At 45.5% G+C, this 71,329-nt stretch overlaps 2 protein-coding genes and 1 long non-coding RNA gene across 3 annotated transcripts; 2 read left to right on the top strand and 1 right to left on the bottom strand.

The window, feature by feature from the left end:
- Window positions 1-2,361: 2,361 nt before the first annotated feature.
- On the top strand, window positions 2,362-27,936 carry prrc1 (proline-rich coiled-coil 1). Its single transcript, XM_038267765.1, has 10 exons — window positions 2,362-2,366; window positions 2,417-2,421; window positions 8,233-8,366; window positions 11,120-11,491; window positions 13,609-13,754; window positions 14,915-15,017; window positions 15,097-15,260; window positions 17,855-17,958; window positions 23,682-23,784; window positions 27,417-27,936. The coding sequence occupies exons 3-10, from the start codon at window positions 8,273-8,275 to the stop codon at window positions 27,624-27,626; spliced, it is 1,296 nt and encodes a 431-aa protein (XP_038123693.1). The 5' UTR covers window positions 2,362-2,366; window positions 2,417-2,421; window positions 8,233-8,272; the 3' UTR covers window positions 27,627-27,936.
- On the bottom strand, window positions 4,599-4,984 carry LOC119771649. Its single transcript, XR_005279175.1, has 2 exons — window positions 4,804-4,984; window positions 4,599-4,695 (listed from the first exon to the last, which is right to left on the bottom strand). It is a non-coding gene; the product is annotated as an uncharacterized LOC119771649 (long non-coding RNA).
- A 1,920-nt stretch (window positions 27,937-29,856) lies between the features above and the next one.
- ift74 (intraflagellar transport 74) lies at window positions 29,857-54,806 on the top strand. The gene is made up of 20 exons (XM_038267767.1): window positions 29,857-29,995; window positions 31,411-31,544; window positions 33,496-33,622; window positions 33,734-33,782; window positions 43,021-43,119; window positions 43,196-43,256; window positions 43,803-43,862; window positions 43,951-44,012; window positions 47,569-47,707; window positions 47,781-47,843; window positions 47,920-48,063; window positions 48,705-48,745; window positions 48,820-48,899; window positions 48,995-49,048; window positions 49,116-49,213; window positions 49,292-49,418; window positions 49,481-49,644; window positions 49,725-49,850; window positions 49,927-49,987; window positions 54,675-54,806. The coding sequence occupies exons 2-20, from the start codon at window positions 31,416-31,418 to the stop codon at window positions 54,788-54,790; spliced, it is 1,800 nt and encodes a 599-aa protein (XP_038123695.1). The 5' UTR covers window positions 29,857-29,995; window positions 31,411-31,415; the 3' UTR covers window positions 54,791-54,806.
- Window positions 54,807-71,329: the final 16,523 nt, after the last annotated feature.

Below are 71,329 nucleotides of genomic sequence, written 5' to 3' on the forward strand. Positions count from 1 at the left end.
AGCAACAGTTACTGGGAGACTGAGCAACAGTTACTGGGAGACTGAGCAACAGTTACTGGGAGACTGAGCAACAGTTACTGGGAGACTGAGCAACAGTTACTGCTTGATTTCCTCCTTCAATACTGGCAGTAATACAGCTGATCGTCACTAGGAGGCGAGGAACCGAGGAACTGAGATAGCGTGATGTGTAAACGGTCGTCAGAAATGAGCTCGGCCTGGTTAACTGATCCGAGCTCGGACCGGTGTGACAGATCAACTGGTTAGAATCTATGCGTACTGCAGATGTTAATGAAGCTTAGGTGGCCGTGTAAATGCCTGATGAAAAAGATTCCAAACGTAACAAAACTGCTCGCCAAACTCAACCAGATATATCTAACGAATGAATTCCTGCTTCTTTCCGACTCGAACAATGTGGCAAATAACTTGTATCCTCAGCAAAGCATATAGTGCAAAGAATCCCACACAGAGAACAGCCTCGTTCACAAGTGTAAAGAAAAAATACAAATAAAAGTCTGTCTCTCACTGGAGTGTCATTTCTCCTGTTGAACGATAAGCTATAAATGAAAACCTTTAGCTTGGACAATAAAGTCCGCCCACTTTATAAATTCCTGAATGTAAAAATAAATCCATTAATGAGGCCTGTCATTCAGAAGGCACGTGTGTAAGCAGCATATTCCCACTTTATTTTTTTTTATATTAACAAAAAGTTATTTTCTTATATTCAATGCTCTCATATTTCCTTTATTCTCCTGTCTGGACACAAATACAAGTCTCTACTACGGTGTTTTTTTTTTTTAGTGGATCCAAAAACTTTGTCCCGTATGATGAACTGTATCAGGTCAAACACCTTTATTTTTATTGTTCAGTCTGTTTATAATATCCAGTTATGAGTCGTTAGCGGGCTGCTTCTGAGCTGGTTTTACTTCCCCATATGTAAAAAGGGGTAAAATGTATTTACTTAGGCGCATTGCAGCTCATAGAATCTGAATCACATACCTGTTGATGCGGAAACTTTACTTTTTCTGTCTTCACAGTAGAATTTAAATCCCAGAGTTCGCAGCTACCGCTAAGGTGTGGGTGTGAGTCGCCATTATGGGGCCAAAATGGTAGCTTTAATATTTGCAAATGTGTGTGGAGAGTTGTGTGTCTGTATCTCGATTTGTGTGTGTGCAGTGGGATTTGAAAATGTGTAAATAAATCTGTAAATGTGTGAGGAGATTTGTGTGTCTGTACAACAATCTGCAAATGTGTAAAACTACTTGTGTGTAATCCGTTTTGCAAATGTGTAAAAAATCCACAAATCTGTATTCAGATCTGCAAATGTGTAGATCAATCTGTAAGCACACACAGAGACACTTGTGTCTGAAGTATTTTTCGCTTCAAGACCCAGAAATACAGACAAATCATTGGTTACAAGTCAAGCGGTTTTTCAGTTGGCTCTCTTTACACACGTGATTTTTGCTACTCTTCTGCCGCGTGAGATGCACAAATGCGTAGAAGGATTTGTATGTGTATTTTCGCGATTTGTAACCCCTTGCGCAGGCTCGCAGGCTCACATGCTGCCCTGACCGCAGGCTCACAGGCTCACAGACAGCCTCTACCTTTTTTTTTTTCCTCCGCTGCGGGAGTTGACGTGACAAGGATGATATATTGATACCATTCAGTAAGGAAAAAATTTAATCTATTATTAAACAAAAGATTACGGAAAGATGGCAGAAGCTGTGGGAAGAGCATAGAACTGGAAGGTGGCTTTATAGTATTCAAAGGAAAATTGGTGAAATGAGGAGAACGGAAAGGAATAAGAAAGAGGTTATATCTAGATTAAGTTTCGGAAACATGGGGTTAAATGGAAACTTATTTAGAATGGGAACAGGAGGTTGTGGTTTTTGTTATCAAGGGGAGACGGTGGAGCATGTTTTGTTGTTTTGTTATAAATATTCTATGGAGAGAAGGGTTACAAGAAAATAAATTACAGTTAAATATACAAGATATTTTGGGGGAAAAAAATCTACTTATGATTATTTTTGTAATTTGATAAACAATCTTGAAAAAACGAAATTGGTAGAAAGGATATAAGTTTATTTATGTAAATATTGTTAATATTTATTTTTATTTTTCAGTGGGAAAATACATAGCATCCCGATCCACACTCCACTGAAGTAGATGGTGGTAATGCACATCATAAAGTTGCTTGCCAGCCGCCATAAAACAGAAGCAGAAGAAACAGTTTTACTAATGCAAACTATAGAAAAAATTAAAGAAATATACTTACAGAAAGCTGACGGGATTCCATTGCTCTCAACTTAGCAGGTACAACCCCTAGGACCCCAGTAACGTCACGTACTGTACAATACCGCCAACTGGTGGTATGTGGCTGTATGTGAAGCAAGTTGTGCTGAACTGCCGCAGCAGAGAGAGGCTGTCTGTGAGCCTGCGAGCCTGCGGTCAGGGCAGCATGTGAGCCTGCGAGCCTGCGCAAGGGGTTACAAATCGCGAAAATACACATACAAATCCTTCTACGCATTTGTGCATCTCACGCGGCAGAAGAGTAGCAAAAATCACGTGTGTAAAGAGAGCCAACCGAAAAACCGCTTGACTTGTAACCAATGATTTGTCTGTATTTCTGGGTCTTGAAGCGAAAATACTTCAGACACAAGTGTCTCTGTGTGTGCTTACAGATTGATCTACACATTTGCAAGTCTCAGTACACATTTGCAGATCTGAATACAGATTTGTGGATTTTTTACACATTTGCAAATCTCAGTACACATTTGCAGATCTGAATACAGATTTGTGGATTTTTTACACATTTGCAAAACGGATTACACACAAGTAGTTTTACACATTTGCAAAACGGATTACACACAAGTAGTTTTACACATTTGCAGATTGTTGTACAGACACACAAATCTCCTCACACATTTACAGATTTATTTACACATTTTCAAATCCCACTGCACACACACAAATCGAGATACAGACACACAACTCTCCACACACATTTGCAAATATTAAAGCCACCATTTTGGCCCCATACGCCATGACTGCTTTATGTTTTATCTTGTAGAAAAATGCAGATAATCTTAAACGAAGAACTAGATTAATTTGTGACGGGGTCCACAGCACAGCTGTTTGGAGAGATTAGTTGGCTGCGTGGTTGCCCGATCAAAATGCCGCAAATGTAAACAAACGGGTCAGAATAAAGGTTATAATTTATCCTGGCCTGATATCTATCCAACATACGTCTGTGGATAATGTGAAATATTATGAGTAATTTAAGTTTGGGGATCAAATAAACGCATCGTGAGGATCTGAAAGCGTCAGAATCTGCAGAGTGTCACAGATTAACTTGTGATCCAGCGGGATCTGGAGGAATATGGGCTGTAAAACGCTCCATCTCCTGGGATGTTTGGATGTTATTATCTTATCCTCAGTTAGGGTTGTAGCAGGCTACTTTACATTTTTAACTGTTATTGTTGATCATTTTTCTTACCGCAATTAGGAACCTGTCATGATGTGTGACCATGTTCACGCAGTCAGCTGTCATCTTATTCCCTTCTGTTGTTTTGAGGACGCCACATTATTTGATTTGCATGCAGAACAACTTTAAATCATTCACGTTTTTCAAGTTACGGGCAATAGAGTATTGCTTTGTCTACTTTTTACTATTGGTCTAAATTGTTTGCTTTCACTGGTACAATTAGAATGACAAAAAGCAACTCAGCAAAAAACGTTGATTACGATGAAATGTTTGTCATTTCAGAGTTACGAGATAATATTATCTTGCCCATCTGTGGAAAAATGTTAAAATAAAAGGAGGGCATAAGAGTTCATGTGGGATCGAACCCGCGGCCGACGTTGATTTAATTTGCAAAGCGTCTATATATCTGCAGAGCTAGTGAGACGAACACTAAAAGTGACCCCATCTGCGATAATGAACCTGTTGCGTGTGTCTGCTTTGCCTGTTTAAGAGCTGGTCTAGATCAACTCTAGATCAACTGGTGACAGTTAATGTTTCAGAGTCCGCTGTTCGCTTAAAACATGTTTGAATTCCAGAATATCAGATATTATTACTATTTTTTCCTTCTTTACTCTTAGAACAGAATGGGGCCTCCCCGTTAAGAGATAGTTAGACAGTAAGTTATGCTCTGCTATTAAAAGGAAAAATAATAACCAGATCATTTTTTTCGATCAGATATCTACCGTAAAATCTCCCTGTTTTATTTATTCATTGTTTGGCAGCAGTTAGCCTGGAGGCTCTGCTGCTTCTTTTAATGCTTTAGTGCAGCAGGTTCTGCATTTGTTCGCCCCGATGCCCAAAATATCACATATATTCACACAATATATAAACTGAATTCAGAGATTTCACTCTTCCCCGCAGCAGTTATGTTATTTTGCTTTGTTCCTGCAACACATCTTAAACTTTAAAGACATTTATAACTCCTCTGGGAACGAGTTGGGCTGTAAGTTTCCCTCCATATAAACAGTCGGCGCTTTTGAGAAAAAAAAAAAAAAAAGAGGAAATTTTTATTTTCGCTTGTTTTAATTTACAAGACATACAGGACGACAAAAAAATGGGAAAAAAAATTACACCGATAGTTGTTCCCATTGACCTTTTATTGCACTGGCTGTTTTTACTTCTCATACAGCTTTCTGTGGTTTTTCTACTCGGTTCTTTCTCTCATCGCTGAGGCTCTGAAACAAACAGATAAACAACAGCAGGACAAGTTCCTCAAATCTCTGTGTGCGGGTTTGGAGAAAACCCTAAAACATGCTATATGCTTTCTTAATGCAATTAAATACCTTTGTGATGGTGACTTCTTAAAATCTCAACGTATTTCGCATCGATCGGATAACAAAATAATTTGTAGTTCTTGGAGTCTACACGCAGTTTACTTCCTGTTTGAGGCGAGGGGTCCTGAAAAGCCCCGCCCACAGACACATCTGCAAAAATCAGCGGTTTTCCAGTTGACGTCACCAGTTGATCTCCTCCCCAGTTGATCTGTCATACCGGTCACAGCATGGATCGGTGTTTCAAGGGCAGAGTAAATGAGGTATTAGAAAGGTTTAAAAGCTATAATGCTGCATATAAAGGGAAGCAGGGCAGAGATCATAACATCTAAATCAACACTGGTTGCATTAATGTAAAAATGGATTGATGAAAAATTAAACTCATTTGAACTTTAAGACAACGTTAATATTCAACCCTGGCTGCTGAAGACGGGCTAACGTTAGCCCCGGATCCTGCAGACGGGCTAACTTTAGCCCCGGATCCTGCAGACGGGCTAACGTTAGCCCCGGATCCTGCAGACGGGCTAACTTTAGCCCCGGATCCTGCAGACGGGCTAACTTTAGCCCCGGATCCTGCAGACGGGCTAACTTTAGCCCCGGATCCTGCAGACGGGCTAACTTTAGCCCCGGATCCTGCAGACGGGCTAACGTTAGCCCCGGATCCTGCAGACGGGCTAACTTTAGCCCCGGATCCTGCAGACGGGCTAACTTTAGCCCCGGATCCTGCAGACGGGCTAACTTTAGCCCCGGATCCTGCAGACGGGCTAACTTTAGCCCCGGATGCTGCAGACGGGCTAACTTTAGCCCCGGATGCTGCAGACGGGCTAACTTTAGCCCCGGATCCTGCAGACGGGCTAACTTTAGCCCCGGATCCTGCAGACGGGCTAACTTTAGCCCCGGATGCTGCAGACGGGCTAACATTAGCCCTGGATGCTGCAGACGGGCTAGCATTAGCCCTGGATGCTGCAGACGGGCTAGCGTTAGCCCTCGATGCTGCAGACGGGCTAACGTTAGCCCTGGATGCTGCAGACGGGCTAGCGTTAGCCCTGGATGCTGCAGACGGGCTAGCGTTAGCCCTGGATGCTGCAGACGGGCTAACGTTAGCCCTGGATGCTGCAGACGGGCTAGCGTTAGCCCTGGATGCTGCAGACGGGCTAGCGTTAGCCCCGGATGCTGCAGACGGGATAGCGTTAGCCCCGGATCCTGCAGACGGGCTAACGTTAGCCCTGGATGCTGCAGACGGGATAACTTTAGCCCTGGATGCTGCAGACGGGCTAGCGTTAGCCCTGGATGCTGCAGACGGGATAACTTTAGCCCTGGATGCTGCAGACGGGCTAGCGTTAGCCCTGGATGCTGCAGACGGGCTAGCGTTAGCCCTGGATGCTGCAGACGGGCTAGCATTAGCCCTGGATGCTGCAGACGGGATAGCGTTAGCCCCGGATCCTGCAGACGGGCTAACGTTAGCCCTGGATGCTGCAGACGGGATAACTTTAGCCCTGGATGCTGTAGACGGGCTAGCGTTAGCCCTGGATGCTGCAGACGGGCTAACTTTAGCCCCGGATGCTGCAGATGGGATAGCGTTAGCCCCGGATCCTGCAGACGGGCTAACTTTAGCCCCGGATCCTGCAGACGGGATAATTTTAGCCCCGGATGCTGCAGACGGGCTAGCGTTAGCCCTGGATGCTGCAGACGGGGCTATTATCCGCTTCAGGTAATGAAGACATGGCTAACCGCTAACACACATTGGTTTGGCGTCTCCACTGACCAAGTACAGGTGCTGGTCATAAAATTAGAATATCATGAAAAAGTAGATTGATTTCAGTAATTCCATTTAAAAAGTGAAACTTGTATATTATATTCATACATTACATACAAACTCATATATTTCAGATGTTTATTTTGTTTAATTTTGATGATTACAAATGACAACAAATGAAAATCTCAAATTCATCATATCAGAAAATTAGAATATTGTGAAAAGGTTCAAAATTGATGGCCCCTGGTGCCACACTCTAATCAGCTAATTAACTCAAACCACCTGCAAAAGCCTTTAAATGGTCTTTCAGTCTAGTTCTATAGGCTACACAATCATGGGGAAGACTGCTGACTTGACAGTTGTCCAAAAGACGACCATCGACACCTTGCACAAGGAGGGCAAGACACAAAAGGTCATCGCTAAAGAGGCTGGCTGTTCACAGAGCTCAGTGTCCAAGCACATTAATAGAGAGGCGAAGGGAAGGAAAAGATGTGGTCGAAAAAAGTGTACAAGCAAGAGAGATAACCGCACCCTGGAGAGGATTGTGAAACAAAACCCCTTCAAAAATGTGGGGGAGATTCACAAAGAGTGGACTGCAGCTGGAGTGAGTGCTTCAAGAACCACCACACACAGACGTATGAAAGACATGGGGTTCTGCTGTCGCATTCCTTGTGTCAAGCCACTCTTGAACCACAGACAGCGTCAGAAGCGTCTTGCCTGGGCTAAAGAGAAACAGGACTGGACTGCTGGTGAGTGGTCCAAAGTCATGTTCTCTGATGAAAGTAAATTTTGCATTTCCTTTGGAAATCAAGGTCCCAGAGTCTGGGGGAAAAGAAGAGAGGCACTTCATCCACGTTGCTTGAAGTCCAGTGTAAAGTTTCCACAGTCAGTGATGGTTTGGGGTGCCATGTCATCTGCTGGTGTTGGTCCATTGTGTTTTCTGAGGTCCAGGGTCAACGCAGCCACATACCAGGAAGTTTTAGAGCACTTCATGCTTCCTGCAGCTGACCAACTTTTTGGAGATGCAGATTTCATTTTCCAACAGGACTTGGCACCTGCACACAGTGCCAAAGCTACCAGTACCTGGTTGAAGGACCATGGTATCCCTGTTCTTAATTGGCCAGCAAACTCTCCTGACCTTAACCCCATAGAAAATCTATGGGGTATTGTGAAGAAGAAGGTGCAATACACCAGACCCAACAATTCAGAAGAGCTAAAAGCCACTATTAGAGCAACCTGGGCTATCATAACACCTGAGCAGTGCCACAGACTGATCGACTCCATGCCACGCCGCATTGCTGCAGTAATACAGGCCAAAGGAGGCCCAACTAAATACTGAGTGCTGTACATGCTCATACTTTTCATGTTCATACTTTTCAGTTGGCCAACATTTCTATAAATCCTTTGTTTTTATTGGTCTTCAGTAATATTCTAATTTTCTGATATGATGAATTTGAGATTTTCATTTGTTGTCATTTGTAATCATCAAAATTAAACAAAATAAACATCTGAAATATATGAGTTTGTATGTAATGTATGAATATAATATACAAGTTTCACTTTTTAAATGGAATTACTGAAATCAATCTATTTTTTCATGATATTCTAATTTTATGACCAGCACCTGTATATTACTCTTGTATAATGTGAGGTTCGTGGTTTGTTCAGAAAAACCTTTTCTCTGCAACAGTATCTGGGCTTCGGTTTGGATCTACACCAGAGAAGATGATGGAAGAGAGCGGGATTGAAACAACCCCTCCTGTGAGCCCAGCTCCCGTAACGGTCGCGGCTGCAGCCAGAAGTCCACCAACCACTACTGGTAAGGCTGGAAGGTTCCTCTCTCAGTTAACCAAACCTCAGATCCAGGCATTGCTCTAAGAGGGGACCAATCATCATCTCTGTTTGATCCCAGATTCTAAAATAAAAAATAAAAAATCTTAGGCCAATGATCCAAACCCTGGTTGGTGTATCTGCACTTCATAGAGAAGGTTTTTACCTTTCTTAGATAACCAGCTAACATTTGGATGCCTCACTCTATAACCATATAAATGTCAATTTAAGGAATAAAGCAGTTTGAAAGACCTCTTAGTTTTGGTTAATTTTGGCTCCCCCAGTGGACAAAAGCTGCATTGCTTTGCCTGAGGGACCCCACCTGTTGTTGGGTCCCTTTATTGGGACCCCACCTGTTGTTGGGTCCCTTTATTGGGACCCCACCTGTCGTTGGGACCCATTATTGGGACCCCACCTGTCGTTGGGTCCCTTTATTGGGACCCCACCTTTTGTTGGGTCCCTTTATTGGGACACGACCTGTCGTTGGGACCTCTTGTTGGGACCCGACCTGTCGTTGGGACCCCTTTATTGGGACCTTACCTGTCGTTGGGACCCCTTTATTGGGACCTTACCTGTCGTTGGGACCCATTATTGGGACCCCACCTGTTGTTGGGTCCCTTTATTGGGACCCCACCTGTTGTTGGGTCCCTTTATTGGGACCCCACCTGTCGTTGGGTCCCTTTATTGGGACCCCATCTGTCGTTGGGACCCATTAGTGGGGCCCAACCTGTCGTTGGTACCCGACCTGTCGTCGGAACCCATTATTGGGATCCCACCTTTCGTTGGGACCCATTATTGGGGCCCAACATGTCGTTGGGACCTGACCTGTCGTTTGGACCCCTTTCTTGGGACCCCACCTGTTGTTGGGACCCCGACCTGTCGTCGGGACTCGACCTGTCGTTGGGACCCCACCTGTTGTTGGGACCCCACCTGTCGTTTGGACCCCACCTGTCGTTTGGACCCCACCTATCGTTTGGACCCATCGTTGGGACCCGACCTGTTGTTGGGACCCGACCTGTCGTTGGGACCCGACCTGTCGTTGGGACTCGACCTGTCGTTGGGACCCCACCTGTCGTTGGGACCCCACCTATCGTTTGGACCCCACCTATCGTTTGGACCCATCGTTGGGACCCGACCTGTTGTTGGGACTGGACCTCTTGTTGGGACCCGACCTGTCGTGGGAACCCATTATTGGGACCCCACCTGTTGTTGGGTCCCTTTATTCGGACCCCACCTGTCGTTGGGACCCATTATTGGGGCCCAACCTGTCGTTGGTACCCGACCTGTCGTGGGAACCCATTATTGGGACCCAACATGTCGTTGGGACCTGACCTGTCGTTTGGACCCCTTTCTTGGGAGCCCACCTGTTGTTGGGTCCCTTTATCGGGACCCCACCTGTTGTTGGGACCCCACCTGTCGTTGGGTCCCTTTATCAGGACCCCACCTGTTGTTGGGACCCCACCTATCGTTTGGACCCCACCTATCGTTTGGACCCATCATTGGGACCTGACCTGTTGTTTGGACCCCTTTATTGGGACCCCACCTGTTGTTGGGTCCCTTTATTGGGACCCCACCTGTTGTTGGGTCCCTTTATTGGGACCTCACCTGTTGTTGGGTCCCTTTATCGGGACCCCGCCTGTTGTTGGGACCCCACCTGTCGTTGGGTCCCTTTATTGGGACCACACCTGTCGTTGGGACCCATTATTGGGACCCGACCTGTCGTTGGGACCCGACCTGTCGTTGGGACTCGACCTGTCGGTGGGACCCCACCTGTCGTTGGGACCCCACCTATCGTTTGGACCCCACCTATCGTTTGGACCCATCATTGGGACCTGACCTGTTGTTTGGACCCCTTTATTGGGACCCCACCTGTTGTTGGGTCCCTTTATCGGGACCCCACCTGTCGTTGGGTCCCTTTATTGGGACCCCATCTGTCGTTGGGACCCATTATTGGGACCCGACCTGTCGTTGGGACCCGACCTGTCGTTGGGACTCGACCTGTCGTTGGGACCCCACCTGTCGTTTGGACCCCACCTATCGTTTGGACCCATCGTTGGGACCCGACCTGTTGTTGGGACCCGACCTGTCGTTGGGACCCGACCTGTTGTTGGGACCCGACCTGTCGTTGGGACCCGACCTGTCGTTGGGACTCGACCTGTCGTTGGGACCCCACCTATCGTTTGGACCCATCGTTGGGACTCGACCTGTCGTTTGGACCCCACCTATCGTTTGGACCCATCGTTTGGACCCGACCTGTTGTTGGGACCCGACCTGTTGTTGGGACCCGACCTGTTGTTGGGACCCGACCTGTCGTTGGGACTCGACCTGTCGTTGGGACTCGACCTGTCGTTGGGACCCCACCTGTCGTTGGGACCCCACCTATCGTTTGGACCCATCGTTGGGACCCGACCTGTTGTTGGGACCCGACCTGTTGTTGGGACTCGACCTGTCGTTGGGACTCGACCTGTCGTTGGGACCCGACCTGTCGTTGGGACCCCACCTGTCGTTGGGACCCCACGTGTCGTTTGGACCCATCGTTGGGACCCGACCTGTTGTTGGGACTGGACCTCTTGTTGGGACCCGACCTGTCGTGGGAACCCATTATTGGGACCCCACCTGTCGTTTGGACCCATTATTGGGACCCGACATGTCGTTGGGGCCCGACCTATCGTTTGCACCTGACCTAACGTTTGGACATGTTCATATCTGATAGATTCACTGCTTTTAATCTTTTTCTTCCAGGTGTGTCCAGCCACCTTCCTCTCACTGGGACCAGTTCTGTCTCACCAGCCTCCGTTTCTATCCCTCCTCCATATGTTCATCCTCTTCCTCCCTTCAGTAGCTCTTTAGCTGCTCCCAGTCCCTCCCAGTTGACTGCCTCTTCTAAAACATTCCCCACTGGTTCCAGTTTCCCATCGGTTGATTCCCCATCTTTGCCTCATCTGGCCTCCTCTGTTGGTCCACCTTTAGCAGCTGCTATGACCGCCACCTCTGGACAGCCACCAATGACAGGCTTCTCCAGGAGTGCAGGACATGACATCACACGTGGTCACGCTGGACGGACGCCTCAGACGCCTCTGATGCCTACGTTCTCTAACGCCTCTCCGGTGCCAGGTTGGAGCCGCACATCGTTCTCTGGTTCAATGGCTGATTTTTATAGATCTAATTAAACAAAATGAGATGAATCTATAACTTGATTAATTAATATTTACATTGAGTCTGCATTTTATTTTCATTAGGCTGTTATAAACCATTAGTCGATTAATATATCAATGTTCAGTTTATTGGTGGAGTAATCAAAGAATAAAACTATCATTTTTTGTTGTAGCAACCTAAACTAGTAGAAATATAATTTTTTTATAATATTAGTATTGAATAAGATTTCATTGCTAAAAATGCACTAAGGTTAGAAATTCACCTTCAATCTGAAAAAAAAATCGTATTTTCTTACGTGCAAAATCAGATGAGAAAGAAAATATTTCAAACAAAAAGAAATGATTGAGGCAAATAAATAAACGCTACATTTCACGGAAATTACATCAGACTTTCAGTCTGATGCTTGAAAAAACTAGAATTTTTAAAATGCTTAAATTCTATTCAGTTTATTTCTATAGCACCAATTAACATCATGTCACCCCAGGGCTCTTTACAGAGGAAGAAGGAAACATCTAACATCAGCATAAAAAAAAAAATACATATATATATATTAGGGGTGGAACGATCACAAAATCCACGGTTCGGTTCGATTCACGGTTTCTGGTCACGGTTTTCAGTTCGGTTCGATACATGTTGATCGTTACGCCGAAATCCCATAAAAATGTATGGAATTAATGAAAAAATCCCCCAAAAAATAATGGATTTTAATTATTTTTAATGATCCGCGGAAACCCTGGATCATTTCCGCATGTTTTGCTGCTTTGAATTTAATCATCTGGCGCATGCCCTCTACCATCTCCAAGGAACTCAGAGCGGAGCGGACGAAGCCACAGTGAAGGCTGCAGGCTTTGCTTTGAGCAGCCGGTCTGGAGCGCAGCGGGGCGGAGCGCTGACGGAGTATGAGGGATTTCGGGGTTAGCACGACATGTTGGTCATGTTGCTGTTAGCATAAACAAAACGTGTTGCGCAATGCTTGCACACTGTTGCACTTTTATCCCCAGCTTTCTTTCCGCCGTCATCGTAGGTCACTCTAAATGCAAAGTGGTCCCATACAGCAGACCTATAAAGTGCTGCTGGCGTGTCTTCCAACTCCTGTTCTTTCCCACTCGCCATACCCACACAATTCTCCACAACAACTGATTTTTTTCTGCTACACCCGGCTACGCTGCTTCGCTTCTTCTTCTTCTTGTTTACTACTGGTGGTTGGCTTTGGTCGCAGTACCGCCACCTTCTGCTCGGGAGTGTAAACGCTTCGCCTATGAGAAAAAGGAGCAGCGCATGAACCGAACGAAACACACGCGAACCGAACCGAGACAGTCGAACCGAACGGTTCGGACGGTTTTCATAAACCGCCCCATCCCTAATATATATATATATATATATATATATATATATTAGGGATGGGGCGGTTTATGAAAACCGTCCCAACCGTTGTGGTGGAAGTGATCGCAAACTTGTTTGGCAACTACTTTCTCAAGAATTTTAGCTCAGAAAGGAAGATTGGATATAGGTCTATAATTAACCAAGTCATCTGGGTCAACCTTGAACACTCTGCTCCACATCGTCCTAGTCAAAGCCCAACCACTTCCAGGTAATCCAGAAAACACGAGTCCCTTTTCTCTGTAGCAACTCTTCAGCTTTAGCAGCAGCCATGCTGTGAGTAAACTGTGGAGCTACTGGGTGGAAGGAGGAAAGAGGTGGTGGAAGCAAACGCGCAGGTAAAAAAATGCAGAAGAAGAGACGTCCTCGATTTTACGATTTAGCAAAATTTCAATATATGGACTTTTAAAAACTTGAATTAATCGTATTAATTTGATTCCTCTCCCAACTCTAGGATGAACCCATGATGGTTAGGGTATGGGTCACAGTCAGGCTGTAGAAATAAATGGAAGTCCATGGAAAGGTCCTGCAAAGACAGCAAGACAAGTTTTTGTGTGAGAGTGTGTCCCTGTAGGAGGGAGGCTGGTCTCCAGCAGTCGGTTAATGAGAGACTCGTCTCCATCAATCACTGAAACCTCTGGTTTTCTAAGACCTGGTCCTTCTACTCTGACTTCCTGAACTGTTTCTGTTTCCAGGTGTTGTGTCCAACAGCATGGCTCCACATCCAGCCTTGACAACAGGACAAGATACAGGATCTCCAATAACTTTCCCAGAGGATGAGGACGACCCCAGAGCCTCTGAAGAGGCTGAAGCTGCAACAGGCATATGGGGCTTTTTTAAGGTTAACTCTCTAATCCTTCCACACTTCTGCCTTTCTGCTTGGTGAGACACGTCTCTCCTTTGATCCAAGTTTGCTTCTATTAGAAGATTTTAATATACGGACCAGCGTCTGCAGAAAATAGCTGGACGGAGCGCGGATATGAAAATGCCTGGAAGTGAATGCTGGTATGGAAATGAGCCAGCAGTGCTGACCTGGCTGGCATCTGAAAACTGCTGCTGCTGGTTCTGATGAGCATAACCACACCGGCAGACCAAGATCTGAGGAGACGCCCAGCAGCCACAGCTACATTAAACCTGGCTGAGACCTCAGACTGTCACTCCACTGTCAGAACTACAGCTCAACAAATTCCCTCTCTGCGTTTAACCCGTGGGGAGCAGTGGGCTGCCATGGTGCGGCGCCCGGGGAGCAGTGAGAGGTTGAGGGTCTTGCTCAGGCACCCTGAGTGTCAGTCTTGAACTCACAACCTCTGGGTTCCAAGCTCTATGACCTAACCACTAGGCCACCACAGCCCCCCAATGTAAATAAACATGTTGCAGCATGTTGTGGAGATCCTGAGATTACTGATAATCTACTAAAATCTGGATTCCACTAAAGACCTGTCTGCTACGCCCCCCCCCCGCTGTCCTGGGAGGTCTGTCCTGACTGTTCAGAGCATGTCCAGTCTGTGTTTTGTCCTCTCTGTCCCGCTGCCCTCCAGTCCCGTCTATCAGCGGTAATCATCATTCATTCGTCACTTTTAGACTTCATCTGATTTGCTATTCCTTGTGGACAGAGTAGCTGCTTGGCTGAAGGAGTCACAGCAGCAATCAGGGAATTTAACCGGCAGCTGCTTTGATGTATGTTTAGGTCTAATTAAGGCAACAGGTTGGTTCAATGAATTATTAGCTGGACTCTCAGAAACCTGCAATGCACCAGTAGAGGTGATTCCTTCCTGCTTCCTGACTGGTTCTCAGCCTCATAGACGGAGCTGTTAGTTTCCAGCAGAGAGCAGAGGGTTAGTGAGGAGCAGTGAAGGAAACCATAATTATTGTTGTGATTTGTCAGAATTCAGCCAATCGCTCTATTAGGCCAAATCCCAAAGAAAAGGGATTTATTCCAGCATTCCGTAACGCAGACTGAGCTGTTCTCTTCACCTGTCTCTGTGTTCCCTTTGTCTTTAGGGGGTAGCTGGTAACCCGGTTGTAAAGAATGTCCTGAATAAAACCAAACACTCGGTGGAGTCAATGATCACTACCCTGGATCCTGGCATGGCGCCGTACATCAGTAGGTTGAGCCGCTCACCCCTCTGCTTCCATCAGGGGGCTTCATGTTCAAAGGTCTTCACTCAGGTTTCTGCCCTTAGAGTCGGGAGGAGACATTGACATTGTGGTGGGTTCAGATAAAGACATCAATGTCCAGGCAGTCAGAGAGGCCTTTCAGGAGGTGTTTGGGATGGCCACCATCACTGGAGAGCCCAGTCAGTCCAACATCGCCCCCCAACCAGTGGGCTATGCAGCTGGACTTAAGGTCAGTTTCTTCTCTCTTCTAGCTTTGCTTTAGGATTTTAATATTCTGAAGCAGAATGATGAAAAAGGGGTCCCTATGTCCTCCAGCAGTCTAAGCCTATAGCAGTAGAACTATAGAGATAGAATGAAGCAGAATGATGAAAAAGGGGTCCCTATGTCCTCCAGCAGTCTCAGCCTATAGCAGCAGAACTATAGAGATAGAATGAAGCAGAATGATGAAAAAGGAGTCCCTATGTCCTCCAGCAGTCTAAGCCTATAGCAGCAGAACTATAGAGATAGAATGAAGCAGAATGATGAAAAAGGGGTCCCTATGTCCTCCAGCAGTCTCAGCCTATAGCAGCAGAACTATAGAGATAGAATGAAGCAGAATGATGAAAAAGGAGTCCATATGTCCTCCAGCAGTCTAAGCCTATAGCAGCAGAACTATAGAGATAGAATGAAGCAGAATGATGAAAAAGGGGTCCCTATGTCCTCCAGCAGTCTAAGCCTATAGCAGTAGAACTATAGAGATAGAATAAAGCAGAATGATGAAAAAGGGGTCCCTATGTCCTCCAGCAGTCTCAGCCTATAGCAGCAGAACTATAGAGATAGAATGAAGCAGAATGATGAAAAAGGAGTCCCTATGTCCTCCAGCAGTCTAAGCCTATAGCAGCAGAACTATAGAGATAGAATGAAGCAGAATGATGAAAAAGGGGTCCCTATGTCCTCCAGCAGTCTAAGTCTATAGCAGTAGAACTATAGAGATAGAATGAAGCAGAATGATGAAAAAGGGGTCCCTATGTCCTCCAGCAGTCTCAGCCTATAGCAGCAGAACTATAGAGATAGAATAAAGCAGAATGATGAAAAAGGAGTCCCTATGTCCTCCAGCAGTCTAAGCCTATAGCAGCAGAACTATAGAGATAGAATGAAGCAGAATGATGAAAAAGGGGTCCCTATGTCCTCCAGCAGTCTAAGCCTATAGCAGCAGAACTATAGAGATAGAATGAAGCAGAATGATGAAAAAGGGCCCCCTATGTCCTCCAGCAGTCTAAGCCTATAGCAGCAGAACTATAGAGATAGAATGAAGCAGAATGATGAAAAAGGGGCCCCTATGTCCTCCAGCAGTCTAAGCCTATAGCAGCAGAACTATAGAGATAGAATGAAGCAGAATGATGAAAAAGGGGTCCCTATGTCCTCCAGCAGTCTAAGCCTATAGCAGTAGAACTATAGAGATAGAATGAAGCAGAATGATGAAAAAGGGGTCCCTATGTCTTCCAGCAGTCTAAGCCTATAGCAGTAGAACTATAGAGATAGAATGAAGCAGAATGATGAAAAAGGGGTCCCTATGTCCTCCAGCAGTCTCAGCCTATAGCAGCAGAACTATAGAGATAGAATGAAGCAGAATGATGAAAAAGGGGTCCCTATGTCCTCCAGCAGTCTAAGCCTATAGCAGCAGAACTATAGAGATAGAATGAAGCAGAATGATGAAAAAGGGGCCCCTATGTCCTCCAGCAGTCTAAGCCTATAGCAGCAGAACTATAGAGATAGAATGAAGCAGAATGATGAAAAAGGGGTCCCTATGTCCTCCAGCAGTCTCAGCCTATAGCAGCAGAACTATAGAGATAGAATGAAGCAGAATGATGAAAAAGGGGTCCCTATGTCCTCCAGCAGTCTCAGCCTATAGCAGCAGAACTATAGAGATAGAATGAAGCAGAATGATGAAAAAGGGGTCCCTATGTCCTCCAGCAGTCTAAGCCTATAGCAGCAGAACTATAGAGATAGAATGAAGCAGAATGATGAAAAAGGGGTCCCTATGTCCTCCAGCAGTCTAAGCCTATAGCAGCAGAACTATAGAGATAGAATGAAGCAGAATGATGAAAAAGGGGGTCCCTATGTCCTCCAGCAGTCTAAGCCTATAGCAGCAGAACTATAGAGATAGAATGAAGCAGAATGATGAAAAAGGGGTCCCTATGTCCTCCAGCAGTCTAAGCCTATAGCAGCAGAACTATAGAGATAGAATGAAGCAGAATGATGAAAAAGGGGCCCCTATGTCCTCCAGCAGTCTAAGCCTATAGCAGCAGAACTATAGAGATAGAATGAAGCAGAATGATGAAAAAGGGGCCCCTATGTCCTCCAGCAGTCTAAGCCTATAGCAGCAGAACTATAGAGATAGAATGAAGCAGAATGATGAAAAAGGGGTCCCTATGTCCTCCAGCAGTCTAAGCCTATAGCAGTAGAACTATAGAGATAGAATGAAGCAGAATGATGAAAAAGGGGTCCCTATGTCCTCCAGCAGTCTCAGCCTATAGCAGCAGAACTATAGAGATAGCTCAGGATAACCTGAGCCACTCTAACTAGAAGCTTTATCAAAAAGGAAAGTTTTAAGCCTAGCCTTAAAGTAGCATTCTTTAAAGGCAAGGCTTTATCTTCTATAATAAAACAGCAGCGTTTAGTTACATTACATTTCAGGAAGGACTCGGGGTTTTGAATGGAAGTTCAGCAAATGTCTCTTTGTTAAACTAAAAAGTAAAACATTGCTATTTTAATGACTGAGAGTTTGCTCCACAGACTGTGGTTAGCGTTTAAAGCTGAAGGAGCGTATCTATATCTCTGCAGGGAGCTCAGGAACGGATTGACAGCTTGCGTCGGACCGGAGTCGTCCACGAGAAGCAGCCTGTTGTCGCCTTGGAAAGCTTCATAGCTGAACTCTTTCCAGAGAAGTATGAAACCATCCCAACAGCCCAAACGATAGTCGCAGCACAGAGGAGGGCTAACCAAGTCCAATTTGCTTTTTTGTGTCCTTTTTTTAACCAATGTTGAATTTACAATTTAAAATTTGTATTTCTCTGCACCAACCAACAGCATGTAGATGTTTCCCTTCAGGTCTGATGAAAGCTTGCTTTTTGTGTCCAAAACTTAAAACCAGTTTCTGCCACATAAGGTGCTGGAAGCAGAGAACCAGAACCTAGTCTTGACAGAAATGAAACCAGTGCAGTGAGAGGCGGCGATAAGCCTCACCTGGCAGAATCATTCATGTCTTTGCTGCTTTGATTCATGCCGGTTAAACATGTTGCTCTGCATTCAGAATATTCTCTCTCCTCACCTCAGTCAGCTTCCCCCTTCTGCTGTTTGAGTTAAATTGAGCTGCAATCAGCTTTTAGGGATCAATCAATTGTGTCACATGAGTAATTATTCATATTTAATTATCTTTGTCCTAATGTTCTAATGATAAGATATACTGCATCATCAGGCTAAATCAATAGCACTGCTAACTGAATTCTAGCTGCTGCTATTTAGTAGATCAGCTTCTTGTTTCTGTTGTCCTTTGAGTCGATCAGGAGGAATTAGTTTCATATTTGAAGAGCAACACTGCATGATGTGGACATTTTAGTTCATTTTAGAGCAGCTTCCTCTGCTTAATGTTTAAATAGGAGCAACATCTTAATCTTTGTGAAAATAAAACGTTGATGAAAACATCAGTGGAGCGAAAATGATCAAATTCCATTCAGATCCAAACTATTTCCCCTCTGAAATGTTCCTCATTCTGATCGAATGGAAAAAGGAAAACCTTTCATGAAGAGGGTCAGACATGAAACTATCCACCTCTAGACAATATACCCAACAAGTAGGCTGTTTTTAATAAGACCACTGATGTTAAAACAAAAGCTGCACAGCAGACATGGTGGATTCCACTACAAATCCAGTATATCCACAAACAGTTAAGCTCCTGCTGATTTCTCCAGCGTCTGCCTGACGTCCCAGAATCACCTAAACTCTGCAGACGCTGAACTTTCCATGGATTCTTTCTATTCTGGGCGTAAACAGAGGATTCATAACGAGTCCAGAACTTCTGTCCAACGACAGCCTAACTTCTGCATGACGCACGGCAGCGTAACGCTCAGGAAATGATGAGTCCTGTTTAGGGCTGGGTATTGTTCAAAAATTTTCGGTTCCGGTACCAATACCGATACCTTCACTTCGATACCGGTTCCTGAACGATACTTTTTTAGATACCAGTTTTATAATATCAATTCGAAAAAAAAGAAAATTATACAACATAAAGAAGTACAAATCTTGATTTTTATTTTAAGCTCTGATTTTTCCATTTACCGTATTTTCACGACCATAAGGCGCACTTAAACGTCTTTTTTTCCCTCAAAATGTGCGGTGCGCCCTATGGTGCGGTGCGCCCTATGTGTGTTGTAACTGCGACTTTTGAGACCACCTCATTGAGGAGATGATGAAAGAGTGGCTGAATGTAAGGAGACCAGGTGTTTTTTTTTTCTACTCATCGCCATCGCTGTTAATATGTAACTCCATGCGTGCCCACCCATCTCACAGCTGATGTGAAAAACATGGGGAAACAAATTAATGCTGTGCTCGCTGTTCAACCGCTCGACATCGGTGTGAACCGGACCCAGCAGGTGCAGCAGAAGCAGCGAGTTTACATGCAAAGTCAATGGTTGACGCGCGTATAGGCGCAGCAAAAGGTCCCGCAGCGCGTTTTGAGCAGCAGGCGCAGCGCCTCGGGAGCGTTTAAGCATCTGACGCACCGCCAACGCGCTGCTGCTGCTCGAGATGGAAAAATTGAAGTTTTGCTGCTGGACGCGCCGCATCAACCAATCAGAGAAGCTGATCTGGGAGCTGACAGCGAGACAGACACAGCGCTCTGATGACATTAACGCAAATGAAAAAGGCTGGATGGATGAGGAGATGATGAAAGCGTGGCTGAGGCAGGTGTATGTGAGGAGACCAGGTGGTTTTTTCCACGCATCACCATCGCTGCGTGCCCATCTCACAGCCGATGTGAAAAAAAAGGTGAATCAAATGAACGCTGTGCTCGCCGTTATCCCGGGGGGTCTGACAAAGGAACTTCAACCGCTCGACATCGGTGTGAAGCTGCCGTTCAAAGTAAGGCTGCGAGCGGCGTGGGAGCGATGGATGACAGACGGAGACCACAGTTTCAGGATAAGTGGAAGGCAGCGCCGGGCAAGTTACGCCACCGTTTGCGGATGGATTGTAGATGCTTGGACTAACGTGTCTGCTGGCTCTGTTGTTCAAGCTTTCGCAAAAGCAGGCATTATTTCTGAGGAGCCGCGCTGCACGGAAAGTGACTCTGACAGCGAAGAAGGGGAAACTGGCATGTCTGATTTAGCGCAGCTGTTTAATTCAGAAACAGAGGATGATGACTTTGATGGGTTTGATTAATACTTTGTAATAAATACATGAATAAAGCACAATCATACTCAGTTTTGCTCCCGCTCTATTTTTCTACCTGAAAACTTAATTCAACAGCAGCCTCTGGGCCGGGTCTCCTCCTCTTCATCGCGGCGGCTGGCAGGTGTTTTTTCATCTAAATAATCTAAATCTTGCAGCTATATTTCCTGTGATCAGTGGGAATAAAGTAGTTTTAATATGTTTTTAAGTGAGAAAGTCCACCTGAAAACTTAATAATTGCAGTCAGTTCATCCAGATTATCTATTTCTGTCGGAGGCGCTCAGACCCCCACATACCAGCGGTGCACCGACAGGAGAAATCCTTTCAACAGCAGCCTCTAGGCTGGGCAGCCTCCGGGTTCACGCGGTGGCTGGCAGGTGTTTTTCATCTAAATAATTTAAACTGCAGGCACCAGGATACCGGTAATAAAAGCGAACATATTCCGTCGGCAGGTTTCAGGATTTTAAGTTAATTTAGGAGTGAATCAGAACGCTGTGTCATCTGAGATGTGTCTGTCTCACGGCCAGCTCCCAGGTTTGATTAATACTTTGTAATAAATACTTGAATAAAGCACAATCATACTCAGTTTTGCTCCCGCTCTATTTTTCTACCTGAAAAGTTAACTCAACAGCAGCCTCTGGGCCGGGTCTCCTCCTCTTCACCGCGGCGGCTGGCAGGTGTTTTTCATCTAAATAATTTAAACTGCAGGCACCAGGATACCAGCAATAAAAGCGAACATATTCCGTCGGCAGGTTTCAGGATTTTAAGTTAATTTAGGAGTGATCACAGCGCTGTGTCATCTGAGATGTGTCTGACTCACGGCCAGCTGCCAGGTTTGATTAATACTTTGTAATAAATACATGAATAAAGCACAGTCATACTCAGTTTTGCCCCCGCTGTATTTTTAAATACGCTGTAGAGGTATTTAAAGGTAGTAGAGGACATTAACCTGTATATAAAAAACGCGCCCTATAGTCCGGTGCGCCTTATGTGTGTGTTAAATACAGAAATGGGACACATAACTGAGACTGCGCCTTTTAGTACGGTGCGCCTTATGGTCGTGAAAATACGGTACATTTTTCCTCTTACATAAAAAAACAAATTTCAGTGTCTAATATTCACTGTTACATTGTGAGGACCTTTTTATTTAGCAGTTTTCCTTTAGAAAAATTACCATGTCTGACAAACAAGCCCGTTGAATGGGATCCTACTGACAGCGCACCGCTGGTATGGGGGGGTCTGAGCGGCTCCCACAGAAATATTGGAAGGCAGGATGAACTGACTGCACTGATTAAGTTTTCAGGTGGATTTTCCCACTTAAAAACATAATAAAACTACTTTATTCCCACTGATCACAGCAAATATAGCTGCAAGGAGAATAAAGGATAGAGTAGCTCCGCCCAACGTGTGTCAGAGCCACTTTTGCACCGTGCAGCCAGAGCAGCAAAGCTGCTTCATCCGCGCGTCAGAAGCTGGAACAAGCAACAAAAAGGAAGCAGCAGACGTGATTTTGCTGCTCCTGCTGCGTCCAGTGTGAACGCATCATGATTCACTCCGCTCTGGCTTTGCTCCGCCCACGGGCTGCTGAGAGGAGGATGGTCGCGCCGGCTGCAGTCCGCTCTTCTTGCAGTCAAACACTGAGCAACTTTCTGTTCTTAAATAGTTTCCATGCACGATGTATTGCATTGCGCACTATTGGCATCAGTCTTAATAAAGTGAAGCCGCACTTTTGACCTGGGGGGCATTTTAAAGGGGTTCCACGACGCTCACAACCAGTTCACAACAGATACACATGAACCCTGGCTGTATTTTTCTTGGATGACGCAATCACGTTAAGTGTTACAGCCAATCACCGAAACTTGGTACCAAAAGACCAGGCATGTTTCGATACTCTGTAGAACCGATGCATTTCGGTCGGTACCATAAAAGTACCGAAGTTCGGTAACCAGCCCTAGTCCTGAGGGGGGCAGCGATGCGCCTGGAGGCGCCCGGCTGCAGAAAGAGATGTCTTGAACTTTAACTGAGCCATCAGATCAACGAAGCCGAACCACAGCAAGACCTGCTGTGACCCAAACAACAGCTCTGATGTCATCAGTCTAAGCCCCTCCCCTCAGGGGACTGCGCGGGGGCCTGTCAGGGAGCCCCAGCAGAGTGGGGGCCTGTCGGGGAGCAGGGGCCTGTCAGGGAGCCCCAGCAGAGCGGGGGCCTGTCAGGGAGCCCCAGCAGAGTGGGGGCCTGTCGGGGAGCAGGGGCCTGTCAGGGAGCCCCAGCAGAGCGGGGGCCTGTCAGGGAGCCCCAGCAGAGTGGGGGCCTGTCGGGGAGCAGGGGCCTGTCAGGGAGCCCCAGCAGAGCGGGGGCCTGTCAGGGAGCCCCAGCAGAGTGGGGGCCTGTCGGGGAGCAGGGGCCTGTCGGGGAGCAGGGGCCTGTCAGGGAGCCCCAGCAGAGCGGGGGCCTGTCAGGGAGCCCCAGCAGAGTGGGGGCCTGTCGGGGAGAAAGGGGCCTGTCGGGGAGCAGGGGCCTGTCAGGGAGCCCCAGCAGAGTGGGGGCCTGTCGGGGAGCAGGGGCCTGTCGGGGAGCAGGGGCCTGTCGGGGAGCAGGGGCCTGTCAGGGAGCCCCAGCAGAGCGGGGTCTGTCAGGGAGCCCCAGCAGAGTGGGGGCCTGTCGGGGAGCAGGGGCCTGTCGGGGAGCAGGGGCCTGTCAGGGAGCCCCAGCAGAGTGGGGGCCTGTCGGGGAGCAGGGGCCTGTCGGGGAGCAGGGGCCTGTCGGGGAGCAGGGGCCTGTCAGGGAGCCCCAGCAGAGTGGGGGCCTGTCGGGGAGCAGGGGCCTGTCAGGGAGCCCCAGCAGAGTGGGGGCCTGTCGGGGAGCAGGGGCCTGTCGGGGAGCAGGGGCCTGTCGGGGAGCCCCGGCAGAGCGGGGGCCTGTCGGGGAGCAGGGGCCTGTCAGGGAGCCCCGGCAGAGCGGGGGCCTGTCGGGGAGCGGGGGCCTGTCGGGGAGCCCCGGCAGAGTGGGGGCCTGTCGGGGAGCGGGGGCCTGTCGGGTAACGGGGGCCAAGCTGCAGCAGATGTGTGTCTGTGTGGGAAACAGGGGCGGCCCCACATTAGCATAATGACATCATCATTTATAACCATAAATTCACATTAATGAATAATAAAAACAAAGTTTATTCCATTTGGAAGCGCCCGATGCTTCAACATGTCGGCATTCAGAGATGTTTGATGTGTTTCAGGTGGTTCGATCTTTGCTGTTTGATGTTGGACGATCCTGCTCACGCCATCTGCTTGGAGGTCTTCACTCAGGCCACTCCTCTGGCTCCTGATCACGTTCAGCAGGTAACAACTGTGCTTTGCTGAAGAAAATATTATGTTCCAGATGTTTCCTTTAACATCTCCAGTGATTTAACAACTCCATCCAAGTTAGTTTCATTGTTAATTTTTGACATTTGTTGAAGTAAAACACGCCTCATGTTTTCTATTATGTCTCATGGTTTTCCAGCTAAGCTCTAAATGACTCATTTCATCCTTTCCTTCCTGAGGAACCAAGTTCAGTTCAGCTCCTGTCAGATGTGACACAGACTTTATTGTGGACAACAGAACAATGTGACCCTCCAGTAACAACCCTGCTTAACCAGAACATAATGAGACCAATGAAGAAGAACCATGCAGCATGCTTGTAGCGACAGTGGAGAGGAAAACTCTCTTTAAACAGGAAAAACCTCCAGCAGAACCAGGCTCAGTGTGAGCGGCCATCTGCTGAGCCCGACTGGGGTTCAAGGAGACAGAAGCAGACATAGAAAAAGAACATAGAAGCTCTGATCTATAAACACTTTCTAAATTAGAAAAGCTCATTTTAAATTAGCTACTCAGGCGGCTCTGTCTGGGAACGAAACAGTTAGTCAGACGGGCTCTGAGGCAGTTTTAGTGTCAGAGGATGAAAGAGAGAAGAGAAATCCCTCGGTGTTCACCTGGACAACAACCTGGAGACACAGCTGAAGACGTCTGCAAGAAGGGACAGAGCAGACTGGACTTCTAGAGGAAGCTCAGAGGCTGCAGATCTTCTATCAGTCTGATCTCTGCCTCCATCATCATCATCATCAGAGCTAATGACTGAAAGAAGCTTAAGCAGCTGATAAAGAAGGCCGGCTCTGTGTGCTTAACGAGGGCGCCTGACCAAATTACTTTGTTTTGGGATTCTTCTGCGCCCCTCCCAGCGGACTCATGCAGACAGAATTTCTGCACCGAACACCCAGGAAAACTGGTAACCAGGCGGATGGATCCGCACGGGAAACATGGTGAGCAGCGGCAGCTCCTGCTGGCGAGGGTTCGCAGATGTAAATATCTAGAGCCGTTCTGTGATTTAACTCATAAATATCAGCACTATCAACAGATGGTTAAAAACTCCAAGAAAGAAACAACTGTTTCTGTCCAATGGCAGGAAGAGGACTTCCTGCGTCCAGCTATGCTCCGCCCACAGAACTACGGCCCAGTTTTTACCAACTGAAAAAGAAGAGCTTGGAAAGTCTGCAGCTGCAGAACTACAGCCATGGCCAAAAGTATTGAGAATGATTCAAATATAATTTCACCTGATCTGCTGCCCTCTGGTGTTCATGTCAGATGTTGCATCACATCCAGAAATACAATTGCATCATATTCTGAGTAACCAAAGCTTTTAATGACAGAATGAGTTAATGCAGGAAGTCAATATTTAGACTCCTCTTCTTCAGGACATTTCTCCCTGGCTGCTCTCCATCAGCTTCTGGACCAAATCTTGACTGATGGCGTCCATTCTGCTCCATCAATGCTCGAATTTGGTCAGGATTCTGTTGATGATTGACCAATGGATTAAGATCAGGGGAGTTTCCAAGCCATGGACCCAACATCTCTCTGTTTTGTTCCCTGAGCCAGTTAGATATCAGCTTTGCTTTATGGCGAGGTGCTCCATCATGCTGGAAAAGGCATCGTTCAACACCAAACTGCTCTGGGACGGTTGGGAGAAGTTGCTCTGGGAGGACATTCTGGTTCCGTTCTTTATTCATGGCTGTTTTTAGGTCAGACTGGGAGAGAGCCGACTCCCTTGGCTGAGAAGCAATCCCACCATGAATGGTTCCAGGATGCTTTACAGTCGGCATGAGACCAGACTGCTGGTAGCGCTCACCTGGTCTTCTCCCAACCAGCTGTTTTCCAGATGTCCCAAACAATGGAAAAGGGGATTGCTGAGAGGAAATGACTTTCCCCCAGTCCTCAGCAGTCCCCTCCCTGGACCTTTAGCAGAATATCAGTCTGTCCCTGATGGTTTTCCTGGAGAGAAGTGGCTTCTTTGCTGCCCTCCTTGAGACCAGGCCTTGCTCCAAGAGTCTCCGCCTCACAGTGCAGATGCACTCACACCTGCCTGCTGCCATTCCTGAGCAAGCTCTGCACCGCTGGTAGCCCCATCCCGCAGCTGAAACACTTTTCAGAGACGGTCCTGGCGCTCGCTGGTCTTTCTTGGCGCCCTGGAGCCTTTTTGGCAGCAATGGAACCTCTCTCCTTGAAGTTCCTGATGATGCCATAGATTGCTGACTGAGGTGCAATCTCTCTAGCTGCCATTCTCTTTCCTGTTCGGCCATCTTTGTGCAGTGCAATGATGACTGCAGGTGTTTCTTTAGAGATAACCATGGTTCACAGCAGAGAACCAATGATGCCGAGCAGCAGCCTCTTTTTAAAGTGTCCAGTGGCGTCATTCTGACTCAATCCTGACAGATTGATCTGCAGCCCTGTCCTCATCACCACCCACACCTGTGTTCATGGACCAATCACTGAAACCATGGTAGCTGCTCCTTTAAGGCAGGGCTGCAATCACCATGAAATGTGTTTTGGTGATAAAGTTCATTTTCTAGGCAAATATTGACTTTGCAATTAATTGCTGTTACGCTGATCACTCTTTAGAACATTCTGGAGTTTATGCAGATTGCTGTTATAAAAACTGAACAGTAGACTTTGTAAATATTAACATTTGAATCATTCTCAAAGCTTCTGGCAGGACTGTTCAGGCCCGACTAGAAGTTCTGCTTCAGCAGGAAAATTATGAAAAAAGCTGTGATTCCCACCTTCCTAACAATGAGCACGTTTCCCTGAGCCTGACCTCATTAAGGTTCATTAACACCCACACCCACTGTAGAGATTTCTCAGAGCCTCATTGGACCCGACAGTACCGCTTCAGTTTGCATGTTTTCTAAACCATGTTTTTGGCCGCCCTGTAAAGCCTGGAACTAATTCAGACAAAAGCTTCCAGGATGGGAAGAGAAACATCTTCAAACTTGGAAACAAAGTCCAGTGGATTGATTTTGAGACTCTTCCCCAGGATCCTGTGAGGAACCACAGTGCCGGCATTATTAGACCTCCACTGTTGATCCCTGCATTTTATTAGAGCGTCTGGAAAACTGGGTCAGTCTTTCTGGTCTGGAAGGACAGGGACCTTTATGTGTGAGTGGGTAACTTTACACCAGAGCCCACAGAAATCACATGTGGTGTTCCCCAAGGCTCCATCTCAGGGCCCCTCCTATTCATCAACCTGCTCCAATTACCGTGCGTTACCATGGCACCATGTGGGTAAATCAGAGAAGAAATCAACCCTTGAATATTCTGACTGAATAACTTCCCCTCCGACGGACTCAGAACAGCTGCTGAGGACTGATGGATCTTCTTTAGTGTCAAACACGGCAGCATGTTGTCCAAAGTAGTTAATATAAGAAGTTAATAATTGTTGTTTATTTTGACAGGTAAAATGTTGCTGGTTATTTTATTTTGTTTTCTATTGTGATTTGAGTTTTTAACCCTTTGGATGAAATAAATGTTGCCGTATTGAAATAGTTTTGGATGCTTTGTTTTATAGAAAGTTTACCTGTTAAAAATGTTTTGCTCGTCTAACTACAGGTGATTTGGTATAAAGCTGAAAGTCACTAGCATAGACCTTTTTGTTCCCACAGGCTCAGTCCCGGACCCCTCCTGACTACAGCCTGCGTTGGTCCGGTCTGGCTGTGACGGTGGGGGAGGTCCTGGAGCACGGTCTGCCCAACATTAACAGGACAGACTGGCATCAGTCTGTGACGGGGTTGAGCCAACGTCACATGATCCAGAGCGCGGCCAAAGCTCTGGCTGGAATCTACAAACAGAAACTTCCTTCCTGGATGGAATGAGGCTGATGAAGATAACCGCTAACGTTCCTCTCTTTGTTTTAGATCCATTGCTTTGTGCCAACAGAGATTATCTCAGTTAATTTTTAATTTTTATGATTTCAACTCAGTCTTTTGTTGAAGTATTGTGCTTTGAAAAAGTAAACAATTGACAATCAGTATGTATTCTAGATGGGTCACTGTCTAGTATTTTTAAAGCATAGTGCCAGTTTTCTGACACTGTCTGCCATGTAAATAAAAATGCTAACCCTTACAATGATTTTCATAAGTTGATGAATTGAAAATAAATGTACGTTTTCCCATTTTCCCCTAACGGATGTTTTCTGACATTTAACATAGTCTGGAGTTTCCTCCTTTGCACTGAAATGTGCTTTCATGTACGATCTGGTGGAGCCAACAGAATTGACAAAGAGTTGCCTTCCAGTTGAAGCCTGATTATGGTAGGATGATCCACTGGTTTAGATCCACTGGTTTAGATACGTGGATGACACTTTGGTAAAATCCAGCTAAAGGAAGTGGAAGCTTTCACAGGACACATCAGCTCTGTCGACCATAACATCAGATTCACCAGAGAGGACGCCGAGGACAACAAACCACCTTCTGGTTTTCTTAATGTTTTTATATTTCTCATGCATTGGATGCCCTAAAATTGAGTTTTGGTGGACAGAAAAAATTTGAATTAAAACAATTTTTCCTTGTATGCAGACGCGATGTGCTACAGTCAGTGTGCCATGAATACATTCTCTGTTCAGTGGATCATTTTGCTATCAACACTATTTTATATCATTTCTCGCAAAACAGTAAGAATATGTTTCAAAGTTTCCTTTTTTTGTTCATATTTCAATCCTTTTTCTCATCAATATGCCAGAGTTTAGGGTGATGCATGCTGCAGCGACAGAAGAGGTCATTCTCAGCAGGCAGGTATAACTCCAGTGTCGTGCAAAGGTTGGTATCCCTGCCAGAAATGGTGTCCCGGGAGCAGGAGCTGATGGCGTTCACTCCACCTCGGTTCGAATAAGGGCAGTACAACATATACCCGGAGGCGTTTGACATGATGCTTAACCAGACTCTTCGATGGTCTGGTGTTGGACTGAGGGTGGACAGGCAGGCTGATTGGTCCTGTAAGGAGTCACCAGAGAGGAGACAGGAGCAGCGAGGAGATGAAGGAAACGGACCTGATCCTGGAGAGCGTCCGGTCTGGTTCTGTGGAGGACGAGAGCAAGGAGAGGTTAGAGGAGGCTCAGGGAGCTTAGAACGCTACCAGAGCTGACTGGCAGCTTGCTCCAGGAACCTGCTCCGTTATAAAGCTCCCCACTGATTGCTGAGTAACAGCCATGGAAAATTAACCCATTTTCTATGTTTCCATGGCGATCATGTGTTGCACTGTTACAGCCCACAATACAGCAACGGTTTACCATGGCTGAAACCAAGTTAAGGTGAAATTAATCAAATTAAAACACGGCTGAGAGGGAGTACAGAATGTGGTAGTCATAGGCAGTAGTCTGAGCAGCGGGAAAAGAGGCATTCAAGATGGTGGCCATGCAAAGTGCTTATGTCATGACGACCAAGCCCTATATAAACAATAAAATCCTGTAAAGTGCTTTAACAATATCAAACTGGAGAATAAATAACCAATTATGCAGCTATGGACATTTTTACAGTGATGGATGTTTGAAAATAGCAGCAACATCAGAGATGTGCAGAATGACAGCAGCAGGTTATTTAACCGACTAAGGTTTCTATCATTACATTTGATTTGAATTGTTCCTGCTCCCGGTGGGTGGAACCTTTATTCCACTCTGGATTCTCATCAGTCTTTGTTCACTTTATAATAAAAAATAAACTTCTGTATTCATTCTTTTCCTGCTTTGTGTGTCAACTTTCATGGTTGCTAAGCAACAGAGCATACGGCGGTTAAACCCGTCGAACACTTCCGGTCTCCTTGTTTTCAAGGACTTGGAAGGATCCAGTCTAGGTAGGAGGTAGGAGTAGGTGGAGGATGCAGCCCAGGATTTCGAACACAGCCATTTTTTCAGTTTTGTTATCAATCAGTTAAAACTTCATGGGTCATTATCCACGCTAACGCTACAGACTAGACACACTGACGCTGCATTGTTATTATCGTTGTCTAGGAAACCATAATGATTTACATCGTGAGGGAACGTTCAGCCAATCATGTGGCGTAACGTCACTGGCAGGAAGCAGGACCCCAGCAGACCTGGGAGCTACAGCGGCCGCTAGGAGGCAGACTTGTTACCCCTTGAAGAAGAAGAAGAAGAAGACTGTTACCATGGTAACGTCCACACCGCTGGGCTGCTATGCATTAGCTTGTGTGTGTTTCTACCTCTAAGGAGCTGCAGGAGGAGATCAAGGTAAGGGGGGCGGACTGGACCGGATCGGACTGGACCGGACCGGGCGTTCGAACCGAACCATCAGCTCCGGGTCCGGAGCCAGCGGGGGACGGAGCGACCGAACCCGCCTCGGTGGCTGTAAGATTCCACCCGCTGGCCGCAGCGGGCAAACGGGCCGCGGCTACCATCAGCTCCGGCCCCTGCTGGCCCCGGCTGGGCCCTGGTGGTCCCGCAGCCGATGGTTCGGTTGTGCTGCCCTGTGGGACCCTAATCCGGAGTATTTTCAGGTGTGAGCATCAGACCTCAGTCTATGAAGAACAGCAGTTTGGTTAAAGATGGAGGATGTGACGCCTAAAATAAATGAGTTAAAATCTTGGATCAAACTCTGAAGATTCTGTGGTTTTTTATTCCAAGGTTCAACAAAACTGGAGGATTATAATTTATTCTGGGAGTGAATTTTAATGTAGACAAACTGTTAAACTAATCCTCCTGTCCTGGAAAATTCATTTCAAACCTTTAGAGTCAGACTGCAATAAATTATATAGAGATAATTTATCTTTTTCAACTTTTGGCCTCTCATCCAATAAACCCACAATTAGCTGCTTTGTCAGCAACATTTTATTAGAAACTGGTTTAATTACCTTTACCCTGAAAAACTAAATAAAAATAGCATCCTACAAAAACAGGATAAAAGTTCAATAACCAAACTAAGAACAATATATCTAACTCTCCCATTTGCCCCACAGTAATGAACAACATTTATTCCTCTAGAGAATAAGGGAGTCTTGGCTTTGATGATGAGACAGAAACTGCAGAGCTGCTGATCTTCTGCTGCTCACTGATGCAAACGTTTCTATAAACGGATTAAACATTTATCTTTATTCCAACATTTATCTGCAGAGACGACGTCGCTCTAATGTTGCAGTAAAGCTGATGAGCTCTGCACTAAGCTACATTTCCAGTCATTAATGTGGAATTCCCAAATCATCTCCCAAATTTGTTGTTTTCTTAAAATAGTTTAATATTTATATAAAATCATTAAAGATTAAGAAAAGTCCTAAAGCACAAATAATCTCTGATTTCCTAAAACTCTACAGAAATAAACGGCTAAACAAAGACTGAATTCTCCCCTCATGTTAAACTTTATTATTTTATTTCATAACCTTGTTTTTATATTATAAGTATTCTTATAATTTCTATTTTTTATTTATTTGGTTTGATGTAGTTGAATGTTATAACCTTCTATAGCAGGTCGATGTTCCACATATATTTCTTCTTTGTGCCCCTGGATGTATTTTCCATCTATCCTGACTTGCAGCCATTTTTGTCTGTAAATCTGGATCTTTTCTCTAAAAAAGGTTAAAATGCCGTAAAACCTCTGATAGAAGAGAAGGTTTCAGTCTGATCCCTGATCAATGGTGCTGCTTGCTTTCCAGGCATCATGTGGAGCCAGAGGCCGCCTTCCAGCACCGGGAGGCCGATGAGCCGCACTGGATCTGCTGCTGCAGCGGCTGGAAGACCCCCGACGGCTGTGAGGCCCCCACCCACCGCGGTCCGGGTGCCTACCGGGGTAAAGCCTGGAGCCTGCGCCCCCCTTTCATTAAAACAACCAATATAAGCTAAGATTCATTCATCAATAACTTTGATCATCAATCAGTTCATCTAAAGATAATCGACTGATAATCTTCTGTTGTCAGGAATGTTTTTATTTTTCAATAATAAGATTTAAATTATATATATATATATATATATATATATATATATATATATATATATATATATATATATATATATATATATATATATATATATATATTACATACAGGGGTTGACATTAAGGATTTTTACCACTTGCCCACAGAAACAATTTTTACTTACCCAGTATAATGTTTGATAAATATAGTTCCTAATATTCATTGTTGTATATATATCAATGAAACATGTTTGTTTTTTAAATGTTTTTTGTAATAAGTTTCCAGGTTCCTGGTGTGTATCTGCATGCGTCAGATAATGAACTCAAGCCTACATTACCGTGTTAACATGCTTTTCAATCCTTCCTGCTCATTCTTTTCAAACTAAACTTTGCTTTAAACTGTTGTGTGCTTGGAAAAATATAAATTTTAATGTTAAAAATAAAAAAAAAAACTTGACAGGTTAAAAACTGAAGATAAATCACAGACAGAAGTCAATGTCACAAATGAATAACTTTTATTTAAAGTCACGGTATGTTTATACAAGATAATACTATTAATATAATGTGACTTTTCTAGAGAATCATCATAGTTATTTTATTCAGGGTTTCCACAGTCTGACATCATTTCAGAATTTCTTGACTTTTAACTGACTCAGGATCAGTTTTCCCTGACAAAATAAATGCAGCAACAAGACAATAATAATAACATAACAGGTCACCAATCTAACATGTTTAGCTCTATAACATTTAAATGCACCTCTCCAATGTCTGAGAGAAAAAAATAATGAACATTTTTTAATATGTGACCTGCATCACTGTACAGAGGACTGCCATATGATTGCGCTTTCTAGCTTGTTTGTCGTTTTGGTAACTACATAAAAATTACCGATAGATGGACAAAAATCACGCCATCTGGTGGAAAATCACCCGGCTTTTTGAAATCACACGAGAATGTGTACAAAACAACAAAAATGGCGCCGGAAACGCTTCTGGGTCGTTTTCATTGAATGCTTGTGATTTTAAAGTCATATGTGTGATAAATTTTATTGCACTTGCCTGGCGGGCAAATGCAATGAAATTTGTACTCTACCAACAATAAAAACTACTTGCCCCGGGAGATCGGGAAATGGTTAACATCGAGCCCTGATACATATATATATATATATATATATATATATATATATATATATATATATATATATATATATATATATATATACACACACACAGTGGGTACGGAAAGTATTCACACTCCTTTCAATTTTTCACTCTCTGTGAAAAGCTAAAATCAATAAATTATTTTATTTCTCTATAGTGTTACTCAGCAGCCCATCCTGACAGAAAATAACAGAAATGTTGAAAAACATTTGTAAATGTATTAAAAAAGAGAAGCTGAAATATCACCTGGTGATTAGTATTCAGACCCTCAGTATGGAGTAGAAGCAGCCATAAGTCTTCCTGGGAATGATGATGGATCCTCTGCCGTTCTTCCTCTCCAGGTCTGTCAGGGTGGATGCTGAGCGTTGGTGGGCGGCCATTTTCAGGTCTCTCCAGGATGCTCCATGGGGTTTAGGTCAGGGCTCTGGCTGGGCCAGTGAGGAAGGGTCCCAGAGTTGTTCTTCTAGCCGTTAGCTTAGGGTCATGGTCTTGTTGGAAGGAATTAATCTTTCCTTCAATCACAACCAGTTGACCTGTCCCTGCACCCCATAGCATGATGCTGCCATTGCCATGTTTCACTGTTGGGATTGTATATCGCTTAGAATGAACCTCGGTCTGATGAGAACAGAGAATCTTCTATTAGTCTTAGTTTCATGTTTATTTATTTCAGATGGTTCCAGGTAGCAGTGGTGTGAAGGGAGGCGTGCCCTCCCCTGGCGTCCTGTCAGCAGCCATCAAAGTGACGGACAGGCCGGTCACCCAGCAGGGCCTCAGTGGGATGAAGACCGGCATCAAAGGTGTTCTGATGGGTCCCTCAGCCTGCTGGTTGGTTTGGATGGAGCGTTGAAAGTTTCTGGCCTCTAACAGATCATTTCTTTCTTCTTCTTTCATCACGTTTGGTGCTGCAGGGCCTCAGAGACAGATCCTGGATAAGTCCTACTACCTGGGTCTCCTCAGGTAACGTAATGAGCTCAGCCTCCTACATGATCCTTTATCTATGAAATGGGCCGTAGTTCAGCTCCTCCCTTCATCCTTTTCCTAATTTCTGTCATTGTTCCTTCTATGCAGGTAGGCGCAGGGTGCAGGTAGGCGCAGGGTGCAGGTAGATGTGGGGTTCAGGTAGGCGTGGGGCGCAGGTAGGCGCGAGGTGCAGGTAGGCACAGAGTGCAGATAAGCGCAGGTAGGCGTGGGGAGCAGGTAGACGCAGGTAGGCATGGGGTGCAGGTAGGCGTAGATAGGCGCGGGGTGCAGGTAGACGGGGGGTGCAGGTAGACGCAGGTAGGCATGGGGTGCAGGTAGGCGTAGATAGGCGCGGGGAGCAGGTAGGCGTGGGGAGCAGGTAGACGCAGGTAGGCATGGGGTGCAGGTAGGCGTAGATAGGCGCGGGGAGCAGGTTGGCGCGGGGTGCAGGTTGGCGTAGATAGGCGCGGGGAGCAGGTTGGCGCGGGGTGCAGGTTGGCGTGGGGTGCAGGTAGACGGGGGTGCAGGTAGACGCAGGAAGGCATGGGGTGCAGGTAGGCGTAGATAGGCGCGGGGAGCAGGTAGGCGTGGGGAGCAGGTAGACGCAGGTAGGCATGGGGTGCAGGTAGGCATAGATAGGCGCGGGGAGCAGGTTGGCGCGGGGTGCAGGTTGGCGTAGATAGGCGCAGGGAGCAGGTTGGCGCGGGGTGCAGGTTGGCGTGGGGTGCAGGTAGACGGGGGTGCAGGTAGACGCAGGTAGGCATGGGGTGCAGGTAGGCGTAGAAAGGCGAGGGGAGCAGGTTGGCGCGGGGTGCAGGTAGGCGTAGATAGGCGCGGGGAGCAGGTTGGCGCGGGGTGCAGGTTGGCGTGGGGTGCAGGTAGACGCAGGTAGGCATGGGGTGCAGGTAGGCGTAGATAGGCGCGGGGAGCAGGTTGGAGCGGGGAGCAGGTAGACGCAGGTAGGCGCGGGGAGCAGGTAGACGCAGGTAGGCGTGGGGAGCAAGTAGGCGCGGGGTGCAGGTAGGCGTAGATAGGCGCGGGGAGCAGGTTGGAGCGGGGAGCAGGTAGACGCAGATAGGCGCGGGGAGCAGGTTGGCGCGGGGTGCAGGTAGGCATGGGGTGCAGGTAGGCGTAGATAGGCGCGGGGAGCAGGTAGACGCAGGTAGGCGTGGGGAGCAGGTAGGCGCGGGGTGCAGGTAGGCGTAGATAGGCGCGGGGAGCAGGTTGGAGCGGGGAGCAGGTAGACGCAGATAGGCGCGGGGAGCAGGTTGGCGCGGGGAGCAGGTAGGCATGGGGTGCAGGTAGGCGTAGATAGGCGCGGGGAGCAGGTAGGCATGGGGTGCAGGTAGGCGTAGATAGGCGCGGGGAGCAGGTTGGAGCGGGGAGCAGGTAGACGCAGATAGGCGCGGGGAGCAGGTTGGCGCGGGGTGCAGGTAGACGCAGGTAGGCATGGGGTGCAGGTAGGCGTAGATATGCGCGGGGAGCAGGTAGGCATGGGGTGCAGGTAGGCGTAGATAGGCGCGGGGAGCAGGTTGGCGCGGGGTGCAGGTAGGCGTAGATAGGCGCGGGGAGCAGGTAGGCATGGGGTGCAGGTAGGCGTAGATAGGCGCGGGGAGCAGGTAGGCATGGGGTGCAGGTAGGCGTAGATAGGCGCGGGGAGCACGTTGGCGCGGGGTGCAGGTAGACGGGGGTGCAGGTAGACGCAGGTAGGCATGGGGTGCAGGTAGGCGTAGATAGGCGCGGGGAGCAGGTAGGCATGGGGTGCAGGTAGGCGTAGATAGGCGCGGGGAGCAGGTTGGCGCGGGGTGCAGGTAGACGGGGGGTGCAGGTAGACGCAGGTAGGCATGGGGTGCAGGTAGGCGTAGATAGGCGCGGGGAGCAGGTTGGCGCGGGGTGCAGGTAGACGGGGGGTGCAGGTAGACGCAGGTAGGCATGGGGTGCAGGTAGGCGTAGATAGGCATGGGGTGCAGGTTGGCGCGGGGTGCAGGTAGACGCAGATAGGCGCGAGGAGCAGGTTGGCGCGGGGTGCAGGTAGACGCAGATAGGCGCGAGGAGCAGGTTGGCGCGGGGTGCAGGTAGACGCAGGTAGGCATGGGGTGCAGGTTGGCGCGGGGTGCAGGTAGACGCAGATAGGCGTGAGGAGCAGGTTGGCGCGGGGTGCAGGTAGACGCAGATAGGCGTGAGGAGCAGGTTGGCGCGGGATGCAGGTAGACGCAGATAGGCGTGAGGAGCAGGTTGGCGCGGGGTGCAGGTAGACGCAGATAGGCGTGAGGAGCAGGTTGGCGCGGGGAGCAGGTAGGCGTGGGGAGCAGGTAGACGCAGATAGGCGTGAGGAGCAGGTTGGCGCGGGGAGCAGGTAGGCGTGGGGAGCAGGTTGGCGCGGGGAGCAGGTAGGGGGGGAGCAGGTAAACCCAAAAGGGGGGAGGAGCAGGGTTGGGGCGGGGTGCAGGTAGGGGTAGAATAGGCGTGAGGAGCAGGTTTTGGGGCGGGAGCAGGGAGACGCAGATGGCGTGAGGAGAGGGCCGGGGGGCAGGGAAACCCAAAAGGCGTGAGGGGCAGGTTGGGCCGGGGGGCAGGAACGCAATAGGCGTGAGGAGCAGGGTGGCGCGGGGACAGGGAGGGTGGGGGGGGCAGGGAGACGCAGATAGGGGCAGGGGCAGGTTGGGGGCGGGGGCAGGAAAACCCAGAAGGTGTAGGAGCAGGGTTTGGGGCGGGGGGAGGTGGGTGGGGACAGGTAGACGCAGATAGGCGTGAGGAGCAGGTTGGCGCGGGGGGGCAGGTAGACGCAGATAGGGGCGACAGGTAGGCTTTGGGGGGCAGGTAGACGCAGATAGGCGTGAGGAGCGGTTGGCCGGGGGCAGGTAGGCGGGGGACAGGTAGACCAGATAGGCGCGAGGAGCAGGGGTTTGGTTCGCGGGGACAGGTAGACGCCCGATAGGCGCGAGGACGGTTGGCGGGCGGGGTGCGGGTTAGAAAAGATAGGCGCGAAGCAGGGGCTGGGACGAGACGAGATAGGGGTGGGGAGAGGGTTTGGGGCGGGGGGTGCAGGAAGGGTTTTGGCGTGAGGAGCAGGTTGGCGCGGGAAGCGGTAGCGTGGGGCAGGTAGACGCAGATAGGCGTGAGGGAAGGTTTGGGCGGGGGCAGGTAGACGCGATAGGGGGCGAGGAGCGGTTTGGCGTGGGGAGCAGGGAGAAACCCGATAGGGGTGAGGAGCAGGTTTGGGGCGGGGGGCAGGTAAACGCAGATAGGCGGGGGAAGGGGTTGGGCGGAAAAAAGGAGGGGTGGGGGCAGGTTGGGGCGATAGGCGCAGGAGCAGTTGGCGGAGGGGCAGGTTGGCGCGGGGTTTTCAGGTAGGCATCCATCCCATCCATCCATCCCTCCATCCACCTCCCCCTCCAAAACCTTCCATATCCATCCATCCCACCTCATCCCCCCACATCCATCACCCCCATATCCATCCACATCCCTCCTCCCCCATCCCTCCATCCATCCCTTCCTTCCCCCTACCAAACCATCCCCATCCCTCCACTCCCTCCATCCCCCCCAAATTCCCCCAAACCATCCTATCCATCCATCCATCCCTCCATTTCCCTCCAACCATCCATCCATCCATCCCTCCATCCATTTCCCTCCCTCCATCCATCCCAACCCTTCATCCATCCACATTTTCCCTCCCCCCCCACCCTCCCTCCATTTTCCCTCCATTCCCCATAACCCCTCATCCCCTCCATCCATCATCCCTCCATCCTCCATCCCCTCCCCTTCCCTCGATACCATCCCCCCATCCCCCCATTTCCCCCCATCCCCCTCCTCCCATTCCCCCTTTCCTCCCTCCATCCATCCATCCTTCCATCCCATCCCATCCATCCACCATCCATCCCTCCATCCTCCCATCCATCCATTCCATCCTCCTCCCTCCTTTCCCCCTTTCCCTCCTTCCCCTCCATTCCCTCCACACCTCATCCATCCATCCCATCATCCATCCCTTTATCCATCCCCTTTCCCTCCAAACCTTTCCCTCCCCTCCATCCATCATCCATCCCTCCAACCCCCTTTCCCCCAACCCCCCAAAACCCTCCCCCCCATTCCCTCCTCCATCCATCCATCCATCATCCATCCCTCCTCCATCCATCCATCCAACCATCCATCCATCCAACAAACCATCCATCCATCATCCATCCCTCCATCCATCATCCATCCATCATCCATCCATCCATCCATCCCCTCTCCATCCATCCATTTCCCTCCAAAACCATCCATCCATCATCCAAACCCCTCCATCCATCCCTCCACATCCAACCATCCATCCATCCCCTAATCCATCCATCCAAACCCTCCATCCATCCATCATCCATCCCCTCCATCAACCCTCCATTTCCCTCCATCCATCCATCCATCATCCATCCTCCATCCATCCATCCATCCATCCATCCTCCATCCATCCATCCATCCATTCATCCATCCATCCATCATCCATCCATCCATCCATCCATCATCCATCCATCCATCATCCATCCATCCATCCTTCCATCCATCCATCCATCCATCCATCCATCCATCATCCATCCATCCATCCATCCATCCATCCATCATCCATCCATCCATCCATCCATCATCCATCCATCCATCATCCATCCATCCATCCATCATCCATCCTCCATCCATCCATCCATCCATCCTCCATCCATCCATCCATCCATCCATCCATCCATCATCCATCCATCCATCATCCATCCATCCATCCATCCATCATCCATCCATCCATCCATCCATCCATCATCCATCCATCATCCATCCATCCATCCATCATCCATCCATCCATCATCCATCCATCCATCCATCCTCCATCCATCCATCCATCCATCCATCCATCCATCCATCCATCCTCCATCCATCCATCCATCATCCATCATCCATCCATTCATCCATCCATCCATCCATCCATCCATCCATCCATCCATCCATCATCCATCCATCCATCCATCATCCATCCATCCATCATCCATCCATCCATCCATCCATCCATCCATCATCCATCCATCATCCATCCATCCATCCATCCATCATCCATCCATCCATCCATCCATCCATCCATCATCCATCCATCCATCCATCATCCATCCATCCATCCATCCATCCATCATCCATCCATCCATCCATCCATCCATCCATCCATCCATCATCCATCCATCCATCCATCATCCATCCATCCATCCATCCATCCATCCATCCATCATCCATCCTCCATCCATCCATCCATCCATCCATCCTCCATCCATCCATCCATTCATCCATCCATCCATCATCCATCCATCCATCCATCATTCATCCATCCATCCATCATCCATCCATCCATCCATCCATCCATCCATCCATCAGCCATTCTCATCCTCCCCTCTCTCATGACAAGGCGCACGAGTCCTATCATGAAAAAAGGTTCATAGTGCGACCTGAGTAATGTGCAGTAAGGGGGTGTCGGCAATGGCAACTGCGTTACGATTACAGTCAAAGTAATTAGTTAGATTACTCGTTACTAAAAAAGGTAACGGCATTAGTAATGCTGCGTTCACACCGGACGCAGCAAAAGCAGCAAAATCGCGTCTGCTGCTTCATTTTTGCTGCTTGTACCAGTTAGTTCTGACGCGTGGCTGAAGCAGCTTTGCTGCTCTGGCTGCACGGTGCAAAAGTGTGTCTGACGCGCGTTCGCCGGAGCTTCACTATCCTTTCTCTGCCTTGCAGCTATATTTGCTGTGATCAGTTGGAATAAAGTAGTTTTATTATGTTTTTAAGTGAGAAAATCCATCTGAAAACTTAATCAATGCAGTCAGTTCATCCAGATTACCATCCTACCTTCCAATATTATTTCTGTCAGAGCCGCTCAGACCTCCACATACCTTAGGTGCGCTGTCAGTAGGAATCCCATTCATCAGCAGCCTCTGTCCTGGGCCGTCTCCTCGCAGTTCACCATGGCGACTGGAAGGTAACCCTGTACATAATCCAAACTGCAGGCAGCAGGATAATAAAAGCCAACATATTCTGCTGGCAGGTTTCTACATTTGAAGTTAATTTAGGCGTTAATAAACTGTTTCAGAGGAGTGATCATAGCGCTCTGCATCAGCAGTGCTGTGTCTGACTCCCTGCCAGCTCCCAGATCAGCTTCTCTGATTGGTTGATGCGGCGCGTTCAGCAGCAACAGCTAATTTTTTCCATCTCCCGCAGCAGCAGCGCGTTTGCAGCGCGTCACATACTTAAACGCTCCCGACGCGCTGCTTCTGCTGCTTAGAATGCGCTGCGGGACCTTTTGATGCGCCTTGACACGCGTCAACCATTGACTTTGCATGGAAACTCGCTGCTTCTGCTGCGCCTGCTGCGTGCGATGTGAATGCAGCATAACGCTGTTACTTTCAGCACTGTTACTCCCATCATTGTTGATAGCTTCATATGCTCAGAAAATCCAGGGACACTTCACCTCCCAGGATCCACGGAGCATGTGGAAGGGCATTAAGTGCATCACTGACTACAAAACCAGTGATGCACAATGCGCTAAAGACCCCTCTCTGCCTGAAGCCCTCAACGAGTTCTACGCCCGCTTTGAGGACCATGACACTCCACCCAGTTCCAGACTCAACCCCCCACCTGGAGAGATGCCACTCAGTGTGACGCCAGCAGAAGTGAGGAGGACCCTGAAAAGGATCAACCCACGAAAAGCTGCTGGCCCGGACAACATCCCCGGACGGGTTCTGAGGGACTGTGCTGATCAGCTCTGCAAGGTCCTAGCAGACATTTATAATGTCTCCCTTTTTCAAGTGGCTGTTCCCGCCTGCCTAAAGACCGCCACTATCATCCCGGTTCCAAAGAGCTCCACAGTGATGGGTCTGAATGACTATCGGCCAATAGCCCTCACGCCAATAGTCACAAAGTGCTTTGAAAGACTGGTAATGACCCACATCAAAGCCACCATTGACATCACTGTGGACCCTCACCAGTACGCCTACAGGAAGAACCGCTCCACAGAAGATGCCATTTCTTCTGTGGTCCACACTGCTCTCACCCACCTGGAGCGGAAGGACTCCTACGTCCGTCTGCTGTTTGTGGACTTCACATCTGCTTTCAATACAATAATCCCGCAGACCCTAATAACTAAACTCTCCTCACTTGGTCTGAGCATTTCACTTTGCAACTGGGTCCTGGACTTCCTGACCAACAGGCTGCAGTCTGTGAAGATCCACAACATCTCCTCCTCCACCACAGTCCTCAGCACTGGCTCTCCACAGGGCTGTGTGCTGAGTCCCCTCCTGTTGACGCTGCTCACATATGACTGCTTTCTCCATCCTGGCTGTCATATTGTGAAGTTTGCAGACGATACAACAGTGGTTGGAAACATCACAAACGGTGAGGAGTCCAGCTACAGACAGGAGGTGGAACACCTGGAGGGCTGGTGTAGAGAAAACAACCTCTGCATCAAGGTCAAGAAGACGAAGGAGATGATTGTGGACTTCAGACGGAGCAGACACGCCCATCTCCCCCTGCTCGTCGGAGGATCTGCGGTGGAAGTTGTCTCCAGCTACAGGTACTTGGGTGTGCACCTGAGCAACAACCTCACCTGGAGCAACAACACTTCCACTCTGGTCAAGAAGGCGAATCAGCGGCTCTACTTCCTCAGGCGGCTGAAGCGTGCAGGACTGGGGAGCTCAGTCCTCATCTCCTTCTACAGATGTGTGGCGGAGAGCGTGCTGTGCTCCAGCATCAGCGTGTGGTACGGCAGCTGCTCTGCTGCAGACAGGAAAGCTCTGCAGAAAGTAGTGAAGGCTGCACAGAGGACTGTTGGAGTCAACCTCCCCACCACCACAGACATCTACACCTCCAGATGCAGGAAAAGGGCCTCCTGCATCATGAAGGACCCCACTCACCCAGCACACTCACTTTTTCTCCCGCTACCCTCAGGCAGGAGGCTGCGGAGCATCAAATGCAGGACAACCAGACTGAGAAACAGCTTCATACCAGAAGCTGTGAGACTCTCAAACTGTCCCTAACAATAACTTGGTCACTTCAACCCCTAACCCCCCCAATGACACTGTATTTGCAGTTTACACTCGGACACTTTAAAATGTTGCACTGCTAAATTTATCTTCCCACGCTGCTACATTACTCATACTTCATCCATCCTCTACAATACTATTAATATACATTTTATTCTCTACTTCTTGTTTTTATATATCTGTAAATATTTTTTTCTATTTATATAATTTGATCTTGTAGCTAGTTTTTATAATTTATGTTTTTATAATCAGATGTAACTGGGGCCGTGACTCTCAATTTCGTTCTACCTCATGTAACACGTGATGTGAATGACAATAAAGTCTCTTGAATTGAATTGAACATACGAAGCGGCTGATCAGACACTCAGATCAGTGGTCGGGTTTATTTTCTAAAACCAATCACGTAGAACATCGATGACTCTTCAGCAACATTTCTAGTTCCCACGGTTACTGATTGCAGCGGCTGGCAGTGTTTTGTGGAGGCATTTCAGCCCCGCCCCTCAAGTGGGGAAAAAATATGAGCAAACTCAAACCTGTTGCATTAATATATAACATGTTATTTTTAACTTCTTTTTGTTTATTTTGTTTTAGGTTTCCTTTTTTTTATTTCATCAAACTTGTGATCAGATGTGATAAAGTGCATCATTAGTTCCAACATATCAAACCCTCAGTGGCTTAAATCTGCATCAGAAACTTAGAACTTTATAGTTGCCTTGAACTACTATTAAAATATCGTTAGTTTTGGTTTTCAGTTAATTGTTGCTTTCTTTTTTATATGATCATCTTTTAATTATTATTTTTCATCTGTATATGTTTAGAATGTCTCTATTTTAGGTAAATGTAAATTTCTTCCTTTTTTTCCTGATGTTCAGCGTTTAGATTTGTGCTGTAAAATTACATTTGCCTAAAAACGCAATAAACTTTCCTGTTGAATGAAAATATTTTAAATAAAAACTTTCAGGGACATTATTAATGTTGTTATTATAATCTCTGGCAGGTTGAAGGTTCAAATCCCTGTAAACTGTAGAGGGTTGGGGTTAGTCCCGCCTCCAGGCGGTGTGATGTAGTCTGTTGTTACAGGTCAGCATCGCCGCTGATAAAAACACACAGAGCCCAGGTTGATGAAGGGGCGTGGCTTGTTTTCCAGATCATCCCATCAAATGATGACTAAGTAAAGCTTTCTGTTTTCCCACCAGGAGTAAAATCAACGAGCTGACCACAGAGACCAGCCGTCTCCACAAAGAGATAGAACACTACAACCAGGAGAACTCCGTCTACCTCTCCTATGAGAAAAGGTGAGAGCCTGATTGATTGACTGCTACAGAATGAGATCAGTGATGTTCACCCTCAACTGTTCGCTTTGTGCTACAGAGCTGAAGCCCTGGCTGCTGAGATCAAGGACCTTCAGGGACAGCTTGCAGACTACAACATGGTAAACATCCCAAAAAAGTTCAAAATCAATCCACTGGACTTTGAAGATGTTTTTATCTTCCCATCCAGGAAACTTTTTCAGTTGAAAATGATTAGTGTTGGGTTCCAGGCTTGGTAGAGTGGAACTAAACAAAGCTTTGTAATGCCTTAGAAAACACCCGATACTGGTCTATGCATCAGAAAGGGGAGTTGTTAGGGTTATTGTTGGCCTGGCTGACCAGGTGAGATGTTTTGGTCCCTGGTGGCGATGAGGATTGAGATGATAGCAGGAAGGAATCAACTCTTTCGCTGCAGCGTAGGTTTCTGAAAGCTGAAATCTGAGCCTGGAGGTTTGGTCTTTAGGAGGAACTAGTCTCTGTTGAAGGGTCTGTTGGTTTGAAATGTTGAAAAGTTTTTCAGAGACTCCAGGAACATATGGGATGTTTAATCTTCTCACCGTTATGTTCTTTTGGATTTCCTTCCTGATTTGAGCAACATGATAAACAAGAGGAATCAGTCTTCTGAACATCAGAGGAGCTTTTTAATTCATGTTTGGCTTATTTTGCAGCTGGTGGACAAGCTGAACACCAACACGGAGGTGGAGGAAATGATCAATGACTACAACACGGTAAACCTGAGCTGGAGATTATCTAAAACCAGCCACAAGACTCATCAGATATTCTCACAGTTTTCCCTTTGGTTTGGTCTTTTCTCAGCTCAAGGCGCAGAACGACGCCGAGGCACGAAGGATTGACAGCATCTTCACCGAGAGGAGAGCGTAAGGCTGTTGATCTGACTTCCAGATTCCAGGATTCTACTTTCTGAATTATTATTAATTATTATTATTATAAAACAAAAGTTGTAAACATGACAAACCCAGAGGACTAAAAAATCACGTTGAAACTCTTTCAAAGGTTAAAAAAGAAAGTGTTTCTGTCACTCCCATCTGCGTCAGTCTGGCTTTTTAACTTGTTCTTATTCAGTGTGAGTAGAATGAAAAATAGTTCTATCACAATATAGTGTTTAAAACATTTAAAATGGATGCACCATTAGTTGGAAAACGAGCAGAAAGCAGCAGCGGAGAACAGGCAGACGAGCTCCGAGCCAGCTCCCATGTCAGAGGATGAAGAGAGCACATCCAGTTAGTCACAGTCAGAGAAACAGGACTACACTGGAAAACAGGCCAAGCTCCAACATCTAGAAACAAAGGTGTTGATGGCAGCAGCACAGCTGATATTTCTCTCCAGGATGGAGTCACAGCCAAACAGGAACAGACCAGATGAAGCTACTATGAGAAAAAGCAGAGAGAGCAGAACGTTAGAGATTGAAAGAAGGAAATTCTAGAAACCTCTTTGATCTGGGATTTAAATGACAGGTCCTGATCAAAAACAACACCAAGATGTTTTACTTTATTATCTGAAATCAGTTTAATCCCATCCAGATGAAGTGACTGACTAATCAGCTTCTTTTTCTAAGAAGAGTTCACAGCTCAGTGTTTGCTCTCACACTGAGTGACTCGACACTCTGATGTGATCTACCTGCTCCCACTCTACATCTACAATCCACTCAGCTCCCAGAGATGGAGCAACTAGGACTCGTCAATCTGGAAGAAGAAGAAGAGGAACTCCTTGTTTACACGTGTGCAGTGCTGGAGGTTCTGGTAGCTGTGCTTCAACAGCAGGATGAACACCTCAGGAGGGCTGACTGAATTTCAAACATGTTACCCCCTGTATGCTGCAGGACGCACCATGAGGCTGGAACTCGGCCAAATACAAAAAATTATCGCACGACTGGAGAATCGGCCCAGAAAGGGCAAAATCTCAGAGTGTTGATCGGCTTTAGCAGCTGACCCTAACCCTCCTGTAGAAGTTGCAAGGTTCTTCCTTTATGACCAACCAAACCTCTGCTCTCAGCTTCCTCATTGTTGTTCCTGGGCTGTCGAGATGTTTAGTTCCTGCAGGAAGGATGAGGACCACCAGATCTCATAATGTCGTCTACAATGATCATCACCCCTCCTCCACCGTGCTTCCCAGTATCTCTGCAGTGGGGCGGCTCTCTCCCATGTGGTCTTTAAATTGAATCTATCTAAAGATGATCTAGAAATGTCATAGTTCCCTACATAGACGTTCAGATTCCATGTAGGGTGGCTGTTGTGTTTTTATTATTATTAATTTTAGTCCTGAAGCTTTGCGTCACAATTTTCTCAAATTTTTATGTTATTAGATGTTTATTTTTTATTTTTTTGTTGGTTGAAACAATCTACCCCCGGTGGTAGTAATAAAGTCATCTAAGTTAATTAAATGCAGCTCTGTAAAGTTTTTTTCTTCCTTTTTTAGAGAGGTGAACTTTTAAACATTCATTATCCCCATTAGAGTCTGAACTCTCACTGGTTTTACTGGGATTTTTACAAACTATCTTATCCTAGAAAATGAATCATAGTCTGTTTGCAGATTACATGACCTGCTTAAATACTGGAGAACAGAGACTGAACCAAACAGGGTGAGGAAAAATGGTAATTTGGTCCTCCGGCAGCCTAAACCTGTAGCAGCCATATTGATGTTAATTTGGTGCTAAGCTCTAAGCTTTAAAGCTGCAGTCTGTAACATTGAGGAGAGAGCAGACTTCGACTGAAAATTTGAAGAAAAACAGGTTTCACGCCACTCCCCCACCCTCTCTGCTTCACTCATTCCCCACCTCCAAGCTCCACCCCTCTCACAGCATCTGCGCGGCTACCGCATGCGACCAGAAGGGGGGGGGGGGCGGGATTCAGCGTGTGTGAGCTGTGATTGACACTCCATCAGACGCTCCTCTGGCTGTGATTGGTTGTTTTGTCTCGTCCCGAATTATTCTTTCCAGATTGAAATACAGGCAGTAGGCGGGACCAATTGAAGCAGTTTTTTTCACAGGTTACATACACTATATTGCCAAAAGTATTTGCTCACCCATCCAAATTATTGGAATCAGGTGTTCCAATCACTTCCATGGCCACAGGTGTATAAATTCAAGCACCTAGGCATGCAGACTGTTTTTACAAACATTTGTGAAAGAATGGGTCGCTCTCAGGAGCTCAGTGAATTCCAGCGTGGAACTGTGATAGGATGCCACCTGTGCAACAAATCCAGTCGTGAAATTTCCTCGCTCCTAAATATTCCACAGTCAACTGTCAGCTGTATTATAAGAAAATGGAAGTGTTTGGGAACGACAGCAACTCAGCCACGAAGTGGTAGGCCACGTAAACTGACGGAGCGGGGTCAGCGGATGCTGACGCGCATAGTGCGAAGAGGTCGCCAACTTTCTGCAGAGTCAATCACTACAGACCTCCAAACTTCATGTGGCCTTCAGATTAGCTCAAGAACAGTGCGCAGAGAGCTTCATGGAATGGGTTTCCATGGTCGAGCAGCTGCATCCAAGCCATACATCACCAAGTGCAATGCAAAGCGTCGGATGCGGTGGTGTAAAGCACGCCGCCACTGGACTCTAGAGCAGTGGAGACGCGTTCTCTGGAGTGACGAATCGCGCTTCTCCATCTGGCAATCTGATGGACGGGTCTGGGTTTGGCGGTTGCCAGGAGAACGGTACTTGTCTGACTGCATTGTGCCAAGTGTAAAGTTTGGTGGAGGGGGGATTATGGTGTGGGGTTGTTTTTCAGGAGCTGGGCTTGGCCCCTTAGTTCCAGTGAAAGGAACTCTGAATGCTTCAGCATACCAAGACATTTTGGACAATTCCATGCTCCCAACTTTGTGGGAACAGTTTGGAGCTGGCCCCTTCCTCTTCCAACATGACTGTGCACCAGTGCACAAAGCAAGGTCCATAAAGACATGGATGACAGAGTCTGGTGTGGATGAACTTGACTGGCCTGCACAGAGTCCTGACCTCAACCCGATAGAACACCTTTGGGATGAATTAGAGCGGAGACTGAGAGCCAGGCCTTCTCGTCCAACATCAGTGTGCGACCTCACAAATGCGCTTCTGGAAGAATGGTCAAAAATTCCCATAAACACACTCCTAAACCTTGTGGACAGCCTTCCCAGAAGAGTTGAAGCTGTTCTAGCTGCAAAGGGTGGACCGACGTCATATTGAACCCTATGGATTAGGAACGGGATGTCACTTAAGCTCATATGTGAGTCAAGGCAGGTGAGCAAATACTTTTGGCAATATAGTGTATCACATGTACTGCTGTCTGGGCATAGGGACAGTTTTAGCCAATATGACAAAAAAGTGATTTTTAAAAACTTACAGACTTCAGCTTTAAGAGTCGGCTTCCTCTGATTCTCTGTCACGGATGAGATGAAGCAAAAAGCAGAAATCATAAAAGCTGGTTCTGTGCCCTGCAGGAGAGAAGAGGTGATTGAGGCCATTGAGGAGGAGATCAGAAGGGAAAGACAGGTGGCTGACGAAGTTATCCAGGCTATGCCTTCAGCGAAGAGGGAGAAATATTTCTCCATGACGACGGCCAATGAGGAGCTGCTACAGGTAAATTTATACCAAAAAAAACACCAGAATGGATCCAGGAGAACCTTTTGCAGAGCTCCAGTTTCTTTTACAGGAGCTGGCAGTCCTGCAGGAGGAGCTGGACCTTCTAGCCACCAGGAAGGAAGACTATGAAGAGGTAAAGAGTCTGGATGCTAAGACCAAACTGTAGTTTAGATGAAGGGTCTAATCCGGCGTTTTTACTTTCTGAGAAGGATCTCTCCCACTCACGCATCAAACAAGAGATGGTTCGGCTTCATCAGACCCTCTCTGCTCTGGAGGCGAAGCGTGACGCCATGGAGGCTGAGCAGGAGAGCCTGGGCTCCCCCCAGGAGGAGAGGGAGAAGCTGCTAAAGCAGGTGACTTCTTCTCACCTTCCTCTGACGTCAGTTATCAGGTTTTCTGGGTGAAACGTAACAAACGTGGCCCAGTTTAACTGACCAAGTTCTGCAAAAACTGCAACCGAATCAAATGTGTGAAGATAAAACTTTAGACTGGTGAAAGTTATGAGTGGACATTGTTTACATTTTGATTGTCCAGGAACAGGAAGAGACATGGATGGAGGCAGCATCAGCCTTCTTCTTGGTCCCACTGATAATGGTCTCTTTCTCCTGCTATAGATCTGCCTTCATAGATTAAAGTGCTCCAACTTCTATCTGATATGATATGGAGTCATTCATAGCGTTACTCAGAGTTCAGCTGTTTAAGCTTTGGAGAAATGAATGTTTTTATTAGAGCAGGAAGCTCCGCCTTCTTTCTCCGACAGCGACGGAGAGCAGAGCTAAATGAAGCGGCTAATCTGCACAGTGACACCGACTCTTCTCTGCCAGAGATCCGACTCTTTGTTCACTGGCACCAAAAACAGATGGTTCCTATTTTTTAGAGAGACAATGGCGACCCCAGCAGGCCAAAGAGGAAAATGAAGAAATGTCCTCATTATTATCTAATATGTAAAGGTTATTTAAATGATCCCAGAGTGAAGCATAGTTTTTGTCCTCAGGTGAAGGAGGACAGCCAGGAAATAGCCAGCATGGACAGACAGTGAGTATTGCTTCCTGCTAACTCTGACTGCGTTGCTTTCAAAGCTCCCTGCGTTAATGTGTGCGTGTCCTCAGGCTCACTGACATCAGGGACAGGAGCAAACAGGTCAAAGAGGAGATCCAGAACCTGGAGCAGGACTCAGAAGCAGCTCAGGGTAATGCTGCTGCATCAGAATCTTTCTTCCTTTCATGATTTAGTTTTTTTTAATGAACCAAAGACGTCTTTTTTTGTTGTTTTTCCCCCTTAAAGTCGAGTGCCAACAGAAGTACAAGGAGCTGAAGAAGAAGGAGGAGGAGATGGACCGTAAGTCGCCCAGTCAGATGAAGGTTTGGAGCCCGGCCTCTTTTACAGTCATCTTTCTTGCTTCCAGGTTTCCTGGAGTCGTTTGAGGAGATCAGAGCTGAGGAGCTGGAGAAGCTGACCCAGAGCCAGGAGAACATCGTTTCCCTCCTGGAACATTACAGCAGGGTTAGAGGCAGCAGAGACTCATGATGAGGAGGAGGAGGGTGGTTAGGATCTGAAGTGTGTGTTCCGATCTCTCTTTAGAACATGTTGAGGCTCCGCCTTGTGGATGGAGTGACCACCAGCGAGCTGAGGAACATGCAGGAAGTTCTGGTCAGCAAAGAGACGGATGTGATCCAATCAGAGAGCACAGCCAGAGGACTGAGCACAGGTGAGTAAAAAGCATCTGGACGCTACAGCAGGGTTTAGACGGATGACTCCTCTCCTTCTCAGAGTCCAAACGGCTGCAGCAGGACCTGGAGAAGATTCAACAGCTGGAGGGGAAGATCACAGGAGAGCTCAGCACCCTGAAAGAGCAGGTCAGCACCATGGAGTCTGAGCTGCTCACCTACAGAGACCTGGACACCCTGAAGCAGACAGCCGAGGACAAGAAGAAGGTAGCAGGTCCAGACCTAAAGCCCACAGTCCTGATCCGTGGCAAACTCAACACCTCCTCTCTCCTCCTCTCCTCCTGTAGCGGCTCCTGGACGAGCGCGAGACTCTGACTCAACGCAGAGACACGTTTGGACAGCTGCTGGGGGAGATGAACCAGAGACACGAAGCTCTGAAGACCAAACTTCAGGAGAACGAGACGCACACTCAGGTTAGAGCAGGACAGGGACGGACAGGTCCAGCTAAACGCTTCAGCAGCAGCTTTTCATTCTGTGTCTGTGTCTCAGCTGACTAACCTGGAGAGGAAGTGGCAGCACCTGGAGCAGAACAACTTCCTCATGAAAGAATGTATCCTTCAGAACATCTCCATCCTCAGCACGATGACCTTTTCAAGAACCTCTGGGAATATTTAATTCATTTTTTGAATGTAATTGAAGTTATGAAAGGATGAATGTTATAGCAACTGTATCGTGTAAACTGTGAAAATATAAAACTACAACATAAAGATGCATGTTAAAGGTATAGTGGAGGATTTTCATGCATTTTTGAAAAGTCCCGCCCAAAAACAAAATGCATATGGGCAACCCTGCACCCGCTCCTAAGAGGGAACGTCCTTTTAACGTGCCCAAGAGCGTGCACAAGCCCATTTCTCCTCGTGCACGCTCTGATCTTACAAGCTCACTTTCCGAAAGAAGATGTGCAATTTTTCCACTATGTCAGACTCGCCAGCGGTTTGTCAAAATGGGGACGAACACGAAGGACAGCCTTACGGTAACACATGACCAGAATGACTGACAGTTAGGAGGACCACCGGAAAAAAACACATCCTCCACTATAGCTTTAAGAAAAGCTGCAAGCTGGCTTTGCATCACTGCAGTACTCCAGACCACTAGGGGGAAACGGTCATCAAGTCGTAGGGGACAAGTCTACAAAGAAGATATTGATGGATGAGAAAAACAGTCAGGATGGACGGAAGAACCTCTGGTTCAGTAAGAATACCTCCGTCTTGAGCAGCAGCTAAGAACGTCCAGAGGTAGCTGTTAGCAGCGGCTAGGGACGTCCACAGCTAGTTGTTAGCAGCGGCTAGGGACGTCCACAGCTAGTTGTTATCACGGCTAGGGACGTCCACAGCTAGTTGTTAGCAGCGGCTAGGGAAGTCCACAGGTAGCTGCTAGTTTCAGTTAGGGACGTCCACAACTAGTTGTTAGCAGCGGCTAGGGAGGTCCACAGCTAGTTGTTATCAGCGGCTAGGGACGTCCACAACTAGTTGTTAGCAGCGGCTAGGGACGTCCACAGCTAGTTGTTATCAGCGGCTAGGGACGTCCACAGCTAGTTGTTAGCAGCGGCTAGGGAAGTCCACAGGTAGCTGCTAGTTTCAGTTAGGGACGTCCACAACTAGTTGTTAGCAGCGGCTAGGGACGTCCACAGCTAGTTGTTATCAGCGGCTAGGGACGTCCACAGCTAGTTGTTAGCAGCGGCTAGGGAAGTCCACAGGTAGCTGCTAGTTTCAGTTAGGGACGTCCACAGCTAGTTGTTAGCAGCGGCTTGGGACGTCCACAGCTAGTTGTTATCAATGGCTAGGGACGTCCACAGCTAGTTGTTAGTAGCGGCTAGGGACGTCCACAGCTAGTTGTTAGCAGCGGCTTGGGACGTCCACAGCTAGTTGTTATCAATGGCTAGGGACGTCCACAGCTAGTTGTTAGTAGCGGCTAGGGACGTCCACAGCTAGTTGTTAGCAGCGGCTTGGGACGTCCACAGCTAGTTGTTATCAATGGCTAGGGACGTCCACAGCTAGTTGTTAGTAGCGGCTAGGGACGTCCACAGCTAGTTGTTAGCAGCGGCTAGGGACGTCCATGCGTAGCTTTTAGCAGCAGCAAGGGACTTCCACAGGTAGTTGTTAGCAGCGGCTAGGGACGTCCACAGCTAGTTGTTAGCAGCGGCTAGTGTTAGTTCTGTTAGCAGCGGCTAGGGATGTCCACAGCTAGTTGTTAGCAGCGGCTAGTGTTAGTTCTGTTAGCGGCGGCTTGGGACATCCACAGCTAGTTGTTAGCAGCGGCTAGTGTTAGTGCTGTTAGCGGCGGCTTGGGACGTCCACAGCTAGTTGTTAGCAGCGGCTAGTGTTAGTGCTGTTAGCGGCGACTTGGGACGTCCACAGCTAGTTGTTAGCAGCGGCTAGTTTTAGTGCTGTTAGCGGCGGCTTGGGACGTCCACAGCTAGTTGTTAGCAGCGGCTAGGGACGTCCACAGCTAGTTGTTAGCAGCGGCTAGTGTTAGTGCTGTTAGCGGCGGCTTGGGGCTTCCACATATAGCTTTTAGCAGTGGCAAGGGACTTCCACAGGTAGTTGTTAGCAGCGACTTGGGACATCCACAGGTAGCTATTAGCAGCTACTTGTGGACGTGTAGAAGTAGGTGTTAGTAGTGGCTATGGACATCTAGAAGTAGCTGTTAGCATCGGCTAGGGATGTCCACAGGTAGCTATTAGCAGTTACCTGTGGACATCTAGAGGTAGCTGTTAGCAGCCGCTTTAGACATCCACAGGTAGCTGTTTAGCAGTGGCTAGGGACGTCCACAGGTAGCTATTAGCAGTTACCTGTGGACATCTAAAGGTAGCTGTTAGCAGCGGCTTTAGACATCCACAGGTAGCTGTTAGCAGCAGCTAGGGAAGTCAACAGGTAGCTCTTAGCAGCTAATAGGGACGTCCACCGGTAGTTTCTAGCAGTGGCGAGGGACTTCCACAGGTAGCTTTTGCAGCGGCTTGGGACATCAAGAGGTAGCTGTTAGCAGCTAGCAGCTAGGGATGTCAACAGGTAGTTTTTAGCAGTGGCTAGGGATGTCAACAGGTAGCTATTAGCAGTTACCTGTGGACATCTAGAGGTAGCTGTTAGCAGCGGCTTTAGACATCCACAGGTAGCTGTTAGCAGCAGCTAGGGAAGTCAACAGGTAGCCGTTAGCAGCTAATAGGGACGTCCACCGGTAGTTTCTAGCAGTGGCGAGGGACTTCCACAGGTAGCTTTTTCAGCGGCTTGGGACGTCAAGAGGTAGCTGTTAGCAGCTAGCAGCTTGGGATGTCAACAGGATAGTTTTTAGCAGTGGCTAGGGATGTCAACAGGTAGTTGTTGGCATCGACTAGGGACGTCCACATGTATCTTTTATCAGCGGCTAGGAACGCCCACAGGTATTTGTTAGCAGCAGCTAGGGATGTCCATGCGTAGCTTTTAGGGGCGGCTTGGGGCGTCCAAGCCTAGCTTTTAGCAGCAGCAAGGGACTTCCACAGGTAGTTGTTAGCAGCGCCTTGCAACATCCACAGGTAGCTATTAGCAGCTACCTATGGATGTGTACAAGTAGCTCTTAGCACCGGCTACGGACATCTAGGACATCTAGCATCGGCTAGGGATGTCCACAGGTAGCTATTAGCAGTTACCTGTGGACATCCAGAGGTAGCTGTTAGCAGCTGCTAGGGACATCCACCGGTAGCTATTAGCATTTACCTGTGGATGTCTAGGGGTAGATTTTAGCAGCAGCTAGGGGCGTCCACACGTAGATTTTAGCAGCAGCTAGGGACGTCCATGTGTAGCTTTTAGCAGTGGCTGTGGATGTCCATGCATAGCTTTTAGAAGCGGATTGGGGTGTCCATGTGTAGCTTTTATCAGCTTGTAGCAGTGGCTAGGGACATCTAGAGGTAGCTTTTAGTAGCAGCTAGGGATGTCCACAGGTAGTTGTTAGCAGTGGCTAGGGACGTCCAGAAGTAGCTTTTGCTGCAGCTTGGGATGTCTAGAGGTAGCTGTTAGCAGTAGCTAGGGATCTCCATAGGTAGCTGTTAGCAGCAGCTAGGGACATCCATAGGTAGCTGTTAGCAGCAGCTAGGGGGTCTATACGTAGCTGTGAGCAGTGGCTAGGGATGTCCACAGGTAGCTATTATCAGTTACCAGCAGGAGCTTTAGTCCCTCGCTATATTTGGGTAACATTTTATTTTTTCTTCAGAAGTCTGTCGTCCTAATTTGTCCAGCATCATTCATATGTGTGCGAGTACCGCACATTTCACAGTACCACATTCTTAAGGCTGTCCAGATTCAGCAACACAGTCTGGAGCTCCCTTCCTCCCCTATTTAGAGTTCTTACTGCTGACCTGGCAAAGGTAGAAGTATAGGACCTAAAGGTTGAAGTATAGGACCTAAAGGTTGAAGTATAGGACCTAAAGGCTGAAGTATAGGACCTAAAGGTTGAAGTATAGGACCTAAAGGCTGAAGTATAGGACCTAAAGGTTGAAGTATAGGACCTAAAGGTTGAAGTATAGGACCTAAAGGTTGAAGTATAGGACCTAAAGGTAGAAGTATAGGACCTAAAGGCTGAAGTATAGGACCTAAAGGCTGAAGTATAGGACCTAAAGGTTGAAGTATAGGACCTAAAGGTTGAAGTATAGGACCTAAAGGCTGAAGTATAGGACCTAAAGGTTGAAGTATAGGACCTAAAGGTTGAAGTATAGGACCTAAAGGTAGAAGTATAGGACCTAAAGGTTGAAGTATAGGACCTAAAGGCTGAAGTATAGGACCTAAAGGTTGAAGTATAGGACCTAAAGGTTGAAGTATAGGACCTAAAGGTTGAAGTATAGGACCTAAAGGTTGAAGTATAGGACCTAAAGGTTGAAGTATAGGACCTAAAGGTTGAAGTATAGGACCTAAAGGTTGAAGTATAGGACCTAAAGGTTGAAGTATAGGACCTAAAGGTTGAAGTATAGGACCTAAAGGTTGAAGTATAGGACCTTAAGGTTGAAGTATAGGACCTAAAGGTTGAAGTATAGGACCTAAAGGTTGAAGTATGACGCTAGGAACGATGACCATCTCCCCCTAGTAGTCTAGAGTACTTATGTTAGTTTGCAGCTTTTCCTAATTTTTATTTTTTGCAACCTAAAACATTTAATTTGTTGGTATGATTTCTGTTTGCAGTTCCTTTTGGATTTCTATTCCCATGTTTGCAGGATGTATGCACCACCTCCTCCATCATAGTACTTCTGTGATAGTCTTTAACTTTACTGTCAGTCATCACATCCAAGACTCGTGAGAGCGCCTACGCCTCGGTGGCTAAGGCCGTCGCCCAGCAGGTGGCCGATTATAACCGGAGCCTCATAGAGTTGCTGCAAACCAACAAGACCTGAGAGCTGCAGTCATCTCTAAAAAAAATGTGGAAACAGTAGACTGTAGACTAAAGAGTATGAAATAGTCTCTCCTGATTGGTCCGATTCTTTAACCCATAATCAGAGCCTTACTTTAGCTTTGCAGCTCTTTTCTTCAGTTTTGTTTTGTAGCTTTTCAAAGTAATACATGTAATCTGTTTAGACCTTAATGCAAATGTAAATGGTCTCTGTGGTTCAAAGCATTAAATGATTTAAATGTTTCAACGCGTCCTTTTTTATTTTATTATATTAAAAAAAAAGATCAACAAATGGCAGCGATCAGATAACTGATCTGTACAATGAAAATAGCTGCATGAGCAATATAACTTGATCTGTCCTCTCTCTCTCCTCTCTTCTCCGCTGCAGACACACAGACAGCATGTGAGACTGCAGTTAAGTTGGCAATATATCCACCTATTGGGCTTTTCTGGATTAATAAATTGTCTGCGGATTATTTATTCTACAAAACAGAAACCTCTCTGCAACCACAGTTAGGCAGACTGAAATACCGTATTTTCCTCAAAGTGAGTCTCCTATCGCGCTGGGAGAATTACATTGGACCCTATGGGGAGCTCGCTGCTCCGCAAATGCTCTGTCTGCAAGTTGAAGAATAATCATAGAGAAATATTCAAAAGCGTCACCAAGGAGAGGTGGATTATTATCACATTCATTGGATTGGAAAATAATACTTTTCTGATGAATTTCAAAAAGCCTAAATGACAAATGGCTCCTCTATTCTATTATTAGAATAAGTATAAAATGAGCAATGAATACACTATAGATCATTGTAGTGCCTCCAAACTTGTAGGATACATAGATAACCTCATCTGGATCAGACTACAACTCTTACTTTGGGAAGATTGGCCAAACTTTATTTTTGGAGATTTTTTTTCTTTGTTATTATAATATAATAGCCAATAATTACACTATAGATCATTGTAGTGCCTCCAAACATAGATAACCTCATCTAGTTCACACTGCAACTGTTACTTTGGGAAAATGTGCTAAACTCAATTTTTTTTTTTTTTTTTTCATTGTTATTATATGAATATTAAAGCCAATAATTAATTATAACTTAGACAGATTTATTTAGTCATTTTTTTACACACAAGTGTAAACAAAAATAAATGTTGTTTAGATCAGCTCTAGACAATTTAAAGGCACACTATGCAACATTTTTCAGTTAATTAATGTGTTCCATAACGTTTTGGATGATTAAATGAGTCATTTCAGGTTGAACAAAGGTATTCTCGGCCGCCCTGGTGGTCTGTGGGGGAAATACTGCATTTGCAACTGCAGGAGCACCGACCCGCACCCACAGGCTCAGAAGTCTCACGAGAGTCAGTCTTGCTTTACGGCGAACTGCTACACGTCCCAGTTAAAAGCATGCTCGTTGCTAGCACAGTGGCGATCTTTGTGCAGTTATGCTACGTTCACGCAGCAAAAGCAGCAAAATCGCGTCTGCTGCTTCATTTTTGCTGCTTGTACCAGTTAGTTCTGACGCGCGGCTGAAGCAGCTTTGCTGCTCTGGCTGTGCGGTGCAAAAGTGTGTCTGACGCGCGTTGGGCGGAGCTTCACTATCCTTTCTCTGCCTTGCAGCTATATTTGCTGTGATCAGTGGGAATAAAGTAGTTTTAATATGTGTTTAAGTGAGAAAATACACCTGAAAACGTAATCAGTGCCGTCAGTTCATTCAGATTATTATCCTGCCTTCAATATTTTTTCTGTCGGAGCCGCTCAGACCCCCACATACCAGCGGTGCGCCGACAGTAGGGATCCCTTCATCAGCAGCCTCTGGCCTGGTCGCCTCCTCGCGGTTCACCGCGGCAGCTGGTAGGTGTTTTTCATCTAAATCTAAACTGCAGGCAGCAGGATAATAAAAGCCGACATATTCTGCCGGCAGATTTCTGCATTTTAAGTTAATTTAGGCGTCAATAAACTGTTTAAGAGGAGTGATCATCAGCGCTGTGTCTCTCTCCCTGCATCAGATGCTTAAACGCGCCTGATGCGCTGCTTCAGCTGCTCAGACGTGCTGCGCCTGCTGCTCAAAATGCGCAGCGGGACCTTTTGCTGCGCCTTGACGTTACGTTGCATGTAAACTCGCTGCTTCTGTCGCGCCAGCTGCGGTGTGAACGCAGCATTAGTCATTCGTTGCGTTCGCCTGTCTGCTGAGCTCAAAACAACCGCGCCTGGCTTGACGGAGAAACCAGGAGAACAGCTGTGCATATTTACGACAGTGCACTTTTACTTTCGCCCTCTGGGGGGAGCCTCGCTGGAAAATCAACACCGGTTGCATAGTGTACCTTTAATATTTTAAAGTGCAGCCTTGAAAACAGTAATAAATACATTAAAAAAACTAGTAATATAAACATATGACTGTATATTTACAGTTCTAACATTCTTTTCTTTCTTACTTTGGGAAGATAGGCCAAACTGTATTTTTGGAGATTTATTCATTGTTATTATAAGCATATAATAGCCAATAATTACACTATAGATCATTGTAGTGCCTCCAAACTTGTAGCACACATAGATAACCTCATCTAGATCATACTACAACTCTTACTTTGGGAAAATGTGCTAAACTCTATTTTTTTTTTAGATTTTTTCATTGTTATTTTAAGCAGGCCAGGTGTTTCATCTCTGCAACAGGAACCACAGCACTGAGCGTTGTGTTCACTGCACAAAGTATACCTGTCACACATGCAGGAAGGACTCACCTTGGGTTTGTAAAAACTGCTAAATGGGACAATTGTAGCTTCATATGTAGAGCTTTTCCTTGGGTCAAATAAATAAATGTTGGATGACATTAACAGACAAAATACAATTATTCTCTAAGTTTTTCTTTCTTTCACATAGTGAGCTTTGCAACATAAATGAGTCTGTTGGTGAATGGACAATATAAATAGGCTCTGCCTTGCCTTGTTGGAAAAGCTGGTTATGACCTGTTCTCAGCTCAGGAACTAGGACCCGTATGATATCTGGTTGTTCAATAGCTTTGCCTTAATAAAAGATTTAGATCTGACTTATCAAATTATTCCTGCAAAAAGGTCTGATGTTGCAGGGGCAGGTAATGAAAAGTGTTTGGAGCATGCTCTGGTTCTGATGCCAGTTTGTTTCAGCCTTTATCCAGTCTCATGTAGAAGGGCTGGTCACATCACAGGTTATTAGCATTACAGCAAGGACACTTAGCAAGGTAGAGTGAATACACAAAGTTGAAGAGGGGAGGGGGGCTTGCAGGAAAACTGGAATTCTCCGGGACATCTAGTGTTAAAGGTAAACTTCTCACATTCTTTAGCTCTTCTTACCAAAGCGACTCCACTCTTCAGAAGGGTCTTGTAGCGTCTGTCCCACTGAGACAAGTTTCTTCCAGTTTATGCAACATATATCCTGAATGCACCCATCCCAATTAAACCCCACCTTCTCTTGAAAACGTTTCAGTGGGGTACAGACTGCTCAACCAACGACTTATCAAGGATACAATGGGAACAAATCTCCTATGATGATTTGCACCTTTTAACAATTACAGAGAGGTCCATCAGGTTTAAACATGATTACTTGTTGTGGGTTGTGGTTAAAACCAGGAGATTAATACTGCTGGACAATTCTAACGGGAACACAAAGAATAGTTTCAAGATATGCATTTTAGAATATTTACAACAGACTGAACTGTGATAGTGTAGATGTGTTTTTCATTTTCAACAGTATGAGAATCACAACTTCAGGAACCCATGGTTAAAAAAATCTTTCCTTGCTGCATACTATAGGTTTGGTTTTCCTGTGGTTGAAAAACTCACCACCTAGACCAGGGCCGTGCAGAGACCACTAAAGGGGCAGGTGCTCAAAAAAAAAAGAAGGGCACATCTTATCGCATTTTAGGACAGAATATTAACAAAGTCACATAGCTTTCAGAGTTTAATGAACAATGATAAATTACAAAATTGTGAGACATACAATCAAAGCTAAGGGAAATCTCTACATAGAACATAGAACTATGCATATGTAAAATATTTTATTAGTAATTTCTTTCTGCAGGTCTATTTTGTTATAGGAAAGTATTACAATATTCAAACCTGCAATTTAGCCAAAGATGTAAATCAGAGCTGGACCACCAGACATATTTTGTCTTTACAGAATTAAACTGTTAAAAACGCATACAAGGGCACAATGCAACCTTTTAGTGTACTGTAATCTATAAAAAAGAATGTCTGCCTGGTTTGCTGTACTGACAGTGGAGATGGAGACGGTCCATTCAGAAAAGCAGAGCTGCTGCATCAAACTTTAACGTGGAACTGCAGAAAAAAAAGAACAAAAGCAAACATTTTATTAATGCATGTCACCATGAGAAAAGCCTACTCTGTTTGTGTCTTAGTGTATTTTGTAAGTACCTAAATACATTTTCTTCAATCTTTCCTCTTCGTTTTTTCTTGTCAGTTTCTCTTTTCTTTTTTTCCTCATTGTCTCATCTTTTCTGTGTTGAGTGAAGGTCAATGTCTTATTGATTTCAGTCTCTTGCCTTTCTTTTCCCCCAAACTAAATCCAAGATTATGATCCAAAAACTTATTTTCTGTCATGGTGATTTAACTGTTTGAAAACAAATTTCCAACTTTTAGGCATTTTTGCTATTTTTGTTCTCTTTTGTTCACAGCAGCAGTTTTCTGTTAGCCATGTCTTTAAAAATGTTAATAACCTCACTGTGAATGATTGGCACATCCTTCTCGATTGCCAACAAAAGAAGGTCTGACAACCGATCCTCCTTGCATAAGCTGCGCAGTTTTGTTTTCACCAGCTTCATACATTATATCTATCATATATCTATCATGGTAGTTCTGGATGAGTTCTCCTTCAAGATACCTTTACCTAACGCTAGAATAAATGCAATGTACATCATGCAGGCCACGAAATTAGAAAATCAGACATATATCCATTATGGAGATGATAGGTTTTTGACGGGCGATGTGCCCCTATTGCATAAGTAATACTAAAGAATGTCCTACTATCATTAACGACACAGGGAAGCTTTTTAGTTATCTTGCTTTGCTAGCATTAGCTAGCAGCTAGCTCATAGCACAAGAACAACAGCCTAATGTCTGTATGATAAAAATACTGAATCGATAGATAAGAACAGCTTTTCCTCACCTGGCTGTCTCCTCCCGCTCAGTAGTTCTTCAGAGAAAGAACTACTTTCCTCCGTTTAAACGGCTACTCTTTGCTAAAGTAGAGAAATTATACAACGTTCAAAGATTTCCGTTGTCTGACAAGTAGCAAGCCTACTCCAGTATTTTCACCAAAAATTATGTTTTTTAATTCACAAAAAAACTGTTCTGTAATCATTACAGAACAGTTTTTTGTGAATTAAAAAACATAATTTTCAATGTAAAATACTAAAAGCACAGAGCAAACAGTGTTTTAGATCAAACAATACTGCATCATCCATGGGGCTCATTTGGTTTCACTTACATGTCTATTCAGGTTGACATTGGAGAGGCGGTGCAGACTGAAGACATAGCCATCCGTCCGATCATGGTTGATCTTGCTTAGGGCCAAATGAGCAGCGGCCACAGTGGAATGTGGAATATTCGCTACCTTTAGCTCCGCAGTTAGCCGCCTTACTTGACTGTGCGAGAGGCAAGTGCGTCGTCACCGGCAAAAGGTCAAAGGTAACAATGTGACCGGAGGGCTTATTGTATTGTTTTTCTTGCCAAAAAAAAAAAAGTTAATAATAATAATTTCAGTACATGTGTCAAAAAAAAAAAAAAAAAAAAAAAAAAAAGGCACATTGGGATCATGGAGCAAAAGGGGCAGGTGCTCAAGCCCCCTTAGCCCCCCCCTCTGCACGTGCCTGACCTAGACAACCCCAAAGAGAAGCAATTGGCAATTGAAAAACCATGAGTGTCTCCTTTTGAGGGTGTCTAAGAAGTGCCTCATGCTAAAGAGCTTGTCTAAATTCTGCAGCAGATTTATTCATATTTTGCAAACCAACAATCCATGTGGCACGGCTTTAATCTGGACAAGTTCCAGATAATCATCTCAATGAAACTGAACCACAATTTGGTCTAGTTAGACATCTCAAACTTTATTTAGTAGAGGAACTCCATCTGAAGTTAATTCAATTCAATTCAGTTTATTTATATAGCGCCAAATTCACAACACATGTCATCTCAAGGCACTTTACAGTTCAACCAGATCATACAGTCAAATTGATACAAAGTTTTCTATCTAAGGAAAACCAGTTGATTGCATCGACTCATTGACTCAAATACAATCCCCCACACTAAGCATGCTTGTAGCGACAGTGGAGAGGAAAAACTCACTTTTAACAGGAAGAAACCTCCAGCAGAACCAGGCTCAGTGTGAGCGGCCATCTGCTGAGGCCCACTGGGGTTCAAGGAGACAGAAGCAGACATAGAAAAAGAAGCATAGATACAAAAGGCAACTGTCAACCAGCTCCACAGGCGGCCCCGTCCAGGCAACACACAGCCAGGCAGACGAGCCCCGAGCCAGCTCCCATGTCAGAGGATGAAGAGAGCACATCCAGTTAGTCACAGTCAGAGAAACAGGACCACACTGGAAAACAGGCCGATCTCCAACATCTATAAACAAGGGTGTTGATGGAAGCAGCACAGCTGATGTTTCTTTCCAGGATGACGTAAAAGCCAAACAGGAACAGATGAGGCAAAGCTACTCTGAGGAAAAGCAGAGAGAGCAGAAGGTTAGAGATTGAACTAACAGATTCTGCAGAATAGGAGAACAGAGAGAGAATGAAGCAGAATGACGAAATGGGGGTCCCTATGTCCTCCAGCAGTCTAAGCCTATAGCAGCATAACTATAGAGATAGCTCAGGATAACCTGAGCCACTCTAACTAGAAGCTTTATCAAAAAGATGACTATGGTTTTTTGGACCTGTTCACTTCCTGTCTGGATTAACTGAGTGTGCAACTGAGTGTGCAGCTGTTCAGAGGATCTCCATCTGAAGTTAAGTTATTTTCTCTGTGATATCTCTGTATCTAAGTAACTCTAACTGACTACTTTAAAACATAGCACCTTCTGCTGCACTTTTCTACTGAGCACTTGTCAGTTTCACACGGTTTTATTTCTGATAGCAAGAAGTAGCTAGCCTAGGCTAGCGCTAGCTTAGCATTGCTATGGCTTCTCTCTCTCCCTCCCTTGACTCTTTTCCAACTCTTCCTTCTTCCTCTCCTCTCTCCTGCTCTCTGTGTCAGATGTTCAGTTATTCCTCTGCCTCCTTTAGTGATAATGGGATGTGTAATAAGTGTAGTATTTTTGTAGCTTTGGAGGCGAGGGTGTCAGAGTTAGAATCCAGGCTTCAGGCTGTTGAAGTAGGCCCCCCAAGTAGCTGTCCTCCAAAAGTGCCTGAGCAGCCAGGCGATTGGGTAACTGTACGCAGAAAGCGTAGTCGTGGATCTCTGCCCACTGGTCACCACCAACCCGTTCACGTTTCTAACCGGTTTTCCCCACTCAGTGACACACCCACTGAGAAGCCCACTCTGGTGATTGGCAGCTCCATAGTCAGAAACGTGGCATTAGAGACACCAGGGACCATAGTCAAATGTTTGCCGGGGGCCAGAACGGGCGACATCAAATCCTACCTGAAACTACTGGCTAAGGATAAGGTTAAATACAATAAGATTGTTATTCACGCTGGTGGTAATGACACCCGGTTACGCCGATCGGAGGTCACTAAAATTAGTGTTGCTTCGGTGTGTAAGTTTGCCAAAAAAATGTCGGACTCCGTAATTTTCTCTGGTCCCCTCCCTGATCTGACCAGTGATGACATGTTTAGCCGCATGTCGTCATTCAACCGCTGGTTGTCTAGGTGGTGCCCTGAAAACAACGTGGGCTACATTAATAATTGGCAATCCTTTTGGGGAAAGCCTGGTCTGATTCGAAGAGACGGCATCCATCCCACTTTGGATGGTGCAGCTCTTCTTTCTAGGAATCTGGCCACATTTATTAGTCCTCCAAAACCCTGACCACCCAGGGTGCAGACCAGGAAGCAGAGTTGTAGTTTAACACACATCTCTGCAGCTTCTCTACTGTTACCCACTCTTTACTCCATCCAGACAGTGTCTTGCCCACGACCAAAATCTAATAAATAGCAAATCAGCTGAAGGCTTTTAACTACAGTTTGTGGACTTCCTGATAGTAAAGAATTACAATAGTCCAGCCTTGAAGTAACAAATGCATGGACTAGTTTCTCAGCATCACCCCTGGACAGGATATTTCTAATTTTTGCAATGTTCCTCAGATGAAAGAAGGAAATTCTAGAAACCTCTTTGATCTGGGATTTAAATGACAGGTCCTGATCAAAAACAACACCAAGATTTTTTACTTTATTATCTGAAATCAGTTTAATCCCATCCAAATGAAGTGACTGGCTAATCAGCTTCTTTTTCAGAGACTCTGGTCCAAAGACTATAACTTCTGTTTTGTCTGCATTCAGGAGCAGAAAGTTAAGAGTCATCCAGGTTTTTATGTCTTCAGACATGCCTGTAATCTATGTAATGGGTTAGCTTCATCTGGATTAAAGACAGATATAGCTGGGTATCATCAGCATAACAGTGGAAATTAATCCCATGCTGTCTAATAACTCTACCAATTGGGAGCATGTATAAAGTAAAGAGAATTGGTCCTAGCACGGATCCCTGTGGTACTCCACAGGTAACCTTTGAGCGTGTTGAAGATCTATCATTAACATGAACAAACTGAATTTGATCAGATAGATAAGATTTAAACCAGTCTAGTGCTGTTCCTTTAATTCCAACAAAATATTCAAGTCTTTCTAAAAGAATATTATGGTCAACTGGATCAAATGCAGCACTGAGATCCAACAGGACGAGCACAGATGTCCATTATCTGAGGCCATGAGAATATCATTAGTGACTTTCACCAGAGCTGTTTCAGTGCTATGATGAGCTCTAAAGCCAGACTGAAACTCTTCAAAAAGTTCATTATGGTGGAAGTGATCGCAAACTTGTTTGGCAACTACTTTCTCAAGAATTTTGGATAAGAAAGGAAGATTGGATATAGGTCTATAATTGACCAAGTCATCTGGGTCAAGAGACGGTTTCTTAAGCAGAGGTTTAATTACAGCAACCTTAAAAGCTTTAGGTACATATCCCTGTAACAGATATAGATTAATCACATCTAAAATGGAGGAGATCAAAGGGAATACCTCCTTAAATAACCTGGTTGGAACTGGATCTAACATCCAAGTTGAAGGCTTAGATGAAGACAATAATTTTGCTAATTCAGAAAGTTCAACTGGATCAAAGCAGTCTAAACCCGGTTCAGATTCCATGACTACCTCAGGTACAATCGCGGATAGAGGAGTGCTTATGATCTTATCAAGTGGGAATGCTTATGCATTCCCACTTGATAAGATCATAAGCATTGCATAATGCTTATGCATTCCCACTTATTGTTGTTCGCTTAAAATTTTTCTGACTCTAACTAGTCCTGCAATTTTCCACCGATTTCAACAATTTTGGTATCAAAACGTTCAGCTCGTTCAGGAGAATTCCGCTATGTCTTTTGGTAAAGATATTTTTTGTAGTTTTCGCGATATTCAACTTTTTCTGCGATTTTTTTGTCCCATTGAAATGCATGTAGAATTCTTAGATTTCAGCAAACTTCAGCTAAAGCTTCATTGTCTTTCACCTTTAACTACTTCAGCATACTTTCAGCTAGAAACACCATTCAACTTTTAAAATGTTTCCGTATCTTTCTGCTATTACTGTTTAACTCGGCTTTCAGCTAACTTTTACAGTTTTGCTTCAGTGAAGCTTCAAACTTTTAAACAATTTTTACAAATTTTCAAATTTATAATGGAAGTCTATGGACGGAATGTTCAGCTGCTAGAGTGTGCCACTCTAGCGTTTTCAAACATTTCACTCATGCCGAACAGCTTCAACTCACTCGCTCATTTTTTACCCTATCTAGATAAATTTTACATCAAAACGTAGGGATTTTTGTCAGGATTCAGGAAATGTAACCCTCATTTGTGTGGCATTTACGGTTTTCCGACAGTTTGGCCCAGACCACGAAGAAGTCCACACTTCTCCAATAGAAATCCAATGAGAGCTCTCTGAAAATCCGAACTGAAAATTCAAAAAAACAGACTTTTTCGTATCGCTCCCATTCGGGAACCGTTTGACGTAGCAACACGAGCCTTGTAGAAGTTGTTCCTCAGACCTTCCTAGCACTCACATTGAAGGAAGTGTGTCGATATCTTTTATCGTTTAGCTAGGAAAAAGGTTTGTTCGGGGGTAACAAATCTGTCCGAACCCCAAAATCAAGATTTTGACAATTATACACTTTTTTACATCGTCACCACGCCTAGACGAAATATTGTAGAAATATGAAAGTTACACCAGTTGTAGTCCAAAGATGGCTGACGCTCACGGTGAAAGAATTTTTTGAATACCTAATACTGTTTTTGCTCACCGCTCGTTTGTTCGGAGGGAAAGTTTTGCTTTTGAGACTTCTGCTCTACCATTGTGCTGCATGTTATTCAATGAGACCAGCAGGATTTCTCAAACCTTTTTATTCCTCCTTCCCATTAAGGTTGTGAATGAGCTACATCCATGAAAGTTACCCCAATTGGAGACAAAGGATAGCTCTCGCTTAGACTGAAAGAATTTTTTAGATACCATTTACGGTTTGTCTTCAGCACTTGTTTGTTCGGAGCTGATATTCCCATTCAAAAAAGCCTGAGAACAAAGGAACGAAAGTGATGCGCATGTCTCTCTGTCACTGACAGGCTCGTTAACGTCGTCAAGGTAACCGTGCTTCAAAGAGATTTTACCTCCGCCACTTTAAACAGCACATTTTAATCTATTGGAGGGAGACAACACTGATTTAACATTAGGAAGTGGATACAATATGACTACTGGCCATGACCCTTCCCTTTACACGCAACCCTGATAGACTTTCAAAATAAGACTCCGGGGACCCTTCAAAATAAAAGCTCCTACATTAAACTCATATTTTTTTCCCAGCATATGGCTCAACATTATGACCCAAACTCAACCATTTTTTACAAAATGAGACTATAAGGGGGGTTTAAAACACACCCCACAGAAAAATTTCAAAATAAAAGCCTCCCATTGCCACTTTATCTACTGCCCTAATAACAAGGGAAAACAGTGATTTAACGATTGGAAAGTCATCAAGTATCACTACTGGGTCTGACCCTTTTCTCAACACACAACCCTGCTGACCTTTCAAAATAAGACTCCAGGGACCCTACAAAATAAAAGCCTCTATATTATACTCGTGTATTAATTGATGCAAATGGCTCAGCATTATGACCCAATCTCTACCAGCTTGTTTCTATTAGACTCTAAGGACCTTTTTAAAACATACCCCAGAGCGAATTTAAAAATAAAAGTCTCCCATTTACGCTCTAATACAGCATCTATTCACCCGATAACATGGAAAACCAGTTATTTCACATTTAGAAATGGATTCTTTATCACTGCTGGGCATGACCTTTCCCTGGACACACATCCATGCTAGACTTCCTTACACACACTCATTCATTGTGCCGTATTGCTCGTAACTATGACCCAAACTCAACCAATTTCTTCAAATTACACTATTAAGGCCTGTTGACCACACACCTCAGTGCATATTTCTTAATCAGGTTCTAAGATTTACACTGTAATAAAGCATCTGCTAACCTCGTAACATGCAACCTAAACCTGCCAACGGTGCTTTCATCACCACAGCAGCTCGTAACATGCAGGTTAGTTTTTTTTGATAAATTCAGCTCCTTAAGTGGTATTAGCTCTTTCTATAAGCTTCTCTCTCTGTCCTTCCTCTGCTTCTCATGGTCAGTCTTGCACATAGGTTTGTAGATTTTCAATCCTCAAATGATGATACTCTTTTCTTTATGCTGATCAACCGACACATTTTAAATAATTTTAAATTGTTTTGCGAAGTCTTAACATTTCCACAATTTCAAAAATTTGATACTTATTCAATACCATCTTCCTCAACATTTTACTTCCCATCCTTGAGCTACTTATATTTTCTTCAACCAGATAAGATTCAAGTTTTTCATTGTAATTTCTTTTCTGATTCAACTAATCTAATATTTTTCAGCCTATGCTGAGAACTTTGCCTTCATTCTGCTCTCTTTCTTGACAGGAATTAAGCTTTTCTGTTTGCTGCTAATTCATCACACGTCTGACATGTTTCTGGGCAGTAGGTGGCCCCCCGTCAAGATTTCTTTAGAACTTTTTCTAGAAACTTGGGAGACATTACATTTAGACCCTTCTAGAGATTTTTTGATATCATGTATGGTTTGGCTGTGAAGCTTTTAAGATGAGTCTGTTTCTGCCATTTTACTGCCAGATGATTCTACCCTACAAAATCTTCAGATGATTCAATTGTTTTCTGCAGTTTGAAGTTTCTGATTACTTCCTTTCACATTTGCATATGTTCCTCAGCTAATTTGTGCTTCTTTTCCTTCTCGCAGTTTCTTTCGCTAATTTTTATTATTTCGTTCAGCAAAAAAAACCATTCCCACTTTGCTGTTTCTGCGAAACAGCTTTTTCTAGTTATTATTATTATTATTCCGTACGTTTTTCCGTCTCTAACTAGTTCCCCATACTTCAGCTGATTTCAACAAATTTGGTATCAAAACGTTCAGCTTTTTCTGGTCCATCCTGCTGTATCTTGTGGTAACTTCAGCTATTATACTTTTTTAAATATTTAGCTTTTCATTACTTTTTCTGTCCCATTGAAATACATGTAAAACTTCAAAAATTCCACTAAATCTTCAGCTACTTTGCCCTTTAACTACTTCAGCATACTTTCAGCTAGAAACACCATTCAACTTTTAAAATGTTTCCGTATCTTTCTGCTATTACTATTTATCTCAGCTTTTTGCTAACTTTTACAGTTTTGCTTCAGTTAAGCTTGAAACTTTTAAACAATTTTTACAAATTTTCAGATTTATAATGGAAGTCTATGGACGGAATGTTCAGCTGCTAGAGTGTGCCACTCTAGCGTTTTCAAACATTTCACTCATGCCGAACAGCTTCAACTCACTCGCTCATTTTTTACCCTATCTAGATATATTTTACATCAAAACGTAGGGATTTTTGTCAGGATTCAGGTAATGTAACCCTCATTTGTGTGGCATTTACGGTTTTCCGACAGTTTGGCCCAGACCACGAAGAAGTCCACACTTCTCCAATAGAAATCCAATGAGAGCTCTCTGAAAATCCGAACTGAAAATAAAAAAAACAGACTTTTTCGTATCGCTCCCATTCGGGAACCGTTTGACGTAGCAACACGAGCCTTGTGGAAGTTGTTCCTCAGACCTTCCTAGCACTCACATTGAAGGAAGTGTGTCGATATCTTTTATCGTTTAGCTAGGAAAAAGGTTTGTTCGGGGGTAACAAATCTGTCCGAACCCCAAAATCAAGATTTTGACAATTATACACTTTTTTACATCGTCACCACGCCTAGACGAAATATTGTAGAAATATGAAAGTTACACCAGTTGTAGTCCAAAGATGGCTGACGCTCACGGTGAAAGAATTTTTTGAATACCTAATACGGTTTTGGCTCACCGCTCGTTTGTTCGGAGGGAAAGTTTTGCTTTTGAGAGTTCTGCTCTACCATTGTTCTGCATGTTATTCAATGAGACCAGCAGGATTTCTCAAACCTTTATATTCCCCCTTCCCATTAAGGTTGTGAATAAGCTACATCCATGAAAGTTACCCCAATCGGAGACAAAGGATAGCTCTCGCTTAGACTGAAAGAATTTTTTAGGTACCATTTACGGTTTGTCTTCAGCACTTGTTTGTTCGGAGCTGAAATTCCCATTCAAAAAAGCCTGAGAGGAAAGGAACGAAAGTGAAGCGCATGTCTCTCTGTCACTGACAGGCTCGTTAACGTCGTCAAGGTAACCGTGCTTCAAAGAGATTTTACCTCCACCACTTTAAACAGCACATTTTAATCTAATGGAGGGAGACAACACTGATTCAACATTAGGGAGTGGATACAATATGACTACTGGCCATGACCCTTCCCTTCACACGCAACCCTGATAGACTTTCAAAATAAGACTCCGGGGACCCTTCAAAATAAAAGCCCCTAAATTAAACTCATATTTTTTTCCCAGCATATGGCTCAACATTATGACCCAAACTCAACCACTTTTTTAAAAATGAGACTCTAGGGGGTTTTCAAAACACACCCCACAGAAAATTTCAAAATAAAAGCCTCTCATTGCCACTTTATCTACTGCCCTAATAACAAGGGAAAAGAGTGATTTAATGATTAGAAAGTCATCAAGTATCACTGCTGGGTCTGACCCTTTTCTCAACACACAACCCTGCTAGACTTTCAAAATAAGACTCCAGTGACTCTTCAAAATAAAAGCCTCCGTATTGTACTTGTGTATTAATTGATGCAAATGGCCCAGCTATATGACCCAAACTCTACCAGCTTGTTTCTATTAGACTCTAGGGACTTTTTCAAAACTTCCCCCTGAGCAAATTTCACAATAAAAGTCTCCCATTTACGCTCTAATACAGCATCTATTCACCCAATAACATGGAAAACCAGTGATTTCATATTTAGAAATGGATTCTATATCACTGCTGAGCATGACCCTTCCCTTGACACACATCCATGATAGACTTTCAAAATAAGACTAAAGGGAACCTACAAAATAAAAGCCTCTTCCTTACGCACACTCATTCATTGTGCTGTATGGCTTCTAGCTATGACCCAAAGTCAACCAATTTCTTCAAATTACACTACCAAGGACTGTTGACCACACACCTCAGTGCATATTTCTTAATCAGATTCTTAGATTTACACTGTAATAAAGCATCAGCTAACCTCCTAACTTGCAGCCTAAGCCTGCCAACGGTACTTTCATTACCACAGCGGCTCGTAACATGCAGGTACAATTTTTTTTATAAATTCAGCTCCTTAAGTGGTATTAGCTCTCTTTCTATAAGCTTCTCTCTCTGTCCTTCCTCTGCTTCTCATGGTCAGTCTTAAACATAGGTTTGTAGATTTTCAATCCTCTAAGGATGACACTGTTTTCTTTATGCTCATCAACCGACACATTTTAAAAAAATTTCCAATGGTTTTGCCAAGTCTTGACATTTCCACATATGATTTCAAAATGTTAAGACTTATTCAATACCATTGTCCTCAACATTTTACTTCCCATCCTTAAGCTACTAATTTTTTCTTCAACCAGATAAGATTAAAGTTTTTCTTTGTAATTTCTTTTCTACTTCAGCTAATTTCATACTTTTCAGCCTATGTTGTGAACTTTGGCTTCATTCTGCTCTGTTTCTGGACAGGAATTAAGCTTTTCTGTTTGCTGCTAATTCATAACACGCCTGACATGTTTCTGGAAAGTAGGTAAACCCCCCTTCAAAATTTCTTTATAAATTTTTCTAGAAACTTGGGAGACATTATATTAAGACCCTTCTAGTGCCCACATTCAAGACATTTTTTGATATCATGTATGGTTTGGCTGTGCAGCTTTTAAGATGAGCTTGTTTCTGCCATTTTACTGCCAAATGATTCTACCCTACAAAATCTTCAGATGATTCAATTGTTTTCTGCAGTTTGAATTTTCTGATGACTTCCTATCTCATTTTCATATGTTCTTCAGGTAATTTCAGCTTTTTTCATTCAGCAAAAGCATTCCCACTTTGATGTTTCTCCGAAACAGCTTTTTCTAGTTATTATTAATATTATTAAGGTTTTACTGAGGTCGGTTTTGAAATGATCTTTTGAAAACCTGAGCTATTAAAAACGACTGAAACAATGCCCCGAAATGACCGACCTACTTGCGAACACCGGACCAGCCTCTCTCTCTTCCTTTGTCACGTGAACTCGCTCGGTCGCCCGCAGGGCATGCCAGATGCGCAGCATCATAGCAGTTTTCAGATAGCAGGAACGGTCGCTGACAGGCTGCTTCTCCCGTGCCCCATTAGCCAGGTAATATACAGATCAAGCAGAATCATTTTGTTGTGCATTAAAATGTCTCATTCAGCAGCACCAAACACGCATTTTGCCGACTGGTCACCAGATAAACTAGTTGTCTCCTTGTAAGATGCTATTTTACTTTTTATATTTTGTATCCATATTTTTTATCTTAAGTGTATATATTAGTCTATTTTATTGCATGACGTATACCCACAGTTTTTAGATATTTTTATAATTTTATTTACCTATTCCATATTATATGTTTCATGTTGTACGATTGTACCATAAAAAATTCCTAGTTTGTGAACTCCTTCACTAAAAATGGCAATAAACCTGATTCTGATTCTGAAAGTTTTACACTGTAGCCCAAGTCAATGACAGATAACGTGAGGACGACCACATAGGCTACAAATAATTTTGGTAGAGTTTGCAATTGCAAATCTACGGAAGAGGATTAGGGCCACTGAAAAAAAAAAAAATAAGTTAACTGATTTTTAAATTTTATTTCAGTTTAGTATGGGAAAA

The sequence above is a fragment of the Cyprinodon tularosa genome, unplaced genomic scaffold, assembly GCF_016077235.1.
Source record: "Cyprinodon tularosa strain WSP-4 unplaced genomic scaffold, ASM1607723v1 ctg683, whole genome shotgun sequence".
NCBI lineage: Eukaryota > Metazoa > Chordata > Actinopteri > Cyprinodontiformes > Cyprinodontidae > Cyprinodon > Cyprinodon tularosa.

Excerpts from the sequence above, each read along its gene's own strand:
- prrc1 (XM_038267765.1), top strand. The coding sequence starts at position 8,273 with ATGATGGAAGAGAGCGGGATTGAAACAACCCCTCCTGTGAGCCCAGCT. Across the intron at positions 13,755-14,914 it reads GCATATGGGGCTTTTTTAAG|GGGGTAGCTGGTAACCCGGT; the intron begins GTTAACTCTCTA and ends CTTTGTCTTTAG. Across the intron at positions 17,959-23,681 it reads GCTGAACTCTTTCCAGAGAA|GTGGTTCGATCTTTGCTGTT; the intron begins GTATGAAACCAT and ends GATGTGTTTCAG.
- ift74 (XM_038267767.1), top strand. The coding sequence starts at position 31,416 with ATGTGGAGCCAGAGGCCGCCTTCCAGCACCGGGAGGCCGATGAGCCGC. Across the intron at positions 44,013-47,568 it reads ATCTTCACCGAGAGGAGAGC|GAGAGAAGAGGTGATTGAGG; the intron begins GTAAGGCTGTTG and ends TGTGCCCTGCAG. Across the intron at positions 49,645-49,724 it reads CAGCCGAGGACAAGAAGAAG|CGGCTCCTGGACGAGCGCGA; the intron begins GTAGCAGGTCCA and ends CTCCTCCTGTAG.